General features: G+C 42.6%; 1 protein-coding gene across 2 annotated transcripts; it reads left to right on the plus strand.

Annotated features, from left to right (window-relative positions):
- Window positions 1-5,476: 5,476 nt before the first annotated feature.
- Window positions 5,477-34,603, plus strand: HPRT1 (hypoxanthine phosphoribosyltransferase 1). Of its 2 annotated transcripts, none has more exons than XM_064277601.1 (9): window positions 5,477-5,610; window positions 12,810-12,916; window positions 14,131-14,314; window positions 21,821-21,886; window positions 24,333-24,350; window positions 27,248-27,330; window positions 32,503-32,549; window positions 32,713-32,789; window positions 33,877-34,603. In XM_064277601.1, exons 1-9 carry the CDS (start codon window positions 5,539-5,541, stop codon window positions 33,922-33,924), a joined length of 702 nt encoding a protein of 233 aa, XP_064133671.1. In that variant the 5' UTR covers window positions 5,477-5,538; the 3' UTR covers window positions 33,925-34,603. The 2 variants fall into 2 exon arrangements, with proteins under 2 accessions (XP_064133671.1, XP_023395719.2); XM_023539951.2 differs by lacking the exon at window positions 5,477-5,610 and adding an exon at window positions 9,855-12,315.
- The last annotated feature ends 37,486 nt before the right edge of the window (window positions 34,604-72,089 follow it).

A 72,089-nucleotide genomic window follows, 5' to 3' on the forward strand; every position in this document is an offset into this window, starting at 1 on the left:
GTTCAAGTTTCCCCTCTTCTGATATCAGGAATACCCTGTGTTCAACCAAAGAGGGGGGAAGTTGGCCAGGCCACCAGCAGGTAGATCAGTGGATGCAGGAAATGATAGATTTACGTGCACGTAAAGTATGTCCTGAAAATGGAGGCCGAGCAGTCCTGTCATAGAACACATAATGAGTAGTCTAAACACTCTTGCTGCAATGGTTATGTCACTCATTATATGGTGCAAATCTACGACCCTTTATTTTATTGTTCGGTAAAGCCTTTTAAAAATTTGCAATGAACCCTTTCAGCATATGAGTTCAAAAAAACTAAAGTGCATGTTGTTGTTGGGTGCCATTGACTCGATTCCGACTCACAGTGACCCCATGTGACAGAGTAGAACTGCCCCATACAGTTTTCTTGGCTCTAATCTTTACTGGAACAGATTGCCAGATCTTTCTTCCACAGAGCCGCTGGGTGGGTTTGAACCACCCCTCTCTCGGTTAATAGCTGAGCGCTTAGCCATTGCACCATCAGGGTTCCTTACTAAAGTACATACCAACCAAAACCAAACCTGTTGCCATCCAGTCGATTCTGACTCATAGCAACCTTACAGGACAGAGTAGAACTGCCCCACAGAGTTTCCAAGAAGCACCTGGTGGATCTGAACTGCCAGCCTTTTGGTTAGCAGCCATAGAAAGAAAAGAATTTTTTTTTCTTTTTGTAGTACTTAACCACTACGCCACCAGGGTTTCCACTAAAGTACATAATTAATGAAAAATTAAATACCCAAGTTGTTTCTCAAGAAAGTTGATGATGGATGTGTCAGGTATACACAAAACATTTGTAGACATTTATCATCCACATGCGGGACATGAAAACCAGAAGACAAATCTACTGAGAGAAAGTGTCAACGTCTATGTCAAACATTTGTGTTATTTTGAGAAGGGTGTGCTCAAAGATCATTTAACCAGGTGCAGCTGCAGAGGGGGTATTTCCATATCGCTCTGTGAAGAATGTCTTTTGTTTTCTTCAAATGACTGTTCTTCAAACTTCATTTGCTCATTTTGATTTCAACGTTTCTTGTACACGATGAAAAGTGAAACGGTAGATTTCATGAGTAGCTCTCTGTTAGCAGAAGAACTTCACGTTAAATCATGCCAGTTTTATATCAGTGTCATCAGATGCTTCAACTAGAAAATCGGTTCCAATGAAGGTTTAATTTCCCGTCCAATTCATGGAATCAAAGTAAAGTTTATGGAAGTTAATTCTGATGTGAGGGTGAAAGAGCTGACATTATTAAGAAATTCAGTTTAAAAATTCAACACTGACGTCTTTTTGCAGCATTACATACATACATACATACATACATGCGTGTATTTTTGCATAGCAATACAAAATTTGGAGGTGCACGGCACTAATGGTATAAAAACCATTTTCTTACTAAATTAAGAAATGTACAGAGCAGAAATAGAATTGGTTGTGATGCACACACAAATTCATAAATGTGTTCAAACAAGTAGATGACAGAATGGTTTCTGGAAAGGTAGGAGTGGAGGTAGAGGGATTTTGGGTAGGAGCCCTGGTGGCGCAGTGGTTGAAGCACTCATCTGCTAACTGAGGGGCCTGCGGTTCCAACCCACCAACCTGCTTCGAGGGAGAAAGATGTAGCAGTCTGCTTCCATAAAGATTACAGCCTTGGAAACTCAATGAGGCAATTCTACTCGGTCCTATAGGGTTACTAGGAGTTGGCATTGACTTGATGGCCATGGGTTTTATTTTTTTACCCGTGCTTGCCTTATTTCTTCCTGCAGACAGACATTTTAGCAAAGAACAGTGGCATACCTAGCATATTTTAACAGTAAGTTTTTTGTTGTTGAGATTACACAAAACAGAACATATACCAATTCAACGATTTCTACCTGTGCAATTCAGTGACATTGATTACATTCATTGAGTTGCGCAACCATTCTCACCCTCCTTTTCTGAGTTGTTCCTCTGTCCTTAGCATAAACTCACCGCCCCCTAAGCTTCCTATCTAGTCTTTCGAGTTGCTGTTGTCAGTTTGATTCCATATAGATAGCTCTTTAAGAGCACGATGCTCAAGGCAGACATTCTTTACTAATTAAGCTAAACTACTATTTGTTTAAAGATCATTTTGTGGGATAATACTGGAGTAGAGAAAATACATTTTCTCTAGTGTTTTAAATATTCGAGGGAATATATTTTCTAGTTTGTTTTAGTATAGCTGTATAAGCTGTGATTAATCTCTAGTTTTTGGAAAATGGTACAGGTTCTGTTCAAGATATAGCTGAGCAGCCTGTTCCGCTCTTAAACATACCAAACACCCTTATACCTTACAACATGTTTTCTCCTATTCAAAATGGGTGATTGAGAGCTTGACGCAACTAATGCCATAATGATCTCTAATCTCTAAACATTTTTCATTGCACCAGCTGCACGGGTCTCTTCCAAGGGAGGGCGGAGCTCTCTCAGCTCCTGTGGCCTTGGTCTCTCTTCTCTTTTTTGTTCTTTTGAGAAATGGCCTTCAGCCGGCAAAACGGCAGTGAGAAAAGCTGACACTTTTTAATCTGCAACTTTCTTTCTTGCTCCCTATCTCAGCCAGAGTGGACTTGGCAGAACAGTTCCACTAGCCGAGAGATTCTTATGTGAGTTTTTCGGCCTGTTACAAACATACTGATTAGAGTCCAGATGTCTGGCATGCATATCTTTAGTTTAATAAAGAGTTTCTTATAGTTGTTTTGTGATGTGTAAGACCATCTGTGGGCTACGTGCTCAAAAACATTAGGTAGCCCTGACCTTCCCCCTATAAAACTCTCCACTAGCTCTTTAGAATTAGACAGAATTTGGGAGAAATTTAACCCCCTCTGTCTCTTGAACTGGGTGGGTTTGGGTCTCTTGAAGACCAGTATTCAATAAAGCCTTCTTACTGCTTACCTCCTCCTGTCTCAGTATGGGCTTTGCGACAGGCGGCTCGAACCCGCGATTTGCGGTAACAATACCTAGTATATTTGACACCCAGAGCCTCTATATGATGAATTTATTTTCAGTAATAATCACGTAATGATTAGTAAGGATCATTATTTTCTTGATTCCTTCTTTAGTTTTAAAACAATTAAAAGTTAAGAGACTAAATTTCAATTTTGAATATATTGTCCAAATTCGGTAAGATATTTCATATTTGAACAAATTTGCACTTACCAAAGATTACGTCTCAAAGTTTGCACTGTTTGCTGTTTTACATTTTAAATACAAATAAAAACTCCTAGTGTTTTTTTTTAGTGATCACATAGAGTGACAGGCTATCACTGTTTATTTCAAATCTATTGTTGAAATGCAACAGTGTGTGGTACCGCAGAGGTTGGGGATAGGAAATGCAAACCAGAAGCAAGCTGGGAGGATTCTGAATTGTTAGGTACCTAATTTAGAAACAAATGTGGGTAGCTGAGTCTGCACTTGTCAGGGCCGGATGTATAACTGGAAGTTCTCTGAATTAACTTCCTGGTAGAACTCAATGTTTATTAAAAGGGTTAGTAAAAATGTGCTAATTTGAACATCAATGTCTATACTCAATAGAAATGCCCTCATGTCTTCATCAAAGACATATAAAGAATGTGCATAGCAGCACTGTTTGCAATAGCCAAAACCTGGAATCTGCCCAAATGCCCATCAACAGGGGAACGGATGAGAAGTCGTAGAGACTAGGATACAGAGTGAAAACCTGTTTAAGGCAAAATTATGAACCATAAAATTATTACTTATTGAACCAAGCACTATGCTAGACACTTTTACGTATATTATTTAGTTAAATCCTCATCATACCCTGTGAAGGAGATATTATTCCCATTTGATATTTGAGGAAACTGAAGCACACAGAGGATCCTGCCCAAGGTCATAATGCTAGTTAGTAAACAGTGAGATCATAATTTGAACTTAGGTCTTTCTCAGTCCAAAGCCCACATGTACCTTCTCCATTACAGCCTGCTGCCTCCCCATGATAGGTAGGGAAGACAGAGAAACAGGGAAGTACGGACTTCAAAATGCTTAACTTATAACAGCTAACTCCTCCTACTATGTGGCAAATACTATGCTAGGTGCTTTACATACATGATCTTTACAAATTCTCATAATAATCCCTCATGGCAGAAATTATTATTTTCATTTTTTTAGATGAGGAGACTGAGGCTCAGAGAAGTCCAATGACTTGCCCAGTTTCACAGATATTCTACCAGCACGTATCTCTTATATCTCTCAGTGTCCTTACTAAGAGAGAGGCCACCAACTTTGTGCCCGGCACTGTGTGGTAGGTGCTGGCGCTATACACAGATGAGTACATCAGGAATGGCATCTCTGGAGCAACTGTGGCTTACTTAACCTGTTTGAGAGTCAGTAGGCGATTTTGTTTTTTCAGTTCCAAAGAGGAAGTTGTTGAGGCAAAAATGAAGATCAGTAACAGCGATAGTTCCCATTTACTGAGTGTACATTGTCTTAAGTACTGTACTTTATAACTCCATAAATTTCTTAATTTACTAAGAACATGGTTTTTAACCATATGCTGTGGTCCTCCAAAATTTGTATTAAAAAATTTTTTTTGTATTGCTATGCAAAATATCTATGTATGTATATATATACCATTGCAACAATACTTATTTTAAATGTTGACTTTTTAAACTGAATTTACAGTAGCTTTTTCTTAACGTTGGGAACCCTGGTGGCCTAGTGGTTAAGTGCTACAGCTGCTAACCAAAAGGTCAGCAGTTCGAATCGCCAGGCTCTCCTTGGAAATCCTGTGGGGCAGTTCTACTCTGTTCTGTGGGGTCGCTATGAGTCAGAATTGACTCGACGGCAGTGGGTTTTTTTTTTTTTTCTTTTTTGGTTTTCTTAACGTTAATGTCCTCATTTTACTGAGCCTCCAAGAGTCTAAGTAATTTGGACAAGGTCACAGAGCAGTTAAGTGTTTCTTCCGGATTTGCATCCTCATCTGGCTGGCTAACTCTAGGGCCCTGGGTTTTAACTCTCATAGCCAGTTAAGGATTTTTGGAAGAACTTGGCCACAAGTCAGGAAAATGGAAGCCGCAAGCTGGTGCAAAGTCTTAGGAAAGGGACGCCTGATGAGAGGAGCCACGTGAGGACTGGAACCTGCAGAGCCGGCGCCCAGTTTAGGGTCACTACGAAGAAACACAGCTGGCGGCTGGTTTAGCACTCTGGAAGCCACCTGCACGGGTCACTCAGGGAAGGTGGGACCGAGCCTGTGCTGGGAAAGGGGGCGGTGCCGGCATTTTCCGGAAGAAGATTCCCACGGCCGGCCGCCTGGTGCGGTGGAAACCTGTAGCCGAGGGCAGAGGAGCGCGCGCGCGGGATGCGGGGGCGGGGCCGGCGCCGGCGCCGGGGGCGGGGCCTGCGCGCCTCAGCCTCAGACGCCGGCGGCTGCGGCAGCGAGCGTTCGCGCGCACCCTCGGCCTTCCCGCGCAGCACCGCCTCGCGTTCGCCTCGGTCCCCGCCTCCGTCTCCTCCTCTCTCCTCAGCCGGCTTCCTCATGGCCGCTTGCCCGTCCTCAACTCGCGCGCCGGCCGGCTCTGTTATGGCGACCCGCAGCCCCAGCGTCGTGGTGAGCAGCTTGGCCCGTCAGCTCGGCCCGGCCCAGGCCCACGCGGCCCGCGGCCGGTGGTGGCGGCGGCGGTCGCCCCGGAGCACGGGGCCCGCAGTGCGGGCTCGGGCGGGGTGGCCCGGGGAACCCCGGGGGTGGCCTTTACGTCACACGAGGGCGGAAGGGGGGACGGAATGGCGGGGTTTGGGGTGGGTCCCTCATTCTGAAAGCCCGGGGAGCGAGGGCTGCGTGGGGGAGCAGAGGGTGCAAATGGCGTTTTGGTTGACATGTGCCCCTTGCAAGCGTGCTGTGGGGCGAGGAGCCGTGGGCCAATTCGGGAATGATCTGGCGGGGTGAGGGGTGGGGGCTGTAGGCTTGCGGTGTGGTGGCGAAGCCCTCAGGGCGCCCTGTAGAGGGCCTAGGCACGAAAGACGACCCCACAGGAGGGGATGTGGGCACTGGTATTTCCGCGTGGCTCTGTAGGTAATGTTGGTGGGACTGCTCACTGCCCCACCGAACGCTCACACCAGCCCTGGTAGCGGTAACCATGCCTACCTAGCTCACCCAGGGTGAAAAGATGTTAGGGAATTTTCCCACGGCCCAGAGGAGCCAGGCCTGGAATTCAGATAAGCTTGAATCCGGATCCCAGGTGATCTTTGATGCTGTAGGGGATTAAAAGATGCGACTCTGGTCCTTTATCATGAGCAGTCTCTGGTATATTGTCTCGAAGCTCATTAGTTTCTTTTTTTGTTTCTTAAACCAGCCAAGCTGCCCATCGCTGCCCTTCGCTGATGATGGTTGCTAAAATAGACACCCCCCCCACACCCCTTAAATCCCTTAGCCTACTTTATTGTCATTATTTTAGTGATTACCTGATTACCTGTGGAAACCCTGGTGGCCTAGTGGTTAAGAGCTACGGCTGCTAACCAAAATGTCGGCAGTTCGAATCCACCAGGCGCTCCTTGGAAACCCTATGGGGCAGTTCTACTCTGTCTTACTGGGTCGCTGTGAGTCGGAATCAACTCGACGGCGTCGGGTTTGGTTTGGTTTGATTGCTAATTGATTGTCTCTCCCACTAAAACAAACTTCCTAAGGGCAGGAATCACCGCTTTAACCCCAACGTGTAGCACAGTGGCTGGCATGTAAGAAATTCTCAATAATTCGTTGAATGAACAAAATGATTTGTTGAATGAACGAATTAAATAGTTAAGAAAGGACTACTTCTTGTTAAGCATTGTGACTGAGAGGAAAGTTCCTAATGGAATCTTGCCTTGGGAGAATTTACTTATATAAAACTGAAGTGCTAGCTACCTCAGGGAAGTCCCTGGGTGGTGCAAACCTTTAATGTGCTGGGCTGCTAACCAAAAGGTTAGAGGTTAGAGTCCACTCAGAGGCACCTGGGAAGAAAGGCCAGGAGATCTCCTTCTGAAAAATCAGCCATTAAAAATGCTGTGGAGCATAGCTCTGCTCTAAAACACATGGGGTCGCCATGAGTCAGAATTGACTCCATGCAGCTGTGATTTTTTAAAACTTCCTCATGGTGTTTTTGAACCAGCTGTAAAACTGTGTGAAGAAACTCCCTTGTGTGATTCCTGACGGGGAGTAGTAACAGCAGTCACTGTGTTAAGACCTTTACATGCATTTAGTCCTCAAGACAACTCTACCATTGGTACAGTTGTTACCGTTTTACAGATGAGGAATCATTGGAGCCTCAGCGAGCTTAACAGACATACCCTCGTTCACACAGCTGTTAAGAGGAGGAATCCAGACTCGAACCTAGGTCTCCTACTCTAAAACAGTAGTTGTAGGTACTCAAAAAATGGTGATAACTTGTTTTTATTCAGTTACTGAGGAAGTTAAATATCAAATTTATATACATTTAGATGCTTTTAAAGGTTTGGAGAATGATGCCTGCTGCAGTATACAGTGAACTTGTGTATGAGGTGCAAAAACTGGCTGCTTTTAGTTTCATTTGAACGGAGGCTTCGAACTGGTTCATTCTGGTTTGAACCCCTGCTAATAATTCACATTTCCACCCCCAGATATACTGAATCATAATCTGCATTTTAGCCCTGGACAGCAGGAGAAAAATTGCAAAACGGAGCAATCAAATTCTCAAAAAATACCAGACCTTTCAGACAAACCATAGACTGGCCCATAAAATAAACACCTGAGAGGAATGTGTTCCTTAAAACAATCAATTATATGAGCTCAAAAGGGCAATGCTTGCCCAAAAGCAAAGTTGAGAAGGCAGGAGAGAGGGTACAAAACCAGGGTGAAAGGAAACAGGGAACCTAGGACGGAAGTGGGGAAAGTGCTGACACATTGTGGGGAATGAGATCAGTGTCATGGAACACTTTATGTACGAACTATTGAACGGGAAACTAATTTGCTCTGTCAGCTTTCACCTAATGCACACACAAAAATTTTTTCTTAAAAAAATCTACATTTTAACACGATCCCCAGGTGATTTTTATGTGTAATTTTGAAAATCACTGCCCTACTAGTGGTTCTCAGAATTGTTCCCAAACCAGCAGGATTAGTATCACCTGGATACTTGTTCGAAATGCAAATTCTTAGGGGTTTGAAGGAATGAACTGGTTCGAAGCCCAGGTGTTACCTTAACTGGAGTTAATTTCCTTGTTTACTGTAATTTTCGATAATATATTTTTGTAATTAGAAATTTTGTGTAAACTACAAAAAATTTCAAGTATGAAGGCCATTATAGATGTGACATACATAATAAAGAACTTGTGATGCCATGTTTTTTTACTAGAAAGTAATTTCGTTACTTTATGATAGGAAAACTATTGATTTTGATTTCTAGACAAAAGGTAGAATATTAATATTTCACAATAACCTTGGTATAAATAAAAGTACTCAAGTAGATTTTATCATTGACAAGTTTGTCACAGATAGGTTAGAATTTTGAGAGCTGGGTTCTAGAACACTCTGAGGAGATGCAGTCAGATTTCCAAACAGTCTGGGTAAATGGTAAATAACTCTGAGAACTATTACTAACCTGTCCTTTGATTTCCAGTTCAACCAGAAATGGCCATACAGGGAAAGGTGAACCTGGAGAGAAACCACGTTCTTATTTGTTTATCACTTCTGGCACTTCAGGAGTTCTCAAATATTTGGGGGTTTTCTTCCCCTATCCCCCCCACCCCCCGCCAAAAAGCCATCCAAGACTTCCTTTGTGAACTTCTAACCATTTTATTTTAGGTTCTTTCAGAAGGTGCCAGTGATAACCACATGCTCAGATGTTCAATACCAAGTAACAATAAAAGCAGATGTGATTTACATTCATATAGAAAGCTGGGCATGGCTAGCCTAGTAGATTTAGAAGGCTGTGCTAACGTAGTATCACAGATATGCCTATGCCGACCCCCTTACCTCAGTTTGCAACCTGATCAACCAAATATGACTACTTAAAGCCCGGCATTGCTTTAGGAGGGAGTCATTGGTGTTGTGTGACCTTGGGTTCCAGCTTTATCTTTAATATGTATATATCTGCTTTTGATAATTCACAAGTTTGTGGGCTTGTCAGAGTGAATTCGGATATAAATTACAAGCTTACTGTGCTATACGGTTAGCTGTATGTAGGTATACCTTTTCTCCTCCCACAAGCCTAACAGCGATTGTGAGGATGGTGCAGGACTGGGCAGTGTTTCGTTCTGTTGTACATAGGGTCACTATGAGTGGGAACCGACTTGAGAGCACCTAACAACAACGTGCCTCTTCTACTAGATAATGTAAACTCTTTGAGGGCTGTAAGTTTATAATCTTTGTATTCCCCTATAAAGGCACCATGCCTCAATCAAGGTAGACAGATGCTGAATGAATTTTTATATAATTGAATGTATTGGAATCTCCAGCTCACTCCAACCCTTTTCCAACCAGTCACTGGATTATTGACTAACCCGTATCAGATAGGGTGGGACAAATAAGAGCTAATAAGATTTAAGGCTACCCAGTGTATTTGTCTCATTCTTGTAGATATTGAAGTTATTGGACCAATTAAATATGATGCTTTGGTGTTTGGGATGATTAAAACTCAAGTTTCTGTTTGTTGAATTATATCTACTTTATATTGTTTTGTATCAGTGGTCCAGATGCAAGTGAAGCTCCTAAGTCAGAGTTGGAGTGCTCTATTGAATTGACCATAGCACTTTACCTGTGCGTATGTGTTTTTTTTTTTTTTTTACAACAGTTTAGCCCTTTGTCTTAAGGTTATTCGTATATATGTCTTGTCATTTACTAGGCTGTAAGCTCTTTAATAATGCTAGTTATGGAAAATGTATCTAATCCTCTCTAGTGTGCCCAGCACAGTATGTACTCAGTAGATGTTTTCAGTATTAGTATATGATTACAAGTTCTGAATAATGTTCTCACCATTTAAAAATTAATATTCTACTATTTGATCGTTAAATAGAAATTAAGAGGATTTGTACTTTTTGCAAATGAAAAATTGGAAAACTTTGATGTTGGTGCCTTGTCATTGTTGAAGTGAACTGCCCCGTATTTAACTTTATATTATGATGTATTTCAAACATCCAGAAATAGACATAATAATAATAGTATAATGAACCCTCATCTTAATTATTGCTCAGTTCTGACAATTGTCAATCCATGGCCAATTATATCTTTCTTAAATTAGGGCCCCCATAAATATACCCCATTTATATATAGTGAATATTAACCAAGTTGTGAGTTCATGCCTGAAGTACTTCAGTAGATGCAAGTTCTATGAATTTTTGGTTTTGCCTTTTGGAAAAAGCTGTATTAACATGTTTTTTTTCCCCCTTTTTTTTTTTGAAATAACAAACCAACCTTTGACATTACATGTAATACATAAATCTAATAGTTTTGACTTTTGAATTGGAAATTAATTTGATATGTCGACAGAGATGGAAGTCTGGTTTTGGTGTACATCCCTGCTGGTCTGTCTGCTTGTCTGGAATGAACTGTGGGCAGAATTTACATTGGCTTTGAGACAAACAAGACTTAGGTTGCCAGCAGAACCTGTAGCCAGGCATTCGGCCATTTTTGCAGAAGCAGTCGTCTTTACCTAGTATCGGGCATTTCAGGGTCCCGGGCGGGGGATCCTAGTTGATTCTTGTGGCGGGGCAGTGAGTAACTGGGAGGAAGAAGTAAGCTTCAGGGAAGCCATTTTGGGCACTCTGGATCTTCTTGATATTTAAAGTACTGTGAAATGTGTGGAAACCCTGGTGGTGTAGTAGTTAAGTGCTACGGCTGCTAACCAAAAGGTCGGCAGTTTGAATCCACCAGATGCTCCTTGGAAACTGTGGGGCAGCTCTGCTCTATTCTGTAGAGTTGCTATGAGTCGGAATCGACTCGACAGCAAGGATTTTTTTACGGTTAATGAAATGTGTACATTTTCATGTCAGGCGAGAGCAGATACATTCTGGTGAGCCTGACGTGAATGTTTATCGTTATCACCTTAAAGGATCTGGCAAGGCCTAATTTTCTTTTTCCAAAACTTGAACTAGATTTCAATTTATGCATTTGTAGAATTTAGAAAAGCAGTTCTTGCTTGTTGTAAAATATTCTTGAAATGCCCCATTCTTGTTATGTTAAATGTGTTGTGCTATAAGCATGGTCATCTTAGAGGGTCTGGCATAATCTTTTTTCCCCAAAGTGGAAATTTTTTTCTGCTTATGAAGGTAATGCGTGTTTGTGTAAAAACAAGTCAGTGTTAAAGTATAGGAAGTGACTGGTCCCCACTTCGCATAGATGGCCATTGTTTGGTATATCCCTCCACACTCACTCACCCTTCCTTCTTTCTTTTTTCCTCCTCCTCTCCCTTCCTACCTTTTGTTTGTCTTACAAGCTTTTGTTTGCATAGCTTAAAATTGTTTTTTTCTTTTTTTAATTTCTCCATACTTTTTATATGTATGTATAAAAACACTGCAAATCATGGGGCAAAGATACAGATAACTGCAATTTTATTTATATCTCTTTCTTTCCTAACAATGACACAACTGGTTGGGTGGGACAACATGGTGCAAACCCAGATGGAACAAGCCCAGATGCAGCAACCTGCTTCATATGTAGAGCAAGGCACTGCTCTAAAGGGTCTTTAAAATACCCTTAAAGTACCATCCAGCTGTATTTATCTATCGTGGTGGTTTTCAAACGTCTTGCTTGTGCATGTATAGCCTAAGGGAAATTTGAAAAACAATGTACCCGATCACATATTTTTTCTTCATAAGTTTGAATATTGCAAAGTTTAAAATTTATGCATATAATGTGTTGATATTTCTGAGATCAAACTGTTACACCACTCATTTAAATGTTCCCAGTGGAAATTAAATATGGTGATTTGAAATCAGTGATCATTTAAAAAAAAAAACTAAACACACGTACTGCCAAAAATAATTTCTAATAAAGGCTACTGAATTTTTAAGAAGCAATATATACTCATTGAAGAAAAATTGAAATAAGTAGCAAAGTATAATGAACTAAATAAAATCTCTCTAATTCCCCTCTCCAAGATAACAGCTTTTATGATTTTGTTGTATTCTTTCTTCTGTGTGTATTTAGTATTGATAAAGTTGTAACCATAGTACATTTGACCACCATGGGTACCAACCACATCATCAGTGTTTTCCATCTTACTAAATATTTTATGTGCCAGGGACTGAAGATACCAAGACAATCAATATGTGGTCCTACGCAAATAATCTGCTACAGAGGCACCTTGTGAGTTGATATGACAATCTCAGACTTGTAGGAGTTTCGGTTTTTAAAAGCTCACTTAGCTTTTTTTGGTGATCCCCCCCCCCCCCCCCCCCGCCAAATGTGAGATGAGAAAGGCTATTTGGGATAGGGAACATCAGTTTTCCTGGAAAGTTCAGTGCGATAACTTGTTCAGACTATGGTGTCTTGAAAAAGATTTTTAATTAAAATTTTAAACATATTTAAAAGTGGAAAGAACAATATCATGAATCTTCACATACTCCACCCACATTTAAAACATCAAGATTTTACCATGTTTGTCTTAGCTCTAAATTTTTTTCTTTAACTAAAGGGAATCCCATCTACATTCTTAACTATTCATTTGTAAAACATATGGTTGTTCTCTTATACAACTGCAATTCATTACCATACCTACAAAGTTAAAAAAAGTTGATGTCATCACATACCTAGTTTTTATTTAAATACTTCTCATTGAAACAGCTATATTTCTTTTTCAGATTAGTGACGATGAACCGGGCTATGACCTGGATTTATTTTGTATACCTAATCATTACGTGGAGGATTTGGAAAAGGTGTTTATTCCTCATGGACTAATTATGGACAGGTTAGTAAGACCTTAAGTGGAAGTTTTTTCTTTTATGTTAATTTTAAGGGTTGGAGACTGTTTTGAGTAGTTGATATTTGAGCATAAACTAGGCTAGCTTGTTCAGTAATAGATAGTTTGTTATTTTTTAAGCCCTCTTAACAACCAAACAAGCAAAAAAGATTTACTAAATCCCCACTATATGTCATGGTATAGTGGGAATCTGTAAGGAGTAGAATAAACATTGAAGGGGGATTGGAACAATGAACCTTAGTTAACAGAGTCTTTGATTTCTCAGCTCCGAACAGGGGCTGCGGCTGCGGCTGAATCATGTCAAGGCACAATGGGATTTTAATTTTTGTGCAAATCTAGCTTGAAAATTTCCCCTCAAAGGAATTACTGTGAAAACTTAGTATACGCGTGCGTTGCTTTGTGTGTCTGGGTATTTTTTGTTTTTGGTTTTAAAATTATAATGTCAATATACGTGTGTTGTAAAATACCCTTAACTGGATGCTGTAGAAGAGCAAACTAAAGTTCTCTCGTCTGTGCTCATACTGTGTGCACGTGTGCAGATGCGAATATATTTTAACACATGGGTACATACTGTCATATAGTTCTAAGATTTATTATGAACTTCCATGTTTAGTACGTCCAGATCTACCTCATTTATTTTATCGGCCACATAACATTCCATTTTATGGATGTACCATGGTTGATTTAACCAGCCCCCTGTTGATGGACACTCAAAACCTCTCCATTATTTTACTCTTACAGACTGTAGTAGAGGGAACGTCCTTTTACACATTTGGACACTTGTTCACCTTTATTGGAGTAGAAATCCTGGGTTGAGGGGAAGGTGTTTATTGAATGTTTCGATACTGTCTAATAGTCCTCCAAAAAGTCTTATCAGTGTATACCCCCAGTGGTGTGTAGGAGTGCCCTTTTCTTCAGTCTCTTCTAATGTCATCCATCATCACAGAAATTGCATTTCACTGGAATTTCCCAGTCTAATAGGTGAAAATGGTACCTTGTTTTAATTTGCATTTGAAAATTTTATGCCAGATGCTATATGTGGATTTTGAAGATACCAAATTTTTATCTTTGCCTTATGAAGCAGGAGTATACTTTACGGGGTTAAAGGATATGTTTTGTGGAAGTTTAATGCTTTAGGGATATTTGCCATAATGTTTAAATATATAAAACTTTCTATTAAATTCCTGATTTTCTTTCTGTAGGACCGAGCGGCTTGCTCGAGATGTGATGAAGGAGATGGGAGGCCATCACATTGTAGCCCTCTGTGTGCTCAAGGGGGGCTATAAATTCTTTGCTGACCTGCTGGATTACATCAAAGCACTGAACAGAAATAGCGATAGGTCCATTCCTATGACTGTAGATTTTATCAGGCTGAAGAGCTACTGTGTAAGTATATTTAAAATTGTGGGCTTTTTAAAAAACACAACTGTAGGTTTTCCTGTATTTTCTGTGAAGTCCTGCAAACTGTACTTACGTGTCCATTTCACTTCTTCAGTGAGACTTCTAACATTCACTAGTAGAAGTGAATATTGTCTTTTTCAAACTAGTCATCTTGTAGGCTGTATACTTAGTTTAAAGGTGACTTGTTTTTTTGTTTTGAAAACTTAGGAATTGCCACTGCAGCTTGGAGGATATATATGTATTTTTTTTTTTTGGACTGTACTTACTAGTGGCAAATATCCTCTCTGAAGTGAGACTGGTTTGGTGGGGAGTCATAAGTCACTTGGCGTTAGGTCTGATAAATAGGGTGGGTGAACGCTTGTTTTCCAAAAAGCACATACAGGGCTAGTGTGTTAGCACATTGAAGAAACCATTTTTGACCCACCAGTAACTAACTTTGCCTGTGTCAAGGGATCTCAAATGCTTCAGAATGTTGACACAATAAGCAAGGTTGATGCTGTGGGATGAAACAAGATGGATGTGATCTTTACACGGGGTTTCATCATCATAGTTGCTTTGATCGTGTGAAGGTTTGATTTTTATTACTTCACGTTGGGAGTATATTTCCTGTGAGTTACCGTTTTCCTTAAAAATTGGATTATCTCTTGTGTCTTCGAATGTTAAAATAAATGGCCAGTCTTTGCTCTGGCATGAGGCAGTATTATAGTCCATCTTTGTGGAGACTTGCCTATGTTCACATTTTCTTTGAGAGTAAGCCCACTTATCCACATTTAACTTTCAACCTTCGTTCTTTCTGTTAATTATCTATTTGAGTGACCCAAGTCTTTGGCCTTTCCCACGTTTTCCTCAGGCCTGGAGGGTGACTGAGCAACCGTTTAAATATTATCTTAGACCTTCTCCCTGCCCTGTTGAAACCCTTTATGCCCATACATCATGACATTGCTTCATACTTACAAGCTCCTTTTAACTGGACAGAGTCTTGCTTGAATTGGAGACTTGTTCAGACACAAAATTGGGATTTTTACTCAACATATTATTTTTATTTTTGAAATATGTTTACTTTTGCTGTTTTAGACAGGGACTTAATTCTTTTTTTTTCAACTGTGCTTTAAGTGGAAGCTTACAGTTCAAGTTAGTTTCTCATACAAACTATCATACATACATTGATAAGTGATCCTATAGAGTAGGACTTAATTCTAGTCAGCACAGCTGCTAGCAGAAGACCAAATGGCCAGCCTTTTATGTATTGTTGCTTAGACTGAAACGTGTCCATGGTGTAGTTTATCTTTTTCGTCTTCTTAAGCCACACACACACACACACACACACACACACACACACAATATCAATCTTACTACTTTATGATTCATACTTCATTCCTCTGTGGATTTATACAGAATGTTCTTTCATCAAAAAGCAGAAACTAATGTAAAAAAAATGATGGAAGGAAGTTTAATTTCTTTTTAAAGGAATTTTATAGTTGTAAACAATTTGGAGTGGTAGAGACAGTTTGACATTTTAATACCATTTTCTACTTTTAGTTTTCTATTTCCTTGAAATCTTAAAGGATTCTTAAGCTCAACTCCTCAACTGATAAAATACATGAAATTTTAAATATAAGCAAAGCATAATTTTTAGATTAACTTTCCCCTAGAAAAAAATTAGTATCTTGTATTTTATGTGAAATTCTGTGTAGATTTACTTCTAGACAATAGAAATTATGAAACCTGTCCCTATATTATCTATTTGAAGTAACATTTCTACCGTTTAATAATTCCTTTGTTATGAAAGATGTTCAGATATGCATTAAAAAAAAACCAGGCAGCTTTATTTGATAGAACCATAAAACAGAAATTTAAAATTATTTACAGCATCCATAATATTGATGTTAGTAGGTTTTCCACACTGATCTGGACCATTTTGAAACATCGAATTAAAGGTTGACTGATTTGTACTAATAATCCTGAAGAAATACTCCATGAACTGTTAAATGTTCCCAGAAAATACAAAGAGCTGTAAAGTTTCAACACAACCATGTTTTTTCTTCAAAATAAAAATTTCATTTTTCTGATTAAAAAACATGTTGTAAAAAAAATGCAATGGCAGAAAATTATAAAGGAATGAAATGACCCGAAACTCCACCACTTTTTTCTCTGATGTTTTTAAGGCATTTCTTCCTCTGTATGTGTGTGTGTGCATGTGTGCTTGATAACTCTTGATCAGAGTAGCAATGCTGGATTTTATTTGCTTAGTGCCTAAATGGGAAATTCCTGAGTAGTGCAAAGACCACATTTCATTACATCTAAGATGCCACTGATCTTAAGGCTTTTTTTTTTTTTGTACTGGTAAGAAAGAAAACACTGCCAGTTATAGTTGTAAGTTGCCATCAATTGTAATTTGCTGATTTCAGAGGTATTAAAGTGTGAATGTGCATCTTGGACTCAGTGAAATGTCGTTCTGTATATTCAGTGACTTTTTCTACCCCCGAGTTTCTGTGATATTCAGAAAAATAAAATGACTACAACATGCAAATATATTTCCTTTCTTGATTTTATTTTGATTTTGCAGTTTTTTAAAATATTAAAATAATTTAATAAAAATGATGACACCTCGGGAGGAAAAGTTGTCAGACAAATAAATATTTTGTGGCGTATTTTTGTGTGAGCCTTAAACAGAGGGAAGATAAGCTTGATTTGTGATGTTCTCAGACTGAGTGGATAGTGTTAAATTGTTTTAAAAACTTCATCCGTGAAGGTTTGCCAACTTACAGAAGCTTTTTTTTTTTTTAATTAAAAATGATCTCCATTTACAATTAAGAAGGAGGCACAGAGGGATTTAAGTAACTGGCCCAGGATGGACCAGGTCTTTGATTTGAACCCAGGCCTTCCCAACTCTGCAGAACCCAGAGTCTTATTTGGGAAAACTTTAAACTGACTTGTGTTCTCTAGTACGTGCTTCATAATCATTTCACTTCCTACTAGTCAGAAAGTTCTGCATGCAGACAGTTGATTTTGCTACATATGGGATTCTTTCTCAGTTGCAGTCAAGTTTCATTAAGCTCTTTCAGTCTTAATCTTGACAGTGCCTTGATTAGGCTGTTTTCTGTATCAAAGATGCAAGCTTGTTTGTAAACTTTGATGTAAAAAAAGTCACTATTTGGGTGAGCATATTAAGGAAAAATGTAGAAATTATTGGCATAGTTTCTTAAAGTGTCTCTTAAAAAAATAGCTTGCAGCCTAACCTTTTTCTGTGTATTTAGTCAATTGCTTTGTATTTAGTCAGTGTACTTTGAGGTATGCTTTTCTCTCCAGAAGTGTTAAACATAGGTGTACTGCTTTGATGTTAATGCAAGATTATCTAAAGCTTATCTCCTGTAAATCTGTGTATATATTAAAAGCAAGTGAAACAATTCATGCCTTTCTCCTGCTTATTGATTTGAGACCACAGATGGGGATGGGGGAAAATTTGGTTCAGTTGAAATTGTCAGGAATGGGGATGTGTGCTATCCGTGGTATGAGGAAACTTCAACAGAGCTAGGGGCAAAAGTGAAATTACCCTGGCGGTATATTTTCTAGATGTATTTTTTTCTGCATATATATTTATGAAAGTGGGATATCTTCCCTTTATCATCGGAGGTGTGGTCTGTCTCTAAAAGTGCATGATTCTACTATTCTCACTTTTGCTGGTATTTGATTAGGGTAGAGGAAAGTAGACGAAGGGCAGGGGATTATGATGTGAAGAGAAAATGTGAGTGTGGTAGACTTGGTGCCTAGCTGGAGATATAGATAAGAAATCTCCATTCTAGGGTTCTGGAAGAATGATATAAGGTTTGCTGCCAAAAACAAGCTGTATAAGGCTGAGCTGCTAAGGAGATGTGGAGCCAGGACTCTTACCTCAGTAATACTCCCAGTCGCATCCCCTTGAGGACGTAGCCTTGGCGATTGGCCTTTTTGCTTCCTCTCTGGTGGCCTTAGCCTATCTGTTTGTTCCAGACAATTCTCTGTCAGCCCATTGCGTGTTTTCACACAGCTTCTCATCCTCTTTTCCTGTACCGAGCTGTAGTTCTTAGTGCTACCTGGAGGTTTTCAGAATCCCTAGGGATGAACAAATAGGAATAAACACGGATTTTGTTTTCCTATTTCTCTTTTCATTTTTCACTTAGACTGAAGAAAGGTAGACAAAATTGAACCACGGACACTAAGGGTCTATATTTGCAGACCCAAAGGGCTTCTCTTGCAGTTTTATGTGGTTGACAGTGGCACTCTGAGTGAAGGACAGGTTAGGCTTTCTGACTGGGATAGTAGGGAAGAACAACTCTGGGGGGTGCTCCCCTCATCTGAGCCAATCTTGTCGTCTCAGACTTTATCTTAATTAAAGATGAGGCATATAAGAGACACTCTGATATAATGAAGCAGGGAAAAGGTAGGAAGCTTGCTCCAGACTGCCAGGAAGGAGGAAAGGGAAATTCTCCTGGCCACCCAGCTGGGGTAATTGATCCACAGATGCCATTCCTATGCAAGTTGGACACTTAAGACTGGCTTTCCAGCACAGCGGGCTATACCATTACTCTTTTTTTAAAAAATTTTTACTTATTTTGTTGTTGTTAGAGTTCGCACAGCAGAACATAACAGCACTTCAACAGTTTCTAAGTGTACAGTTGGGCAACATTGATTACATTCTTCAAGTTGTGCAACCATTCTCACCCTCCTTTTCTGAGTTGTTCCTCCCCCATTAACATAAACTGTTTGCCCCCTAAGGTTCCCATCTAATCTTGCTGTTGTCACTTTAATCCCATATAGATAGTTCTTAAAAGAGTATAATGCTCAAGGCAGACATTCTTTACTAGTTAAGCTAAACCAGTGTTTGGTTTTAAGAAGACTTAGGGGGGATATTTTTGGTTTAAGGCTTAAAGATTATCTCAGGGCGGCCATTTCAATGGCTCATCCAGACTTCATGGCTCCAGAAAGCCTGGATTCCATGAGAATTTGAAATTCTGTTCTGCTTTTTTGATCAGGATTTTTCTATGGAATCTTTGATCGAAATGTTCAGTAATGTATACTGTTACTCTTAAATGAATCTTTTTTATTGGCCTTCATTTAAAAGGACTGTGTTTCCATGAAAAAAAAAAAAAGTCAGAAAAGACTTAAGCTAAAAACTTCGAGGAAAACCAGAGTGTGGAGATTTGGGTGCTAGTAGAGCAGAATGTCTTGCATGCTTGGAATTCTCTATCTCTTACCCTTTTGATCACAGGGTTTTTTCCATGACTCCAGTCTTTTCAGTTCTCAGATTTTTCCTTTCCTCTGTAAGAGAGGGTCCGTTGCAGTTGAATTGTAATACCAAATTTCTACAGAAGATGTCACCATTTAACATAATTTATAACATCGATCATTTAACATGATTCACACTCATTTAAAGCTTCAGGTTTTGTACAGTTACGGGGGTTTTTTGGGAGGGCGGTTGGGGAGGGTGCCATTCATCATTCTGTATGTGTGAAACTCTGGGTTTTAAATTAATTAGAATAAGTGGCATTTGTAATTACTTTCCTGAAGATGGAAAATAATGTGCAAGGGTTTTTTTTTCTTAATATTAGAAGCCATACTTCGGTTAATTATTAAGTATATCTTAGTGTTTAGTTTGCAAAACTGAACATTGTTGCCCCTTTGTGCTTTTGCAAAAATAACATTCCATAAAAAATGGAAACGTATATAGAAACATATTACAAAAATAGAAGTGCATGAAACTAAAAAGTCTCACCATCCCTCATTCTCACACTCAGAGGTAGTTCTTAATACTTTTTTTTTTTTTTTTTTACCGATGAACAAAAGTGGTTTTATAGGCAACACATTGTTCTACTACTTGGTGTTTTTAATTGGCGTTGCTCCATGTTAGTATGTATAGATTACTGTATTAAAAAATTGTAATAGCTGCATAATATTAGACTGTGTGAATAAACTTAATTTAGATGATTCCCTGTTAATGGATGTGTTGGTTGTTGGCAATATTTCCTTTTTGAAAATAATGGATACCATGAACATCCTTGTATGTACCTTCACGTAGTCGTGAGCATTTTTGTAGCATCGATTCCTCAAAGTGGGGTTGCTGGGTCAAATGGTATGCGTGTTTACAATTTTAATAGGTATGGCTGTATCGTTTTCAAAACAGGTTGTACCGATTTGTATTCTCACCAACAATGAGAGTACGTGTTTCCCCTCACTTCTGCCAACATACTCAGGCTTAAGTTTTGCCGGTGTGGATGAGTGAACAGTAGATAGGAATCCTTTTATATGTTACGGCTTTCTCTTCTGTGAATTGCCTATTTATGTTCGGGTTCCGTTTTCCTATTGGGTTCTTACTGTTGCAGCCCAGTGCATAATAAGAATATTTGTTACAAATCCTTGCTTTCACTTTGGGGTCACGTCATTCTTAGATTTTACCCTTTCCAATTAGAATGTGAAAGTATTCTACTTTGTTTTCTTCTAGTTTACTTACGGCTTTATTTTCTACATTTAGATTTTAATCCATCTGGAATTTCTTTTTTGTATGCCGTGAGGTAGGGACCATAATTTATTTTTCCCCCCAATGGATAACTAGTTGACCAAACACCGTTTATTGAGTAATTCATCTTTTCCTTACTGACTTGAAATACCATTCTTACCATATACTAAATCCTCATATATTTCTGGGCCTATTTCTGGGTTCTATTCTGTTCTTTGATCTCTTTGTCTATTACTGTGCTGGTAGCGCACCATTGTAATGGCTGTAGCTTTATGGCATAGTTTGTTCTGTGTTAGGGCAAGTCTAAGCTCTTTCCTTCACCTGCTCCTTCACCCCAGTTTTCTATCTTGAATCCAGCACAGCGAAATTATGGTCATTATCACCACCAACTGTAGTGGGTTTTGAGCATTACCTTTTGAAACTCTTGTGAGGGTTTCTACTGGATTCTGTGATAGTGGAAAACTGGGAGCCTAAGGAAGTACACCTTAAATGACTGCTGATCAGACCTGGTTTCTTGGACCATGCTGAAGATGACCTGGGTCTGGGCTAGACATTGAGGGACATATCCTTGGGGTTGGGTGTGATACAGACCAGCAACCTGATTGATTTATGAGAATGGTACAGGGCCAGAACCAGGTACCTGGCCTGGTAATAACTTCCCTTACGGTTCAGAAATGACCGTGACTGAAGACAGGTGGCTGCTTTAATACTGCCCACTCGAAAATGGGTGTACCCTATTTTTTGGACTCTTAATAACATTCCCATCAGTAATGGCCACTTAGAACTTTTCAGTTTATACTAATCTCTAGCTGAAAGTTACCTAGTCATTCACTTCTAGAAACATAATTCTTATAATTCATATCATTTAGCATATATCATAATGCTGTGGACATTAGGTAGCTAATTGCTTAGATCTTCTAATTCCCATTTGATAATTTGAATTGTGTGTGTATACACAAATAGATATATGTATATGTTTTTTCTTTCATTTTTACTAGAATGACCAGTCAACAGGGGACATAAAAGTAATTGGTGGAGATGATCTCGCAACTTTAACTGGAAAGGTAAGTATCCTGAAGAAAAAAAGCCCTTCATACCTAGAGTCACTTAATTAGTACTACTGTGCATTCAGTCAGTCGCTGAGAGGCAGTTTACATAGCATGAGTGCTTTTAGCCATGAATGCACTTAAACAAGAATTATTTAACCCTTTGAAGCATCTTTACCCAGGTCACATAGCAAAGAGGCAACGGAATCCAACATTAAACCTAAAAGCCGTATTGCGAAGTCCTGCTGTTTACCTCATTGAGAGTCTAATTTGGGATCCTTCAAAAAATATATATGGGGAAAAAGTCAGCTCTTTTTAAAAAGTGGATTCACATAGTTTCGTAAAAGGTCAAGAAACAGTATATAATGTAGTGGCTGAAAGTGGGGGTTCTCGGATCTGACAGCTTTGATTCAAATTCTAGCTTAGCACTTCCTAACTACATGACCTTAGGTAGGTTACTTAACCTCTCTGTGTACATTTGTAAGGCAGTGCAGCTACTTAATAACAGAACTTAGACTGGGATTCAGTTTTCCTGTCTCCTAATTCCATGCTTTGTTTCCAAAGTAGAACCCCATCACATGGTGTGGTTCACTGCTGCAGGGAGCCACAGTCACCAATTCGGCTGAGTCACCCTTGAGGTATACTACGGTAGAGAAAGATTGAGAGGCACATAGTAGGTGGTGAAATAATTGTTGGTCCATTAATTGATAATATCCAGTTATCTAAAGATTTAACTTTCAGTGTCTTTTGAAAAGGAATAAATGAATGGTGATATGAGGAAAGGAGGGGACCTAACTTCTTAAGCATCTGTTACTGCATTACTACCATATTTTTTACACAAATAACACGCGCCCTCTGTGTTCATTTGCCGGCTGAGCCCTCCCCAACTTGCACCCTCTCAAGCACCACCATGACAATCCCCTTCCACATGTTGCTGTAAAAAAAAACATGTAGTGAGCAGGCTTACAGAAATGGGGGAGGGGCGCGGCTGGCAAACATATGTAGAAGTGTGTGTGATTTGCATAAAAATACGGAGTATCATCTCATTTCATCCTTGTGGCTGTTCTATGAAGAAGGTATTATCATCCCTGGATGTAGATGAGAAAAAGCCATACACCTGTTAGGTGGCAGAGCTACAATCTAAGCCAAAAAATGTTTAACTCCAATATCTTCACTCCTTGCAGTGTACTGGGATTCATCCGAACAGTTACATGGCTTTTTTCAGTGTTTTAATGTATTTGCAGTCTTATTAAAATTGACGGTGGCCTCATAAAAATTGGGTGTGATGATCGTACTTCATTATATTCCTCATTTGTTGTGTGCCTTTGGATTGCCCCCTCCCCCCGCCTTTTTTTGTTGTTATGTTTTATTATTTTCTCCCCCTATCCTGAGTCCCATTTTATATGCCATGCCTTGGTAACCACTGGCTTAGGAGAATATATAAACCCAACCTGTTGCTGTCGAGTCGACCTGATAACAATGGGCTTGGGTTTGATTTAGTTAGCCTTTTATACATAGTTTGTTGTTGTGTGCTGTTGAGTTGATTCCAACTCACAGCAACCATATAGGACAGAGTAGAACTGCCCTGATACGGTTTCCAAGGAGCGCCTGGGGGATTCGAGCTGCCAGCCTTTTGGTTAGCAGCTGAGCTCTTAACTATAGCACCACTCGGACTTCAGAAGAATATATAGAATATTAAAATTCTAATGCTATAGTTATCAAACTGTATCAAATACAACAAAACTGTATTTGTTGTATTAGAACAACAAATGAAAAACACAGCATGACTCTTTGGGCAACGATTATAACCAGTATGCAAAATGCTGCCTTATTCCTAAAAGTGGCATAACAACAAATAGGACACTTCTCTACTTTGGAGGTAATTTTGGATGGATCTTTCCAGCTGTAAAATTCTGAGATACACAGTTTAGGGTGAAGGCTTACGGTGGGAGGAAGCATTAGTATCTTTTTTTAGTTTAGCCCAAGAATGTGGACAAATTCAGAAAATGCAGATCAATTTCAGCCCAATAGAAAACGAATTTTGGATGGATTCTATATGGTGAGTAACTGCATGATCTTGGAGTTACTGTATAAACCACAGTTCTTAGAATGTTAGAGTTTGAGACCAACTAGTTTCTTTTTTTACACATGGGAAACTGAGGCCCAGAGAAATTTCATAACTTGTCTAAGATTAGACCGCCAGTTTAAGTAATGAAAACCTTTAAAAAATGAACATATGGGTCAAATTTTATTTTTAAAAATTCCATTGCAATGAAATTTTCAGTATTAAAGAGTTCCAAATTCCAACAGATGGCCCACTTGTTTAAAACAGTGTTTGATACAGTAAAGTATCTTAAAACAAGAATTTTGCATAATTCCTTAGGGTCTTTTATGATGTGATTTGACTTATAATTGGAAACACTGACTCATTGAACTAATTTTCATTTCTTTTTTTGTCTTCTAGAACGTCCTGATCGTTGAAGTAAGTTCTGCATTTACTTTTCATATAGTGTTGATGGTTTTCTAACTTAGTATGCACCGTTCAAAAGGTAAACCAGGGAAAGAAATTCCTCTTCATCAATTCTAATGGTTTTTGTTGTTGTTAGATGCCGTTGAGTCAGTACCAACTCCTAGCGACCCTGTGTACAACTGAATGAAACACTGCGCTGTCCTGTGCCATCCTCACAGTCGTTAATTCTAATGGTGGCCTTGTGTGATAAAGGAGTGAGACTTTTTTGTAAAGAATATTTAATTTTTTTTTACTGGATAATGGAAAATTTTTGGTGTATTTCCTACCAGTCTCTTTTTTTTGTTCGAAATTTTTTTCTTTGTCTTTATTTCACCTTTATTTACTTAATTGATATAAAATTTATATAACAAAATCATTTTAAAGTGTACAATTCAGTCGCGTTTAGTACATTTAAAACACTGTGCAACCATCATTACCATCTAGTTCCAGAACATTCTCATCGTCCCACAAGGAAAATGCCTTACACTCAATTCTCCCCTCCTCAAGCCTCTAGCAACCATAGTATGCTTTCTGTCACTAATACAGAAAAAAAAAAAAAATTATAGGGTTGTTATGAGTCGGAATCGATTTGACGGCAGTGGGTTTGGTTTTTATTATAGGTGTTTCATATACTTAAAAGTACAATATGTGGCTTTTTGTTTCTGGCTTCTTTTTCACTTAGCACAGTGTTTTTAAGTTTCATCCATGTTGTAGCATGTATCAGGACTTCATTCCTCTTTATGGCTGTGTTATGGGTATACCACGTTTTGTTTATTCATTCATCAGTTGATAGACATTTGGGTTGCTTCTATCTTTTAGCTGTTGCAAAGAGTGCCGTTAGGAACATTTGTGTATAAGTTTTTGGAGTTCTTTTGCGTCTGTATCTAGGAGTTCAGTTGATGTGTTATATGATAATTCTGTGTTTAACTTTTTGAAGAACTACCATACAAGGGTTCTAATTTCTCCATATCCTTGCCAACAGTTGTTATTTTCTGTGTTCTTGATGATAACCACCCTACTGGGTGTGAAGGAGTAGTGGTGGCTCAGTGGTAGAGTTCTCACCTTCCATGTAGGAGGCCCGGCTTGATTCCTAGCCAGCGCATCTCAGGTACAGCCACCACTGATCTGTAAGTGGACGCTTGGTGTTGCTTTGAGGCTGAATAGGTTTCAGCAGTGCTTCTGAACTAAAACAAACTAGGAAGAAAGGCCTGACGATCTGCTTCCACAAATCGGCCAACAAAAACCCTGTGGATCACAATGATGATCATGGGAATGGCACAGGACCGGGCAGCTTTTTGTCTGTTGTGTGTGGGGTCACCATAAGTGGGCTGACTCAGTGGCAGATAACACCACCAGTCTTAAGTCAAGCTGGTGGCTGGGGCTGCAATGGCCTCATCAAAGCTTCTTTCCACCGTTCGCGGAATTCAATTCCTTACAGTCGTAGAACTGAGGTTCCCGTTTTCTTGCTGGCTGCTAGCCATGGTTCCAGCTCAGGTCCTAGCACTTGGCCCTCTTTTAACATTGCAGCCTGCTTCTTCCAAACCTACAGGAGAACCCTGAGAGTATGGCCCCCAGACAGACAGACACCCATTTAACTCAATACTGAAGTCACTCCTGACGTTCACCCTTTAGCCAAAGATTACACAGGCCCATAAAACAAAACGAGACTAAAGGGGCACACCAGCCCAGGGGAAAAGGCAAGAAGGCAGGAGGGGACAGGAAGGCATATATTTCCTAAGGCCTACTATATGTTGAGCACTGTTCGAGACACTGAAGATATGTAATAGAGGCCTGTACATACACGTGTAAATGTAAAAATATATCTTAAAAAAAAAACCTGCAGGAGAATCTCTTTCCAGTCACCAAGATAGCCTTATATAACATAACCTCATCAAGGGAGTAGCTAGCTCGTCATATTCACGGGTCCCGACACTCAAGGGAAGGGATTATCCCAGGTATGTATAACCGGGGGCAGGAATCTTGGGGCCCATCTCAGAATTCTGCCTACCACAGCCCGGAAATCTGTATTTTTCATAAATCCAACCCTGATAGTTGGGTGACTCATAGACCTCACTTGGGGAAGCACTGTGCTGTACCATCTTTAAAGACTATTTCCATGAAAGAGCATTAGAATTATCGTTTAAGAAATCTTTTCCCTGTAAGAGATAGGTTTGATTTGAATGATGTCCTACTTTTGACTGAATAGCTAAGATTCATTTTCATGTAAAGTCGTTTTATATAGTAAAGCCTTATTAATTTGAAGTTAGTAGGGTACCTTTCAAGAGCCCTGGTGTCACAGTGGTTAAGCACTCAGCTGCTTAAAAGGTCGGCACTTTGAATTCACCAGGCGCTCCTTGGAAGCCCAGTGGGGCAGTTCTACTCTATCCTATAGGGTTGCTATGAGTTGGAATTGACTCAGCAAGAGACTGGGTTTTTTTTTTTAATGGTATGACATGGCTTTTCGAAGAGTGGTCTGTTAACCTACCTTCATTGGAGAGTTGAGGGGAAAGAACCACTGTCTTGAATTTATAGGGGAGAAAATCTAAAGTATCTTTTGTAACAGGGCAGCATCATAACTGTAAAAAAAAGTGCATGTATATACTTGCATGTGTATATTCAAGTTTGCTGTCATTGACCTCTTTGTGTCTACAAAATCCAGTCCTGGGAACTGGCATTCCTACTATTTGCTGAGGCCCAGAGGATTTCCAGATTCCAGACTTATCTCAGTGTATGAATGTTGGTGAGAATTACTGTGCAGAATAAATGGCGGTAGTCTAGTTAGATGTGGCTTTGATGTGTCTATACAGTGACCCTGAATTTAAAGCTCTCTGGTGTTGTGTACCATTTAAATGTCTTTTCTTATTTTTCAGGATATAATTGACACTGGCAAAACAATGCAGACCCTGCTTTCGTTGGTCAGGCAGTATAACCCACAGATGATCAAGGTTGCGAGGTACGTGTGACATTTTGACATAGGATATTTTCTTCATTTGAAAGAGGAGGAGTAAATGACTGCTCTCTTCTAAGGGCAAATGTTTCTTGGCTCAGGTTCTATCTTCAAAAGATAATGTAATCTCAAATAAGACTCCGTAAACATCCTTTGTAAATAGTTCTGTCATAAAGTCCTTCACTGCAGTCACCTCCTTGCCTGATACTAGCATTTGCTCCTTTAGCATGCTGTCTGTATCAGCTTGTCCTGGGTAGCATGGCAGAGGATTTCAGGCCTGCTTGCAAAATGGAGGCCAGGCAAATGTTGTTTTCTGTAGATCTTTGCAATAATAAAAAAGCATTGATACCAAGGATCCCAAAAACGTGGGGGGTGAAGGGGTCAGGAGGTTGGCAAGGGGTGGACCTTAAAGATCTGAAGCTCCTGGAATTGAGTGATGCATAGTGCTGTATGTTCACCTTGTCTTGTATCAGGGTTGTAGTTTTACAGGGCCCCTTCTTTTCTTCTAAGCCAGCCTCACATCCTGGCCCTACCTGTACTGTTGACTTTTACTTCATTAGTTCTACCTGTGTTTATCCCTAATTATAGCTTCTTTCCCCCAATAACTCTGAGATAGCACTGTTATTCCCATTTTACAGATAAGGATACTGAGGCATAGAGAATTGCCCAAAGGCACAGAGCTAGTAAGCAGTAGAGGTGAGATTTGAGCCCAGGCAACCTGCCTTAGGGTTCTTGTTTCACTACCTTAAGTTTTGGATAGGGTAACATTCCCGGGGTGTATTTTTAGACTTTTACAATTTCATTTTTTATGTTTAAATCTTTGCCCAGTTGGTGATTTGCCCAATTGGGAATGCAACTTTTATTTTCTTCCTAAATGATTACCTGGGTTTTATAAACCCCTTTTAAAGGATCTGAGTATCTGTTGAGCATGTTTGAATTGGAGTCAGCCTGCTAAATGAGTCGTAGGTCAGCAGTTTGTCCGTGTGAGCTTTTCTGATAGCTGGCGCAAGGATAGCTTTGGTGAGTTTTTACTTGAAAATGGATTTGAGACAGGCATGAAGGTGTATAAAGGACCAGTCAGTGCACTTGTTATTTCTCTACATGCTCTCTAGGATGTTAATTGTCAACCTACTGTGGCATAGTCCTCTGACTATTCCTTTGTGCCTCGTTCCTGGAATGTGCTGTGGGATGAGATAGACTGTCTCATGCAAGAGTTATTTTTTGTTGCTGGCTGTAACTCTCCCCAGTTTAGTCTAAATTCATTGCAATTCCATTCAAAATCCCAACAAGCTATTTTATGGATATTGACAAATTAATTCTAAAGTTTATAAGGCAAAAGGCCTAGAATATTGAAGAGAAAGAATCAAGTTGGGAGGACTGACACTACCCAAGCTTAAGACTCAGTAGACCGCTGTAGTCATCAGAGTTGCATGATGGTGATGGAAGAAGAGATATAAAGATCAGTGGACCAAACTCATTGCTATTGAGTCCATTCCAACTCCTAGTGACCCTGTAGGACAGAGTAGAAGTACCCCATAGGGCTTCCAAGCCTGTAAATCTTTACAGAAGCAGACTGCCACATCTCTCCTGCAGAGCGGCTGGTGGGTTTGAACTGCTGACCTTTTGGTTAGGAGCTGAGCGCTTTAATCACTGTGCCGCCAGGGCTCTCCCAGTGGATCGTAATAGCCCACAAATAGACCCATGCATATGTAGTCCGCTGATTCTTGACAATGGAACAAAGGCAATGGATAAAGAATAGTTTTTTCAACAAATGGTGCTGGAACCATTGGACATTCATATGCAGAAAAAATGTACCCAGAAACAGATCTTAAACTTTATGCAAAAATTAACTCAAAGTGGAAGATAGACCTAATTATAAGATGCAAAACTGTAAAACTTGTAGAAGAAAGTATAGGAGAAAATCCAGGTGACCATGGGTAAGTTAACTAAACAGCTATTAACTGATGGAAATGTGACATGATACAGCCAGTCTGGAAGAGTTTGTCAGTTTTTCACAAAAACTAAACCTTGAACTACCATATGACCCAGCAGTTACATTCCTGGGCTTTTATCTCAGAGAAATGAAAACTAATGGCTGTTAAAAAAACAAAAACCTATGATATGAATGTTCATAATAGCCAAAACCTGGAAACAGCCCAGATTCCTTTAGCAAGTGAATGGTTAAACTGAGGTACATCTATACCAGGGACTACTACTCAGCAGTCAAAAGGAACAAACTATTGATGCAACGTCTTGGATGGACCTCGAGGAAATTGTGCTGACAAAAGCCCGTCTCGGAAGGTTACATACCATATGATTTCCTTTCTACAAACCCAGACCCAGTGCTGTCGAGTCGATTCCAACTCATAGCGACCCTACAGGACGGAGTAGAACTGCCCCATAGAGTTTCCAAGGAGCACCTGGCGGATTCGAACTGCTGACCCTTTATACAACGTTCTTAAAATGACAGAATTATAGAAATGGAGAACAGTCTAGTGGTTGCCAGGGGTTGGGGGGGGTGGTGGGTGGATGTAACTATTAAAGGGATGCAAGAGGGAGAGTTGCGGTGATGGAACAGCAGCTCTGTATCTTGTGGTGGTGGTTACACGTGATACATGTGATGAAATACAGTTCTTCAATTACATGTGATAAAATTGCATAGAACTAAATATACACAGAAATGAGTGCATGTAAATCTGGTGAGACCTGAATATGGTTGGTGGATCGTATCGATGTCAGTTTCCTGGTTGTGATAATGTACTATAGTTAATGCAAGTCCCTCCCCAGCCCCTGGCAACCTGCTTTCTGTCTGGATTTGCCTATTCTGGATATTTCCTATAAATGGAATCCTACAGTATTTGTCCTTTTGTCACTGACTGACTGCACGCAGCGTAATGTTTTTAAGGTTTAGCTATGTCGTAGCATATATCGGGACTTCATTCCTTTTTGTGTCTGCATTACATTTTATGGGTGTACCGAATTTTGTTTACCCAGTCATCGGTTGGTGGAGATTTGGGTTGTTTCCGCCTTTTGGCTGTTGTGTATGATGCTGCTGTGAACATTCAGGTACAAGTTTCGTTTGAACATCTGTTTTCAGCTCACTTGACTATATACCTAGGAGTGAATTGCTGAGTCAGATGGCAATTCTGTGTTTAACTTGCTGAGCCACCAGCTCGTTTTCACAGTGGCTGCACCATTTTGCAGTCCCACCAGTAATGTATCAGTGTTCCAATTTTTTTTATCAGCATTCCAGTTTTTCTATATCCTTACCAACGCTCGTTATTTTCTGTTTTTCTGATAATAGTTATCCTACTGGATGTGATGTGGAATCTTACTGTGGTTTTGATTTGTATTTCTCCAATGGCCAGTGATGTTCAGCATCTTTTCAGGTGCTTATTGGCCATTTGCATATCTTGGGAGTAGCTACCCATTTAAAGTACCAAAATCGCTTCAAAAACCAGCTGAAAGCATGCCTTACAGATAGAGCTTTGTTAAAACACTCAGATCTGTGTGCACATGAGGTGTTGCATTCCCCTAAACTGTTTCTTAGTACAGCTTGTGCTGTTGAGTGATAACCTTTTCTAGAATGTTCGTGAGTGACTTCAAGTGGAGGGAAGGTTTTTTTTTGCTGTGATGTATTTGGTTTACAGTAAGTCCCCAGTTACAAATGTCTGACTTACGTTCCTGCTTGCCCTTTAATGTCAGGTAAGTTTTTTGGTTTTTTTTTTTTAAATTTGCCCTCACTTTGAAATGATTGAACCAACCCCTACTTGCAGCAAATTCTTCATGACAGTCACCGTCACTTGCTGCACACGCAACCTTTAAATCATTGAAAAGGCTTCGAGCCTTTTCTTGAGCAAAAAAAAAAAAAAAACCAAAAAAGCGTTGTGTTCAGGTGATTCCGACTCATAGCGACCCTGTAGGACAGAGTAGAACTGCCCCATAGGGTTTCCAAGGAGCAGCTGGTGGATTTGAATTGTCCACCTTTTGGTTAGCAGCCGTAGCTCTTAACCACTGCACCACCAGAGCCGCATTTCTTGCAGTAAAGGAAGGCTAAATAAGAACTGTATGCACATGTTCCAACTTTGACTACAAGTTCGACTCAGAGACGCAGCCGGGAACAGACTCGGCCGTAACTTGTTTGTAACCCAGGGAATGCCTGTTTCCAAATGGAAGTTGAGTTCAAGTGTAGCTTGTATCTAATTATTGGAAATCATGAGGGACTTAATTAGATGCTCTCTTAGGGTTTAAGACTTAGGCCAGTGGTTCACAACTCTTAACTGTACACTGGACTCACCGGGGATTAAAAAAATACAAACATGTGTCTGTGTTTCACCACCAGAGAGCCTGATAGAGTTGGTCAGGGATGTGCCCTGAGCACTCCGGCTTGGTTTTGTTTTTTAAAACTCTCCAGATGACTCTGATTTGCCACCGAGGTTGAGAATCACATCAGACCCTTCCTAGCTCTTTAAATATACTTACGCGGGAAGATAGCAAATTTTACGCTTCATCAAGACCTGTCCTTAACATATGTAAAGGCTTTCAAAGCACCTTCTACAGCTTTTTTTTTTTTTTAAATTGGCTGAAAATTTCCCACAGGCAGCGTTTAAGTTAACAAAATTTTGGTAGAGTTGGCTCATTCCACCTGCATCTTTTGCTCTCAGAAAAGAAATACCTGGCTCCTTTGGCCTGCTAGTTATTTTTTAGCCTAAAGTTCCTGTTGGCAAGCAGGTATGAGAAGTGTGGATGAAAGGGGGTGCTCACCACCCACATGCATTTGTGCTTTGGGGATTGTATTTCCAAGGATGGGGACCCAGAGCCCTTACCTGTTTATCCTTGCCCACTGGCAGCCCGCACACATCCATCCTGCTGATTAGCCGCCCTTCTGCGGAAGCTGTTACTATCAGGGTGCAGCTAGCAGAACCCGATGCCGTGCTGCAGGTGGAATGCAATCGGGGGACCTCGTCTGTAGCGTGAGCTCACTGCTGCCCCTTCGCCAGTGATCCCCAGTGATCCTCCGTGATTCAGCTCTCCATTTCCTGGTCTGTCTTTGAGCACATTAAAGCTGACCATCTTATGCTAAATGCAGATGAAACAGTGTTTGGCAAGACTAGCGTTCCCTTTTCTAATGCCCTGGAGTGTCTCCATATGTCTCATGTCACATTTTGTAATTAACAGCTTGCTGGTGAAAAGGACTCCCCGAAGCGTTGGCTATAGACCAGACTGTAAGTGAATTACTTTCTGTCAATCGTTTAACCATCTTTAAACAGGTTTTATGTGACACGGTTTAGTGCCTTTAAAGAATATTTGTAGGGAAGGCACATTTGCAAGTATTCGATTGAAAGTGATGTTTCTGTACCTAAAATGATGACTTGTGATTCCTTTCAGTTGTTGGATTTGAAATTCCAGACAAGTTTGTTGTAGGATATGCCCTTGACTATAATGAATACTTCAGGGATTTGAATGTAAGTAACGCTCTGTTTTTTAACTCTCATTTTTCAAAACCCACAGAAACATTTAGGAAAGAGAAGAATTGTTTTCTCTTCCCAGCACCTCATAATTTGAACAGACTGATGGTTCCCATTAGTCACATAAAGCCGTAGTCAAGTACAGTTGTCCTTAGCGCTGGAACTTGGCCAGGCTAGGGTGACACTCCTTGCTGGCTGAAACAGTTGAACAGCTTTAGTATAGAGTAACTATCCCATTATTATCTCACATGATAAATGCGGTTATAAGTAAGAAATGAAACTAGCTTAAGTCTCTTAACTTAGTCTCCTTCAAACACCACCATCCTATTCTGGGGCAGGAGTTCCACGCATACGTTTCTGAACATGGCGGAGGGAAATTACGAAGACCACGCCAACAGTACAGTCTAAAGCAGTTTTGACTCAATCTTTTTTTACTCCTTACCCTAGCCTCTTTTTTTTTTATAATTTTTATTGTGCTTTAAGTGAAAGTTTAGAAATCAAGTCAGCCTCTCACACAAAAACTTATATATACCTTGCTACATACTCCCAATTGCTCTCCCTCTAATGAGACAGCCCGCTCCCTCCCTCCCCTCTTTCTTTTCATGTCCATTTCACCAGTTTCTAACCCCTTCCACCCTATCATCTCCCCTCCAGAGAGGAGATGCCCACATAGTCTCAAGTGTCCACCTGATCCAAGAAGCTCACTCCTCACCAGCATCCCTCCCCAACCCATCGTTCAGTCCAATCCCTGTCTGAAGAGTTGGCTTTGGGAATGGTTCCTGTCCTGGCCTAGCCCCTACTTTGATGTACTTAAAATTCCCTGCTTTGTTACTCAAAATTAAATATTGAGACAAAAAAACCTATCAAACTAAGGGGACAAACCACTACTTAGTTTTCAGAAGACACGCTTCCCCTACCCCCACCCCCGAAGTCATGGCCTAGAGAACAAAATGAGTACCCCTCTCTGCTTATGAAGAACCCCTGCAGCACAGTACCATTCTTCCAAGATACGTAAAATGCTATTCTTGCCGTTCATTTCAGAATGCACTTTTCTAATGTGAATTTCTGGATTTTTATTTTCTAGCACGTCTGTGTCCTTAATGAAACTGGAAAAGCCAAATACAAAGCCTAAGATGAGAGTTCAAGTTGAGCGTTTGAGTTTGGAAACAGCTCGAGTTCCATTGACATCACCAGTAAAGTGATCAAATGTTCTAGTTCTGTGACCATCTGCTTAATAGAGCTTTTTGCATGTACCTTCTAAGAATTTTTATCTGTTTTGTATGTTAGAAATGTCTGTTGCTGCAGTCCTGAGCTCTTTATTTGCACTATGAGCCTATAGGCTCTCGGTTCCCTTTGGATGGAGTGTTGTTTGCCTTGTGAATGGAAGTCTCTTAAACCAAGCCACTGATGAAAGAAAATATTGAAATTGTATCTGTAAGAAACATTTAAAGAGAAGATATATTAGTTTTTTAATTGGTATTTTAATTTTTATATATTCACAGAAGAACGGAAGTGCTTGAATCTTGTTCATTATACCGCCGTGTGTTTAGGAAATTAAGAAGCAGTCGGTTTCCGTATCAGTGACAGCATCTAAGAGGTTTTATTGTGTCTGAGACCATATGTCCTGGAATTTCGTTAGTAGTGTTTCAATAGTATTAACTGAATGTTCCCACTTGTTCAGATTGTTTCTGATCAACCTTTGTCAACAGTTCCTTTTAAATATAAATAAATTCCAAAAAACACTTGTACCACTTTTTCAATTCTTGTTAGTATGCAGATCCTGAAAATAAAGGCCGTTGCTTTAAAAGAAACTATGCATGCCTATCATTTCTCTACAAATTAACCTAGTAGTCTTTCTACTGGTTACTTTTTCCTTGTCTGTTAAATTTTAGTAGCTGTTTGAATCATAATCTTTACCCAACACAGCAAATAATGATTATCGGGAAGAAGGGGTTGGTGGAGCTAGCAGGCTCCCTCCCTACTTCAGGGACACTCGATTTCAGACCCATGGTATACTTTATTACATTTTACTATGCTAAAATTGAGGAGCCCTGGTGGCATAGTGGTTAGGTACTCAGCTGCTAACCAAAAGGTCAGACCCACCAGCTGCTGTGAGAGAGAAAGATGTGGCAGTCCAGTGTGCTTCTGTAAAGATCACAGCCTTAGAAACCCTATGGGCCAGTTCTGCTCTGCCCTCTAGGATCCCTGTGAGTCAGAATCAACTCGAGGGCAGTGGGTGGGTGGGTATGCCAAAATAGCATGGCTTTCTGTTAAACTGTCCAGACTGCAGTCTCAGCAGTCGTTTTCAGACACATACTGTTACTCTGTTGTATGGATAATAACTTTATTGATCAAAGAACAACAACAACAATAACCTTTTGTTTTCTTGGAGCAGGAAGAAACATTTTTAACCAAATCTCTTAATACCCTCTCCGTTCCAGGTGAGGTATGGTCCGACAACCTTGTGAGCCATTTAGTTGTATTTATGCCTTGAAAACAACAACAACAAAACCCAAACCCGTTGCCATCAAGTCAGTTCCAACTCATAGTGACCCTATAGGACAGAGTAGAACTGGCCCATAGGGTTTCCAAGGAGTGGCTGGTGGATTCAAACTACCGACCTTTTCGTTAGTTGCAGAACACTTAACCCCTGCACATTGTAATTCCCAGCAGCAACGTGGGAAACTTAATAATAATTTGCTATAGCTCTAGTACTTGGGGTGTACAAAGCATTTTCACTCCTGTTACCCCACCTGAGCTTCATAACCCTGTGGGGTTGAGCTAAGTGTTGCCACATGTGACCGTGGTACCCCAAATAACTATTCTCCTTCCCCCCACAAAATACACTGTTCCAATAGCCTTCCCCATAGCAGTTGATGGCAGCTTTATCGTTCCATCAGTCACTTTTACCCCAAAACTTAGTGTCATCCTTTCTGATACCCCACATCTAGTCTGTCAGGAAATACTGTTGAACTTGAAAATACAGCCAGAATCCAGGTTTATTTCAAAATAATCCAGCGGAAGACTGGGAGGTGGTCGTGTATACAGCTGAAGTAAGAGTGGCCATTCATTGATGCTTGTGGTAGCTGGCTCATAGGTACATGAGGGGTTATCTGTTTTCATGTATAGTAATTAAAAAAAAAAGAAACTCTAGAATCTGATCACTTCTCATAGCTCCATTGCTACTACCCTGCTCCATGCCACCATCACCTCTTCCATATCACCGCATGAGCCAGCTTTACTGCTTCCACCTTGGGCTCCTACAGTGTTATCAGGTTACCCCTGCTCACATTCTCCAACGGCTCCCTATGCCTTATAATGGTCCACTTGGCCCTACTTCATTGCCCCACCCCCTTCCTCTCTGACCTCATCTACCAGCCTTATGCCTTGCTCACTCCACACCAACCAGACAGCCGTCCTTGTTCTTGAACAGGCTAGCTATGTCTCCCCCATGGCCTTTGTGCTGGCTGGTTGCTCTGCCTAGACAGCCCTTCCACCCGCCCCCCCCCCGTCTTTGCTCAGATGTCACCTCACTGAGGTTTCCCTGGCTACTCTCTTTCATACTGCAACCTGCCTCGCACAGCTGGGCCTCCTTACCCGCCTCTTTTTCCAGTTGTCTTTACCACCTTCTGTTAGGTTGAAGCCTATGAAATTACTGTTTTTGTAGGTAGAAAATGGTTATTGGCAACTTGGAGTGGTATAATCTAAGAACATGCCACATAATTTTACAGATGGAGAAATGCAAGGCTAGTAAGTGACAGAGTAGGAACTTGAACCAAGGCAATATATTTTTTTTTTTTTTTGGTGAAATATATACGACAAAACATTTGCCAATTCGACCATTTGGTTTAGTGTCCAACCAGGTTCCAGAGTTCCAAAATAGTTGGCTGCAATTGCTCTCACCAGTGCAATTGTTTTGGCGAAAGGATAGACCTCTAGAGCTTCCTACTCTGCCATTTTGGGTGATGTCACTCCCTAAACCCAGGCAGTCTTCCAGAGCCTGCTGTCGAGGTCATTGCCAGTTCTCCTATATAGTGCCCATCTCTTACGTGAAAACTAACGCTCTAATAGCATAGAGGGAAATATTAAACTCGTGGAAGGTAATAATTCCAAATGACTTGTACATTCAAAACAGCTTTTTTTGAGGGCACAACTGATCTTTAAGAATGTAAGCTGACTTCCTCTAGCACTGGAAAAGCATTTTCAAAGACAGTTGCAGAGTTCCTTCAACATGATCTTCACATTCTTCTCCTAGCTTATTTTACAACCCCATGAACAACTTAGACAAAATAACTTTCTGGCATGAAGGATCATGTGTACTCTTTGCCATTTTTAAATGTGATTTTTATAGACTCTTAAAACCACTTGAAAGAGTAATGATTTTTTAATGGCTTTTCATTATTATTTGTAACTTCAAGCACCACTGATCAAAACTGCCAAACTCAGTTTCAGATTTTCTCTTGACACAGTAGGGATGTGTTCCGTAATGAGCGTCTTCGTTAGGATTCATGACTGAGTGACTTTAAGACTTGGTAGCTTTTCGTTAGAACTTCCTTTCCTTAACATTTTTTCCATTCCTTTCATTATGACAATATTTTAGAGCTCTGAATACTGATCAAAAGTTCAGTTGAATTACACATAGCTGCTTCTGCCTACAACCCTCTTGTCTCAGATCTTCCCATGGCCATTGCTCAGGACTCAGCTCAAATATCTTCTCCCTAGAGAAGCTTTTCCTGGCCACCCTGTTTACTAGCCACTCTTCCTCCCACCCCAAGTGACGTTTTCTTCTGTCAACCTGTTTTCTTCTCTTTATGGCCCTTATCCCTGTCTGATAGACAATTTTTTTAAACTTTTTATTTTGAAATAACGATAGACTTACAGAAAAGTTGTAAAAATAGTACAGGGAGTTCCTGAATAGCCTTCACCAGCCTCTCCTAATGTTAACAATTCCATCTTAGCATACCATGGCACAATTACCAAAACCAGGAAATTAACACTGGTACAATGCTAGTAACTAGAGACCTTAAAAAAAAAAAAATTTTTTTTTTTTTTGGGACCTTACCTGAATTTCACCAGATTTTCCCCTCATGTCCTTTTTCTGTTCCAGCATCTCACATTGCATTTAGTCACTGTGTCTCCTCCAACCTGGACAGTTCCTTAGTCTTATCTGTCATGACCTTGACACTTCTGGTGAGTACTGCTCAGTTATTGTGTAGACTGTTTCAATTTGGGTTTGTCTGCTGGCATTTTCTCATGATTAAATTGAGGTCATGCATTTTTGGCAAGAACACCACGGAAATGATGTACATTGTATCAGAGGGCACGTGATGTTGATGTATCTTGTTACTGATTGTGTAAACCCTGATTACTTGGTTAAGGTGGCATCTGTTGGGTTTCTCTGCTTGAAAGTGACTCTTCCCTAATTGATGGGTATCCTGGGAGAGATACTTTGAGACTATGCAAATGGTATGGCCCCTCCAGCTTTTGCCCACTGCTTTCAGCATTCATCAGTGGATCTTGCCTGCAACCATTATTACTGTGCCGTTTGCCCAATGGTGATTTTGTATTCTCCTCATTTCATTCTACATTCGTTAATTACAATTCTTCCGTAGGGAAGTACTGTCTCTTCTCCCCCATAATTGTCTATGTAGAAAATTCTAAGGAATCTGTCATGGATTGAGTTTTGTTCCCCCAAAAATGTGTGCATCAACTTGGCTAGGCCATGATTCCCAGTATTCTGTGGTTGCCCTCCATTTTATGATTTTGTAATTTTATGCTAAAGAGGATTAGGGTGAGATTGTAACACCACCCTCACTCAGGTCACCTCCCTGATCCAAGGTAAAGGGAGTTTCCCTGGGGTGTGGCCTGTACCACCTTTTCTCTCTCAAGAAGATGAAAGGGAAGCAAGCAGAGAGTTGGGGACCTTATACCGCCAAGAAAGCAGCCCTGTGAGCAGAGCGCATCTTTTGGACTTGGGATCCCTGCACCTGAGAAGCTCCTCGACCAAGGGAATATTGATGACAAGGACCTTCCTCCAGAGCCAACAGAGAGAGAGAGCCTTCTGCTGGAGCTGATGCCCCGAATTTGGACTTGTAACCTACTAGACTGTGAGAGAACAAATTCCTCTTTGTTAAAGCCATCCACTGGTGGTATTTCTGTTGTGGTAGCACTAGATAACTGAGACAGAATCCAAGAAAAAAAGCTACTAGAATTATTAAAGAAATTTAGAAAGACTACATATATAAACTAAGAGCCCTGGTGGCAAAGTGATTAAGAGCTGGGCTGCTAACCAAAAGGTCAGCAGTACGAATCCACCAGCTGCTCCTTGGAAACCCTATGGGGCAGTTCTATTCTGTCCTATAGGGTCGCTATGAATCGCAGTCGACTCTACGGCACACAGCAGCAGCAGCAGCACATATGCAAACTAAATACACAAAAATCTATTGTATGTCTATCTACTAGCAATGAACTATCAGAAACCAAAATTCAAAAACTGCCATTTACAATAGCATCAAAAATGTAAAATATTTGGGAATAATTTGACAAGATATAGGTAAGATCTATACACTGAAAAATATAAAAATATTGCTGAGAGAAATAAATAAGGTAAAAGAAGAGCTAAATAAACGGAGAGGTATACTGAATATACCATGAACTGCCGAGAGAATGAACAAATCTGTCTTGGAAGAAGTACAGCCAGGGTGTTCCTTGGAAGCAAGGATGGTGAGATTTCATCTCACGTACTTTGAACATGTTATCAGGAGGGACCAGGACATCATGCTTGGTAAAATAGAGGGTCATCGAAAAAGAGGAAGACCCTCAACGAGATGGATTGACACAGTGGCTGCAACAATGGGCTCGAACCTAGCAATGATTGTGAGGATGGTGCAGGATGGGGCAGAATTTTGTTCTGTTGTGCATAGGGTCACTGTGAGTCAGAACACCTAACGCCTAACACCAACAGCATACTACGTTCAGGAATCGGAAAACTCAATATTGTTAAGATGACTGCTCTCCACAAATTCATCTATCAATTCAATGCAATCCCAGTCAAAATTCCTGAAGCCTTTCTTGTAGAAATTGGTAAGGTAAGTCTAAAATTTATGTGGAAATACCAGGGACGTAAAGAGTAGCCAAAGCACCTTTGAAAAAGAATAAAGAACAAAGTTGGAGGACTCACACCATCTGAGTTCAAGACTTACTATAAAGCTACAGTAATCAAAACACTGTGCATTGTCATAAAGATACACAAATAGGTCAATGGAACAGAAGACATAACGGGAAAAAAGTATATATATATATATTCAGTTGATTTTTGACGATGTTACAAAGGCAACTCAGTGTAGAAAGAATAGTCTTTTCAACAAATAGCACAGGAATAATTGAATTTGTTGTTGTTAGGTGCCATCAAGTTGGTTCCGACTCATAGCGACCCTACATACAACAGAACGAAACAGTACCAGGTCTTGCGCCTTCCTCACAAGCATTGCTATGTTTGAGCCCACTGGTGCATACGCAACACAAAAAGTATAGCCACATGCAAAAACACAAACCTCAACCTTCATATCATATTTATAAAACATAACTCAAAATAGATCACTAACCTAAATGTAAGAGCTAAAACTGTAAAACTTCTGGAGGAACATGTAGATGAAAGTCTTCAAAACCTTGGTTTGGCAGAGTTCTTAAATAAGCCACACAATAAGCATAAACTGTAAAAGGCAAACAAGGTATTGGCCTTCATCAAAATGAAAACTTTTGTTATCCAAAAGGCACAAGAATATGAAGGAAAAAAAAGCTACAGACTGAGGGAAAACATTTACAACACATCCAAGGAAGTACTTTCGAGCCAAAGTATATAAAGAACACTTAACAATTTAATTATAAGAAGACAAATGAACTTAGGGGAATTACCAGAAGACAAATGAATTTAGGCACAAAAGGTTTGGACACTTCACCAAGATTTATGGATGCCAAATAAACACATGAAAAGATGCTTGTCATCATTAGTCATTGTTGTTTGTTATGTCGTTAGGTGCCGGTGAGTGGGTTTCCAACTCTTAGTGATCCTGTGTACCACAGAACAAAACACTGCCCGGTCCTGCGCTATGCTCACAATCATTGTTATGCTTCAGCCCGTTCATGCTTGAGGCCGTTCTTGCAGCCACCGTGTCAGTCCATCTTGTCGAGGGTCTTCCTCTTTTTTTGCTGACCCTGTACTTTACCAAGCGTGATGTCCATGCCATCCTTGCTTCTAATGAGCACTCTGACTGTACTTTTTCCAAGCAGATTTGTTCGTTCTGGCACTCCATGGTATATTCAATATTCTTTGCCAATACCACAATTCAAAGGCGTCAATTCTTCAGTTTTCCTTATTCAGTGTACAGTTATTAGGAAAATACAAATTAAAACCGCAATGTAATACCACTACACACCCTCTACTAGAATAGCTGAAAGTTTTAAAATAGCTCACACCAAGTGTGGGCAAGGATGTGGAGGAACTGGAACTCACATATACTGCTGGTGGGAAGGTAAAATGGCACAACTGCTTTGGTAAACAGGTTGACTGTTTTCTTGAAAAGCTAAACAAACACCTACCATATGACTCAGCCATTCCACCCAAGAGATATGGAATATCTAGATATTCACCTAAGAGAAATGGAAACTTATATCCACACAGACTCCTGCACATGAATGTTCATAACAGCTTTATTTATAATACACAAAACTATAAACAACCCAAATGTTCATCAACAGGTAAATGGATGAACATACTGTGGTATAGCCACATGATGGGATTTACTCAGCAATACCAGTACCAGGACCACTTGCTAGCTATCAAGTTGATTGCCTTATGGCAACCCCGTTCGGTTACAAGCCAAGTGCGGTAACCGTTGGCACCGCCCCAACTCCTCAGCACTAAAAAGGAATAAACTATTGTTACACACAATAACTTGGGTGGCTCTCACAATAATTACGTTGAATGAAAGCAGTCAGGCCAAAACAAGTACTTAGTGTATGATTCCATTTATATAAAATTTTAGAAAATCCAACTAATCCATAGGGACAAATAGCAGATCAAGGTTGCCTGAGAACGGGGGATAGGGGGGAGAGAAATGAACTACAAAAGGGCATGAGAAACTTTTTGGAGGTGATGGGTATGATCATTTTCTTGATTACAGTAATGGCTTTACAGGTATACACATGTATAAGAGAGTCCCAGGGTGGTGCAGTTAAGTCCTTGGCTACTAACTGAAAGGTTGGCTGTTCGAATCCACCCAGAGGAGCCTCAGAAGAAAGGCCTGGTGATCTATTTCCAAAAAATCAGCCACAGAAAATGCTATGGAGTGCAGTTCTACTCTGAAACACATGGGGTCGCCATGAGTCAGTCAAATCTATGGCACCTGGTTTGGGTTTTATTTTTACATATGTTGAAACTAATTATACACTTTAACTATGTGCAGTTTATTTTATGTCAATTATACCTCAAATAAAGCTGTAGAATAAAACTACACTGAGATACCATTTCTCACCTATCAGAGTAGCAAAAGAAAAAAAAAACTTGACAATGCATTCTGTTTGTCGGAAGGACAGTCTGCCAAGGCCTCTGGACCTTCCATCCGGGCCGCCTATTCAGAGGCCTTGGGCCGGGAACATTCTCTGATAGCAGAGGTTGAGAACTGGGTTTCTCTCTATTTTCCTGTTTCTTCTTATCAGGGGAGCCTCCCTCCATGTCCTGGGCACACAGTAACTTTTTCTGTTCTGTTCATGCACTGACACCACATGCCACCTGGTCAAGCCCACTTCTCTGTTCCCAGCAGGAGAGAACAGTCTCTTACCTGTGGTACAAGCAGGGTGCGCCAGCTACAGGAGGTGACTTGCCGGCCGTGAGAGACCCACATTTGAACCTGACCTTGCTCTGTCTCTCCTCTATGTGACTCTGACCCTGGCACAACACTTGGTGAGACTATGGGGAAATGGGTATTTTCATACATCGTTCTTTTATATAATAACATTGCTGTTTCCCTGTTTTGAGCATTTTTATCTTGATTTATTTTTGTGATTTTCCTGTCTGGGTTGACATCTGGCTGCTCTGCCCAGTGTTCTAGTCTTGGGTTGATACCTGATATTATTGACTTTCTAACCAGAGAACTCCCTTTAGTATTTCTTGTGGTTTTGGTTTGGTTTTTATGAACTCCCTAAACTTCTGTTTATCTGGAAATGTCCTAATTTCACCTTCATATTTGAGAGACGGTTTTGCTGGATATATGATTCTTGGCTGGCAGCTTTTTTTCCTTCAAGCCTTTATACATGTCATCCCATTGCCTTCTCGCCTACATGGTTTCTGCTGAGTAGTCCGAGCTTATTCTTATTGACTGTTCTTTGTTGGTGACTTTTCGTTTATCCCTCACTGCTCTGAAAATTCTCTCTTTATCTTTGGTTTTGGCAAGTGTGATTATAATATGTCTTGGTGACTTTCTTTTGGGATCTACCTTGTGTGGGGTTCCATGAGCATCTTGGATAGATATCTTCTCATCTTTCACGACATCAGGGAAGTTTTCCACCAACAAATCTTCCACAATTCTCTCCGTATTTTCTGTTACCCCTCCCTGTTCTGGTACTCCAGTCACGCATAGGTTATTTCTCTTGATAGAGTCCCACGTGATTCTTAAGGTCTCTTAATTTTTTTTAATTCTTTTATCTGATTTTTCTTCAAATATATTAATGCCAAGTGATTTATCTTCCAGTTCAGAAATTCTGGCTTCTACTTGCTCAATTCTGCTCCTCTGACTTTCTATTCAGTTGTCTACTTCTGTAATTTTATTGTTAATCTTCTGAATTTCTGATTGCTGTCTATGGATTTTTCCAGCTTATTAAATTTTTCATTAGGTTCCTGAATAATTTTTCTAATTTCTTCAGTTACTTTATCTGTGTGTTCCTTGGCTTGTTCTGCATATTGCCTCATTTCCTTCCTGATGTCTTGAAGGGTTCTGTATATTAATCTTTTGTATTCTGCCTCTGGGAATTCTAGGAATGCACTTTCATCTAGAAGATCTCTGGATTCTTTGTTTTGAGAGCTTGTTGAGGCGGTCATGGTCTGTTTCTTTATGTGACTTGATATTGACTGTTGTCTTCAAGCCGCCTATAAGTTGTTGTATTAGTTTATTTTATGTTTGCTTACTGTATTGTAGCTTCTCTCTTTGTTTTGTTTTGATATGCCCAAATGGGTTGCTTGAGTGAACTAGCTTGATTATTTTTGTGTTTGGAGCTCTGATGTCCTGTCCTCAGATGGCTAGAGCTGTTATCAGGTATATGAGTCTCACAGTCCATTCACTTTTCTTGTATGAATTCAGCTCAGGTGTCCAGGTAGCTAATCATCAAGTGTGTGGTGCAGGCTCTGTCCTACAGCCTTAGAGGGGCAGGGGTGATTGGTGTATGTACCGGTGTCTGGTTGCAGCAGGGGGTCACACTCTGAACAAGGCAGGGGGCTGAGAATCGTCCCCCACGTGTCTCTGAGGAAAGCGTGTCCCTGTTCCCTAGAGCATACAGGTGGGTGTGTTCTGCAGATGGACCATGGGCACCCAATGTTTTTGGTTGTAAGGACTGGGAGGTACCAGTTATCCTTGGGCCCCTGTCACAGGTGGCTGGGTGTCCTGAGTGGAGCCACCAGTCCTTAGGCCCCTGATGTGGGTAGGTGAGGACCTTGTTTAATAGGCAAAGCAATGTCAAACATCAAACACCCCCCTCTCCACTGCACAGCTGAAACGGTTGGAGTCTGCCAACAAGGGCCTAGTCTCCTGAAATAGGCCCACACAGGTCCATGCGGGGGGAAAGGTGCTCAAAGTCCACAGACTGTTTATGCCTGGACAGGAGCCACTTCTGTCCTGAGTATCCCCAGCTAGTGGAGCTGGGAAATTATCTTTTCCCCCAGTTGCAAATTTTTTCCTTCTCCAAGGCTGGGAGGATGGCTCTAGGTGCTCTACAGGGTCTATCTCAGGCTCAGGGAATTCAGCTGCTGAAGCTGGGTTGGGGGCGAGGGATGGGGGTGCGGTAAAATATACTCAAGTACTTAGCTTTTGCCGAGAGCGCCCTTCTCCTCAGGTTTCAGAGGTGTGAGTGGGCTGTGTGGCTGCTGCTTCTCCCTGAGAAAACCGCAGCTGAACGCTAGGACCAGCCCGCCGCTCCCCGCGATTCAGGTCCGGCAACTCCTCTCCACTTCTGAACGGCCTCTTCCTCCCCTTGCCCTTCAGTTCGCTTTCTAAGCTTGCCTTTGACGCTCAGGGCTCCTAGCTTGTCATAAATATACTCGTTTCACTTGTTTTTTCGGGTCTTTGTTGTAAAGCGGGCTCGCTGGAAGCGTGTGTCTATTCCGCCATCTTGGCTCTGCCTCCTACTCGCATACATTGTTATTGGTAATGTCAGTTGGGACAGTGCTTATGGAAGGGTTGTGGGATGGAAGGGGATTGGATCTACGGAACAAAAGTACTTATGTGTTTATCTTTTGACCCACTAATCCCACTTCTGGGAATTTACCCTGGTGATACTTTGATAGCAATACAAAAATACATATACACAAAATTATTCCTTGAAGCATTGCTTGTAATTATAAAATAGTGCAAGCAGCCTAAATTCCCAAACATAGAAGAGTGGCTGAATAACGTATAGCACATCCACGTAATGGAGTGCTATATGGCCGGGCAATGAAGAAGGCTGCCATGAGCAGAGATGGAGGGCTTTCCAGGGTATACGGTTAAGTGGAAATTGAAAAGTGCAAAGGAATATGGAAGGAAAAATTCAGGAAGGATAAATAAACTAATGAGATCAGATACCTGCAAGGTAATGGGGTGAGCAGGAGAAAAAATCTGAATATATCTGTCATGGATTGAATTATGTCTCTGGAAAAATGTGCGTATCAACTTGGTTGGGCCGTGATTCCCAGTATTGTGTGGTTGTTCTCCATTTTGTGATTGTAATTTTATGTTAAAGAGGATTAGGGTGGGATTGTAACACCCTTACCAGGTCTCATCCCTGAGCTAATGTAAAGGGAGTTTCCCTGAGGTGTGGCCTGAAACACCTTTTATCTTACAAGAGATGAAAGGGAAGCAAGCAGAGAGTTGTGGGCCTCCTACCACCAAGAAAGCAGCAACAGGAGCAGAGCGTGTCCTTTGGACCCGGGGTCCCTGTGCGTGAGAAGCTATTTGACCACGGGAAGACTGAGGACAAGGACCTTCCTCCAGAGCCAACAGAGAGACAAAGCCTTCCCCTGGAGCCGACGCCCTGAATTTGGGCTTGTAACCTACTAGACTGTAAGAAAATAAATTTCTGTTTGTTAAAGCCATCCACTTGTGGTATTTCTGTTATAGCAGCACTAGATAACTAAGACAATATCTTTTTGTACAGCCCTGACTTTTGGAACAATGTTAATGCCTCATATAGTTTAAAAAAAAAAAAAAAGAAAAGGAAGATTTGAGGGGAACTCTGGTATTGAATACAAACAGAAACAAATGGCTAACCCAAATACCCTTTAAACACAGTAAGTGAACTAGAGTAAAACCTGTGAAAGCCGGAACTTATATAAGGAAAGCTCAAATATTTTCTACTAAAACGAGCAATAGAAAAGTGGTAAGACTGCACCCTGTCAAAGACGGAAAACTTACAAGCCCCGAAAAAACAAGGCAATCCCACCAAGTTCCAGCTCTCACAAGTTTCACTGTATATGCCCTCAGGATAAAGATAAAAAGAACTCTCAGTAAATACTGAACTCTAGTTAGTAGACTTCTTTTTTGCAGAGGCATGGGTTAGCAATTCTGAAATGCTTTCTAGGTTTCTAGGATTGATTAAGTAAATACACGGTGGACAGTGACAGCCAGGTTTCTCACTGTCAGAGACAAGAGTTCAATTAAAAAAGTTGGAAAAATGGAATGAACCCTGAAGTGTTGGACTGGAATAGGAAGCATCACTGTGAACTCATGGTTTATGGGGCAGTTCCACTCTGTCCTATAGGGTCGCTATGAGTCGGAATCAACTTGACGGCAGTGGGTTTAGATGTAGACATAGATATGGATGTATGTGTGGATATGTATAGTGTATATGTGTATATATATGCACGCATTTATGTATATGTGTGTGTATATATACATACATCTATTTTTTAGCTCTGTCTGCGGGGAGGGCCTGGAATCAGTGACATCCCAGTAGCAATGAGCACACCTAGCTCCCAGATCTTGATTTCTAGATACTATTCTCCATTGAGAGGAACCAGGCTTCCTTAGAGAAATGGCTGATGCCAGGTGTGGGACAGGGAAAGTACAATATGAGCCTATGTGTCTTTAGGTACCAGAAAGAGAGAAAAAAAAACAGTTGCCGTCTAGTCCATTCTGACTCCTGGCGACCATGTGTGTATCAGAGTAGAACTGGGCTCCATACCGTTTTCAATAGCTGAGTTTTCAGAAGTAGATTGCCAGGCTTTTCTTCTAAGGTTCCCCGGGTGGACTTGAACTTCCAATCTTTGGGCTAGTAGCCAACTTTGCACTGGCCAGGGTCTCCAGGAGGAGAATAGTACTATGGAAAAGTGGAGCAGGATAAGAGGGATTGAAAGGCAGGAGGAAGGGGCAGGTTGCAATTTGAAATAAAGGTAGGTGGGGTCCAGACTGTGACCTTGAAACACCATTTCCTGCGGAAGGAAAGAGGGCTCCTGTTGTTGTAAGACACTAGTTTTTGGGGTTGGTTTGTTATGCATCAGGTCCATGGGTGGTACAGACAGTTTGTGCTCAACTACTAACCTAAAGTTTAGCAGTTCAAACCCACCCAGCGGCTCCACAGGAGAAAGACCTGGCAATCTGCTCCTGTAAAGATTACAGCTTAGAAAACCCTAAGGGGAAGTTCTGCTTTGTCACATGGGGTCACTATGGGTTGATCTAACAATACCACAATGTTTTCAGAAGCAGTTGCTGGGACTTTATTCCACAGTGCCGCTGAGTGGGTTCAAACCACTAATCTTTAGGTTAGTAGTTTAGCGCAAACCATTTGCACAACCCAGAAACCTGATACGTAACAAACCACCCCAAAACTTAATGTCTTAAAGCAACAGCAATCATTTATTTTGCTCATGACTCCATGATTTGGCAGGGGTGACTTGTATCTAGGGACTCGGCTGAGCCGATGTGCATCGCTGGGGGCTGGAACACTTGGGGGCCGACTGGGCATTTTTTCTCTCCTTATTGTAGTCTCAGTGCCCCTCCATGTGGCCTCTCCTCATGACCTCTCCAGCACAATGTCCTTGGGGTAGTTAGACTTCCTATATGAACACTCTGGGCTCCGAGAGAACTGGGTGGAAGCTGCCAGCTTCCTATGACCTTGCCCTGGGAGTTCCAAAGCCCCACTTCTGTCACATCGGTCAGCGAGTCAGTAAGGTCAGTCCAGGTTTAAGGGACAGGCCCTAGACCCTGGGCCTCGATGGGAAGAACGTCAAAGAATGTGTGGCCATCTTTGATCTACCAAAGGGAAATTTGTTTGTCTTGCAGGCACTTCGCTCTGAAGAATGTGAGTATTCCAGGCAAATAGAGCTTCCCAGTTGGCCTGCCAGGAGCAGTGGCAGGATGAAGCCACCGTGCTGGGGGTACAGAAGTAGAAAAGGAAGATGAGAGGGTGATGAGATGAGGGTGGTTTTTATTTCTGGTCGGCCCATGTGAGGCCAGCTCTCAGAAACTAAAACCAAACCAAACTCATTGCCGTCAATGATTCCAACTCATGGGGATCCCATGTGTTACAGAGTAGAACTGCCCCATAGGGTTTTCTTGGCCGTAATCCTTATGGAAGCAGATTGCCAGGCCTTTCTTCCCTGGCACCACTGGGTGGGTTCAAACTGCCAACCTTCAGATTAGCAGTCAAGGGCAAATCATTTGTGCCAGGTAGGGACCTTCACAAACTGAAGGCACTCTGAAAAGAAGCATTAAGTAATTGGCAAATGCATAGAGACAAGAGGTTATTAGTGGTTACCAGGAGCTTGGGGGGAGGGAGGGAATGGGACTTCTTGAGGAAGGGGTACTGAGTTTCTGTTTGGGGGCGATGTTGACTTTTGAAAATGGATAGTGGTGATGGTTGTACAACATGGTGAATATAATTAATGTCACTCAGTTGTACATTTAAAATGGTTGAAATAAAAATATCACTTGAAGTCTTCTTTAAACCAAACAATAGTTGAGCTTAATTGGTAAAGAATGTCTGCCTTGAACACTGTGCTCTTTTAAAGAACTACGTCTATGGGATCAAACTGACAACAGCAACTTGAAAAATCAGATAGGAAGCTTAGGAGGCAGTGAGCTTATGTAAATTGGAGAGGACAACTCAGAAGAATGTAATCCATGTCACTGGATAGTAGAAATTGTTGAAATGGTGTGTATGTTTTGCTGTGTATATTTTCAACAACAATAAAAAAGGAAAAAAACGGTTAAAATGGCAAACTTCTTGTTATATATATTTCACCATCATAAAATTAATTAAAAAAAAAAAGGAGCACCATTAAGCAACATTTTGCCCCTTCTCCTGAACTTCAGCTTTGGTTCTGATTGCCTTTGAATTCTTTCTGGTCCTAGACTGAGCCTGTGGGTTTCTCCAGTCTCTGTGGGGCAGAATGGTGCGAACTGACATGCCGTGGCATGACGTGAATGGAGACGGCATCTGTATCCTGTGACAGCCTGGACTGTGGTTTTCCTGCTTCATGTGCTAGAGAGCGTATGGGAGCCGGATGCAGCTGAGCAGGCGAGACTTTCTGGAGCTCTGCAAGGAGCTGTTTAGTTCCAAGTGACAGAGCAGGGAATTGCACTGTAGTACTGTTTTTAGTTGATAAATATTTTGTCTTATATTAGGGGCCACTTCAACTTGGCTGTGAGAACAACCCCTTTGGTGCTCTCCCTGATGCTTTATGATGTCTGTGTTACCTAGTGCTGCCGCAACAGAAATACCACAAGCGGGTGGCTTTCAAGAACAGATATTTATTTTCTCACAGTTCAAACCCGTTGCCATTGAGTCCATTCTGACTCATGGTGACCCCATGTGTTACAGAGTAGAACTGTGCTCCATAGGGCTCTCTTGGTAGTAATCTTCACAGAAGCAGATTGCCAGGCCTTTCTTCTGTGAGGCCTCTGGATAGATTTGAACCACCAACTTTTAGGATAGCAGTGGAGTGTAAATGGTTTGCACCACCCAGGGACCTTCTCACAGTTCAGGAGGCTAGAAGTCTGAATTCAGGTGTGGCTCTAGGAGGAGGTTCTTCATTGTCTAGTTCAGCTTTTAGTAGCTGCCAGTAATCCTTGGTGTTCCTGGGCTTGTGGATACATCTGCCAGCATCATTTCTCTTGCTCTTCCCCACATGTGTGTCTCTGTGCTTATTCTGCTCATTTTATAACTCAGGAGTGATTAGGTTTAGGATCCACCCTACACTGGTATGACTCATTAACATAACAAAACATACCCTTCTATTTCCAAACAGGGTCACATTCAGAGTCACAGGGGTAAGGATTTCAACACATTTTGGGGAACACAAGTCAATCTAGAATGATGGGATACTTTTGAGAGTGAAAGGGGATGCTATTAATGAATACGACAATAAAATCGGCATAAAGCAGAACGGCCCTGGCAAAAGGATTATGATCACCTTCTGTCTGAGCCATCTCTGCCATCAGTCCCTTCAGTCACCCTGGATTGAGCAGTCCTTCTGTTGTGTCAGGCAGAGTGCTAGGCTCCGTGGAGGATGCGGCAGGGAAGGAGAGTCTAGTTCTCGCCCTCACGGAGCTTCCTACTGAATGGCAGGATGCACACCTGAAGAATTCACATACACCACGAGGAAGTGCCTGGATTTTGGGTGTGGCAAGAATTCAGAGGAGGGTGGGCTCGGCATGGAGAGAGTGCAGTCATGCAAGGCCTGGGCGGGGGAAGGCAGCACTTGGAATGGGCCTTACAAGTTGGGGTGAATTGGGCCAGGGAAAAGGTAGAATCGGTGAGCACTCCTATCGGCCTGCGTTAAACAGAGCTGTGACTTCCCTTCCATGAACACATGCCAGCTAGTGGCATATGTGCTCCATATGCAGATTGGGCAGGGAGGGAGAGGGACCCAGTGCTGAGTGGGCACGAAAGCCAAGCACCGGTGCAGCAAGCAGGCAGAGGGCAAGAAACAAGCAGGCAGAGGGCAAGAAACGAGCAGGTCAGGGAGGGCCGAATCAGAGAATGTAATAAGGAAGGGTGGGAGGGCAGCAGGAGCAAGACCTGGAACACTGCCAGGGAGCACTTTATTTCCCTTCAAAACTGGGTTTCCTAACAGGGAACTTGATTCAGGTGTGACATCCTCTTCATGAGGGTCTGTTAAAAAATGGAACACATTGGGGTTGTAGCCACTCCCGCCTTTTCATAGTCATTGCTTCCAACCTGGCCTACCTCCAGTCTAGGCTTTTGTGAAAGAGTGTGTGATTCCTCTGCTCAAGAATTTTCAAAGCCTCCCCATTTGGTTATAGTATAGATATTCTAGTCTGTAGTATCAATTACGTTATGTATATCCATTGCCGTCGAGTCGATTCCGACTCACAGTGACCCTATAGGACAGAGTAGAACTGCCCTGTAGTGTTTCCAAGGCTGTAATCTTTATGGAAGCAGACTGCCACATCTTTGTCCTGGGGAGCAGCTGGTGGATTAGAACCCCTGACCTTTTGGTTGGTAGCTGAGTGTTTAATGTTTAACCACTGTGCCACCAGGGCTCCTCAAGTTATATGTAGTATATCTGTATACTACAGATGTTCTAGTCTGTACTATAGATGAGTGGCCTGGCATGCAAAGCTTCCGTGATCTGGCAGGCAGCACTATCTCAGTAGGCAGCGAAACACAACTCTTTCTAGAATGTAAACTCCATGAGAGCTGGGTCTTTTTTTTTTTTTTACTGCTATGTTTCCAAGCCTAGAATGGTGCTTGGCACCTAGAAGGCACTTGGTAAGTATTTGTTGGATGAATAAATGAAAGTAGCTTAAACAGAAAAGGGACATTATGGGTGCCAGTAGCTGAGAGGTCCAGGAGTGGAGCCGGCCTCAGACACAGGTGGTCCAGGGACTCAGGCAATGTCACTGGTTCTGTCCCTCTGTCTTGTGTTTCTATGTACGTGCTAAAGACGGGCTTCCCAGGGTGACGGACATGGTAGAGCATGGAGAACGCAGGGCTGCATACAGCTCCACGCTTAGAAACTGCAGAGCAAAGAGAGGCCCTCCATTTTGGTATTTAAAAAGACATTCCAGGAAGACACAATGTCTAGGGGACACCGAGTTTCGGTGAAAGGTGATGGAAAAATTTAGGAGCAGATAATGGTTATGGTGGAACAACATGATAAACACAGTTAATGTCACTGAACTGTACACATGAAGATTTGTAGCGATGGCAAATGTTTTGTTACCTATATACTTAAACCCGTTGCCACTGAGTCAATTCAACTAATAGCGACCCTATAGGACAGAGTAGAACTGCCCCCAAAGGGTTTCCAAGGCTGTAGTCTTTATGGAAACAGACTGCCACATCCTTCTCCTTTGGAGTGGCTGGTGGGTTCAAATCACCGACCTTTGGGTTAGCAGCCAAGTGCTTAACCATTGTGCCACCAGGACTCCTACTTAGATACTTACCCCCCTCCCACACACAAAATCCCAAGGAAATACTCTGATTGGTTTGGCTGGGGTCACATGCCCTCCCCTAGAGCAATCAATCAATGCGGAAAAGGGGAGGGGGACTATGATTGGCCTGACTTGGCTCTTGTGGCTGGCAGGAGGGTCATAGATTCCTGTGCTTGGTGGCCCCTCCAGAATCACATGGTTAGGGCCAGGCAGGAGTAGGGGAGCTGTTATCAGGAGAAGATGAAGAGAATAGGCTATTAGCAGGAAAAACAAACAAAAAGCCAGCTGTCTAGAGACTATTGCGTGGATACTCCCTCCAAATGAGACTTGGTGGGAGTCCTGGAACTTCCCAGAGGGCCCTGCGACAAACTTGAAATGATTTTGCATTCTCACTTTTTATCTTAAAAAAACGAGTGATTTTTCCTTTTTATTCCATGATGGGTCTGTACTTGTTTTCATAGGGAAGTACTGCTTTAAAATAGTTCACTGTTGAATTGAATCTGTGCTCTAGGGAGTCACGCCATATGTATTCTGTGGCTTTTTGTATCCCTTGGGACACTGTCTTATACCCTCAAGGATCTGCACGGCCCACATTGAGAAGCAAGAGCTGACCTTGACCATTTCCTCCAGACTTACACCCCCACGGCCCTGGTGACTCACCATGTCCAGTTCCTGCTTGCGCCTGCGCTCCTGCCCTGCTCCTTGCCTGGCGCGTCCTCCCCTGCCCTTTCTGCCAAGTCAGGCCCTGCCTACCTTCACAGGCACTCTTCAAGCCCCATACCCTTCCACGTCCTCCTGGGTCACTCCTTCTGTCCTTTAGACACAGTATGTTAAGTGGAAAGAGCCCCGAGATCAAGGTTCAGGTTCTAACGTTGTCACCAATTCTCTGCATGACCTCTCTCTCTGCAAGTTATTTCCTCTCTCAGCAATTGTTTCCTCTTCTGCAAAAAAACGAGGGCTTAGACTGACCGTGTTAGCAAAGGAAATCTCCCAGCTCGTTTTGTGCCCTCCCCAAACCCTCTGGGCCTACCCCCAGCAAAGAGGAGTGCTCTCTGGATGGGTCAAACTCCCTAACACGTTATTGGCTCAGAACCTCAGGACCTGGAGCTCTTTTCACTGGTAAAGGAAAGAGGTGTAAGGTCAAGGCTCAAACTGGGGTATTCTCTTGCTGTCTCTCCCTCCCCCTTCCTCCCTTTCCTTTCTCCTTTCTCCCTCTCCCCTCTTCCCCTTTCCCCTGCTCTCTTTTTCTCTTCCTCCTGGAGGTTAGACTTCCCTGTAAGAAGGGGGCCCTCTCTCTCACACTTTGCCCTCCCTACTCCGTAGTCTTCATCTAGCAGGAACCAGAGTGAAGCCTAGGGGAAAGGAGGCCACTTAGACCAAACAGGTCTCTGTGGTCCTACCTGGTTCAGAAGGTCAGAGCCCCAGCTGTGCTGAGAAGGAGACAGAGGAAAGGATTTGTGGGTTGCAGGCCTCCCTGGCTCCATTATCCCACCCATTTGGAACATTCCTGCTGCTCCGCCACCCTCTCCTTTGTGCACAGAGCCAGACACCCAGCAAGTATGTGCTGAGGAGAATACGACTTAGGAAGGTCTTCAAGAGAAGCCCATGCACTCAGGCAAAAGGACTGGTTTGGTTGTATGATTATTTGTTCCTCAGTAGAACCAAGGCATGGCGTTAGGAAACAGAAAGCATGGTCTCAAAATTATCGTTGGAAACGGACATAGATTTTTTGCATATAATTTCTTTGAGATGAAAATTGCTTTTGACCACAGATTATGTTTTAAAATTTTGATTTCGGGGAAAAAAATTATGTGAAACTGAATGGTGACTTTCCAGAAATAATTTGAATAAATCTTAATGTGCAAAACAAACCCCCAACAACCAGACATTAACTCTGCTCAGAATTAAGCCTTCTGGTATGTTTGCCTTACAACCGCAGCTTCTGCTTTCAGGGATACGATGGCTATGTTTTTAAAGTAACGTCTAGTAAAATGGGCTTGCTACAGCGGGGAGAATAATTCTTTGGGCGAAAAGCAGTTTTCCCAGAGTGCTTCTACAAGGATGGGAGGGATCCTGGGCTCTCTGTTCAAATCCGCGCCTGCCAGGACCGTTAAAACCCTTGGTAAGTGCTTTGTCAGCCGCTGGGTCTGCTGTGTTTCCTAACGGTTATGTCTCTCTTGCCAGAACAGGGAAAGCCTAATTTGGGGCATCATGTGTGTTCTCCAACACCATGGTTATTATGGGGCCTGGCAGAATTGGTGGGAAAGAGTGCAGGGGGATTTAGCAGCAGCTGCACAAAGTTAGCTAAATGGAGTTAGCCTTCTGTAAGGGGTTTTCGGGACTCAGGGATATCCCAAACTGGCCAGTGTGTCTTGAGGCCCAGGGCAAGCATCCAACCACTGCCTTCCTGAATTGCTCCTAAAGGAAAAGGAACCTGTTTCAACTTTCTATGCTTCTTAACATACTACTTTGCTTAGACAGGAGACAGCAGTCTCCGTAGCAATATTACTATTACTCTGTGACTCTGTCATGGTTATGTTTTTCAATGATACTTTCTCTTTCCTTTGCCAAGAGCAAATGATAACACATGAGCACTGTGGGGGGCGACTGAAGCTGGGCAAGGTTTTCCCAGACGCATTTATGAATGTATCCTAGGCCCACTGCTGCCCAAATAGGAAGTCTGCCCCCAGGGTGGGGGCCGTGGTGGTTGTTGTTTTTAAATAAATACAAACTCTTTAAAAAATGAAATATGCTTTATTATTGCTATAAAAGTAACACATTTTTTTGGTTTACAAAAGTATTACTTGAAAAATACATAAAAATATAAACAGAAAAACAAATTATCAACTATAGTGCTATCACCCAGAAATAACCACTATTAAAGTCTTGGTAGATTTCCTCCGAAGTCTCTGGGTGGCGCAAATGGTTAACAAACTCGGCTGCTAACAGGAAGGTTGGAGGCTTGAGTCCACCCAGAGGCACCTTGGAAGAAAGGTCTGGAGATCTACTTCCAAAAAATCAGCCATTAAAAACCCTGCGGATTGATGTTCTACCCTGACACACATGGGGTTGCCGTGAGTCAGAATTGTCTCGACAGCAATGTTTTTTTTTTTAATTAAATAATTCCTCCTAGCCTTTTCTCCATATATCGATACAAAACTATGGATGCAAAATGCTCCCAATACACTTGGCTTACATATTCAGGAACATATTGCAAAAATAATTTTGCACCTTAGTTTTATCACTTATAATACCACAACCCACAGAGAACTACTATTAGATTTTTTGTTTCCTCCAGCCTTTTGTCTGTATATTGATACAAAACTATACATGCAAAATGCTCCCAATATATTTATACTGCATATTAGGAACACATCGCAAAAATAGTTTAGCATCTTTCTTTGGTCATCTATAATGCCACAATTCAGAGATAACCACCATTAGACTTTTGGTGTACTTGCTCCTAGCCTTCCCTTCCCCACCTCCCCATATATTGATGCAAAACTATCAATGCAAAATGTTCCCAATATACTTATATTACATATTAGGAACACATCGCAAAAATAGTTTAGCATCTTTCTTTGATCACTTAATATACCACAACCCTGAAATAACCACTAGCAACCACTATATTTCCTCCTAGCCTTTTACCTATATATTAAAACAAAACTATGCATACAAAATGCTGCTATATACATAGATCCTTACATCACATATATGGGAACAGTGCAAAAAAGCTGGCAGGGTTTTTTTTTTTTTAAACCACTAACCATTTTCTAAGGAGCATATTCTCATGTCATTAAAATTATTTTCCAAAACATTATTTTCAATGAAAGCAGAGTACTGCATTATATTAAATGCACCATATTTTATTTATCCAATCCTTGGTTGTTGGTCATTCCATCCTTCAAAATGCTGAAATGAGAATCTTTATATATTCTTTTTACTGTGAATTTTTGTTCAAGTACTTTTTATGTTTTTTCTTGACTGCTTGTGTGAACTCAACATTAAAAGGTGGCCCTGTGTCTGTATGTCATAATTGTAGCTAATATTTTTCCAGTTGTTGTTTGCTTGAGCACAAGTTCTTTGTTTTAACACTCTAGCATGAATAGAAAGTGCCACACCATATATACGTTTCAATTCATTAAACAGACGTTTAAAGCAACAGTCAAAGACACAATGTCTGACCTGCACCCCCTATTAAAACTCTTATTAAAGTACACCCCCACGATGGTAACCAGTTTCTTCTTTGCTTAGGCTGACTTTTCTCCTGCTCTTTCCATTGGTTGGTCTTTTATACTTACCACACATATTGCTACGAAGATGAGTGGCTCCCAGACCTTTCAGTTATCAATCTGTCACAAGTGCACAGTGGTATCTCGTGACATGATGATCCCCGAAATGTCTGAGGTCTGTGCATCCTTGACCCCAAATTTCTGTATCGCCCGTGACCCCTAAAGACTTCTTAGAGAGTTATGGTTGACAGAGTGACAAAAAACATGGCAGATACTTTGGAGAAGTAGAGAAAGTAAAAGTGTCAGTTCTAATTCCACCATCCCTAAGCAACAAGTATGTTTGGTTTCACAGGTTCCTTCCAGCTTCTGTTCCTATAGGGACCCACTTTTCACTAGCTGTAATTGTGGTCTCTGTGCGATTTAATGTCCCTGATTTTTTAAAACTTGTTACCATAAGCATTTCCCAGGTTTCTACGTAGTCTATTATTATTCGTAATGACTGAAAAAGATTCCATTGAATAGGCGACTAGATGACATTACCCTTCATAGTTGGACAGTTTGTTTCCTTAAGATTAATTTGGTTGAATCCAGAGAAAATATCAAATATGGGCCAGAGATTTAAAATCAACCCAAATCACAATTTCTTGGTTTCTGCATGTCAATTTGTACACTGGGTAATTTACAGTTGCTATTTTTTTTTTTATTTAGTAATTCTGGGACCCATCTTGGGCCTCACCCAGGAAGTGTCCTGTACGTGGGCAAAGCTCATCAGAAGACTAGTTTCACCTCGAATTTTTCTAACCAAACATACGAATCCAACTCCACTTCTTGCTCTAGTCACGATTGTGTAGGAGGTTCTGATGAACAAGGAGCACTGCACAGGTCTAGGGGTGAGGCCTGCAGCCCCAGAGACCAGTCTCAGAGAAATGCTTAACCTCCAGAAGCCTGTTTTCTGGTAATTGTTTTATTGTCTGTGCCCCAGTTACCTTTCACGGTTGTTATAAGTAGAAAAAAAGGAATATATTTGGAAAACTATGTAAAAGCCTGATACAAAGGCAAGATGTTGGACTTATTCTGATTCTGATTATTGGAGGCCAGGCCTTTAAAGGGATAATGGTCTGGGGGTGGGGAACAAGTGGAGGAGTTGCCCTGGGAGAATCCTACTTCAAAGCAATCAAGAGTGTCAGTAGATATGCCCCGTTAGCTCCCTGACTCAAGTGGTGGCGCCATCGCCACCTTTCCAAACTCCCACCAGTTGTTCAGATTATAGAATTCAGTAGGGTAAGGCTCCAAAGACTGGGCCACCACAGGAAATGGAAGTCTTTCTATGGCCTTCTACTCTCCTCACAGGGGTCCAAGCCTTTTTAAACTTGCCAAAGAGCTCAATGGTGGAGCGGGGGAGGGCAAGGGCAGCAGATCCGTGAGGCCTTAGGAGTTAGCTGGCCCTTGTTCATTACTGAGCAGTAGCTCATGAGTGAGGATGAGAGGGGTGCAAGGTGGCAAGGAGATACACACTTGCTGTAATTGGTGTCTACATCTCTGTTTTACACCCAAGAGTAATGTAACATCCTCCATACAAATGCATATACAAAGTTCTAGGGCTATGAGGTTAAGTCATACTGCAGGCCAATAGGAAAAGAGATCTCTAAAAATTTATGCAAACTTTGAAATTAAAGACTTGGTTCGGGGGCTATATTCAGCAATCAACTTTTATTGACCTTTCAAAAAAGTGCTTTTTGAACCTAGTTTTACTTTCATCTTGCACAGTTGCACAGTAAAGTTGCCTCTATGTTAACTCCCAGGACGTGGTCTCCAAGTGTTACCCTAAGCTCTATTGTCCAGGATTCGGGGAAACAAACCCAGTCCCCTGCTGCCCCACCCTGATGATTTTATAGGTACTGTGTTTTAAAACAATTAGCAAAATAATTTGCACTGCAGAGTCCTTATTAGGTTGTTGTTTTTTTTTTAATTGGACAGTTGCCCGTATTAATGGAAGTCAAAAGCAGCATACAATCATTCAGTGCCCCCAGCACTGGGGAATCTCCAACTGTTTTCCTGTTTGGGGTTCCACTTTAGTCCTCATCTGTATGCGTGAGTGAATTTTTACAGAGTTGCAACAGCTGTCTTTTTTGTGGCCCTGGTTATTGCACCTAGTTTGCAAAGTTACATTGACACACATCTGCTCAAATCAATGGTCGTTCCCAGTTCCCATCATGACTGGCTCATTGGCGGGAAAAACAAGTTTACATGCCAACTGGGGGAGCAGCAGGGAGAAAGAAATGGTGGGAGAGGAGTATTTCGGTTTACAGATCATAAAACATTTTCCAATAACATTTTTAAAGGACCGATAATATTACACTGAGTGACTGATTATATTTCACCCCCCATACTGTAGGACACTTGGGTGGTTTTCAATATCTAGTGAGTTAAAAATGGGTATAAATTACAAACTTTTTGGGAGATGATTGTATTTTCTTGAAACAGGAGTCATGTGTGTGTCAGATCCGGTCCGAGAGTGTCAATGCAGTGTTCCCTTGGTGTGCTGAAGAAAAAAAGTGCTGCTAACTGGAGAAGCTGGAAGCCTTAAAAAAAAAAAAATTCCTGTGATTAAAAATAAGTTCTGTTGAATTCTATAATTTATAAAAGCCACTGGTCTATCTTGTTCCACAGCTTATAGAAATGTAAAAATTTTAGATTCAGAGCTACACTGTAAGCCTTTCCCAGATAAGGGGCCACTCTGTGTAATAAACTTTATACAACGCTGCGTGAGCGCAGCTTCCTCGCTAATAAATAACACGTGTTGGGGCAAAAAAAAAAAAAAACCCACAATGGAAAGGTGCCTCATTGGAGGTGGTAACATAGGATCAATTAATTAATCAGCTGACCATAAAATCGATTCACTTGATAAAAGTTTCACATATGATGGTGCACATTTAGCAATGCTGAAAAATCAACTTTAAAAGAATACCTTAGAGAGCTGTTCAAGAGAATTTATAGTGTGGAAGGAATTGCCATCTTAGTTAACACAAAAATATTGCTTTATTCACATTTTCGCCCTCGAGGAAAAGTCTAGGCACCCTGCAGCTTCGAGCGTGTAAGTAAAGATGAAAGAGGTAGGTTTTCAGTTAGAAAAGGGCACCGCGCAATCGGAGGGCTGTGTGAACGAGCTCAATCTCGACGCCTCCTGCCCGGGCAAAGGGCCTCATCACTTCTGGAAGGAATGGCCCGCAGTCAGGAGTCCCGGCCCCCGCCCCTCGCGGTCCCCACCGCCCAGGCCACGGGAGGCAGCTGATGCGGTGGGCAGGGAGAAGGGGAGGAGAGTGGGGGAGAGGCAGCGATTGTGAAGAAGGGCGGTTGCGGGAACCTGGACTGAGGGCCTGCGGGGTGGTGCCCCGCGTGGGTCGGGCCGCGTTTCCGGGCTCCTCGGCCTGGAACCTGGGGCCGGGCACTGGCCCGCCGGCGCCAGAGCGGCTAGACCTCTCAGCTCTGGGCTCCCTGAAACCCCCAGGTCCCCTCAAACTGGGGATCTTTGGGGGTCTCACTCCCAGCCCCCGGGAACACCTGTTCAAGGCAGCCCATACAGACGAGACATGTTGTTTGTTAAGACGACAAAAAGAAGGGAAGTGATTCCACACCTCTTTTCTCTGCAAATAGTCCTTTACCCGACCATGTGCCACAGCACAAAAAAGACCCGAAGTCACTTTCACAGGAAAAGTCGGCTTAACGGGAGGAGATTAGCCCTCTCTTCGCTAGGGGTTGTCAAGCTCCTTGCTGAGGCGGTCGTGTTCTCAGCAATGGCTTTGAGGGCCAGCCACGAGGGTGGCCGTGGCCCGAGCGCCTGACAGGTGCCCAGACTGATTAGCGACAGCGCCCAGAGGGCTGAAGTCCCGAGAAGCCCCTGGACCAACAGGTCAGGTGTCGCCGTTTCCCCAAGCACGGTGAAGCCGGTGACTGGCCAGTGGGGGTGAGCGCTCAGTGCCGTGAAGGTGGCCTTGGGGGTTGCCGGCAGGGTGGGATTCTAGGACTGGATTGGTGGGGGAGAAGCTAGAAAGGCAGAACCTCACAGCCCCCAGGGTCCCGCCCCCCTGCCTCCCCATCCTTCCTCTAGGCCGGAGCTCCAAGAAAGTGCCCCCTACACTGCAGGGGGAGGGGGAGTAATGCGGAAGGGGCCGGGAATGTTCATCTTTCTTGGACTCAAGTCCCTTCCGCACGTAAGACTGGAGCCCATGTATTAGGAAGAGTGTGGGGGCCGTTTGCAGCCGGTCACCATCCCTGCCGCCCCTCACTCAGTTTTCAACCCCCTGTTGAGTTGCTGGGGACTGAAGACCGGGCTTTCTTCGTTTTCTTTCTGCGGGTGGTATTCTAAATCATCGGGAAGGGCTTTTTTTTCCCCCAATCATTTCCATTTGACCTGCGCAGGGAAAACTCAAAACCCATTGCCATGGAGTCGATTCTGACTCATAGCGACCCTATAGGACAGTAAAACTGCTCCATAGGGTTTCCAAGGCTGTAAGTCTTTACAGAAACAGACTGCCACATCGTTCTCCCTAGGAGTACCTGATGGGTCCCAACCGCCCACCTTCTGGTCAGCAGCCCAGCGCTTAACCACTGTGCCACCAGGACTATATGCTCGGATCCCCGGCCTCGCGGCTCCAAGGCAGACACCGCTGGTGCAGGCCTGGGCCTCAACTGGCGGGCGGCCTGTGCAGAGTCCCAGCCTTGCCCGGGCAGCGGCAACAATACTCCAGAGCCGAGCGCCCGCTGCAGTACTGTTCCCGCTGCTAGGGCACGGCTGAGAGCGGGCCCGCGCCCCCGAACAGCCAGTCCCTGCGCAAGGCCACTCTTCCCGAATGAAGGCCGGGCAGCGGCGGGGGGCGGAAGGGTGCAGAGAGAAGAGAGACGGCCCCCCCCACCTACCTGCAGCAGCTTGCAGACCCCACCTTCTCCGTTCTCCGCGAGGGGGTATAGCAGCGCCTCACGTTTTGAACCTTGTAGAGCACTCCAAAACATGAATTGCTGCTGCATCCCCTCGGAGTCAACGAAGGGGAGTCACTCTGAGGGTCCCTGAGGCTCAAGAGAGACAAGGTAACCGGCAGGCAGCCCCGCCCAGTCGATGGCAAGGAATAAAGCGAAATTTCTGACGAAGACACAAACAAATGCGTTACAGGTGTTTCTGTCCAAATTGGAGTACTTTTTATAACATCACCATTTGATTTCCAGGATCTGCAGATGGAGTGAAGGGTGTGGCCCTCAATGCCTCCAACGAATCTTGGCAAAGTGTAGTGGTGACAAACAGGGTGGTGGGAGGTGGAAATTAGAGTGGCAGAGAATCTTACCTGAGAGTAGGCAAATAATAAGATTAAATAAATTGAGGCAATTCGGCCACATCCGGATCACTCTTGCCAGTTTTGTAAAGCTTTAGCATAACCTCTTCTTGCCGCATATTATAAACCTCATTCATTGTAAGTCTCATTCATTGTCCCCTTAACGCTTTTCATTTATTGGAAATACACCAGTTGACCAGTTGCCTTGGAGTGGGTCTGATTTTTGAAGGTAGCCCAAATCCCTCTGGTAGCTTCGGCTTACCCTAACATATACTATAGCTGCTAAATATAGATCCGTCTATACCAGAATGAGGCATCCTCTTGAAAGACTGGCGAGGGTTTCATTCTTAAAGCGAACAGCCGGCCTGGAGTTATTTTTAAAGGTATCAAGGAATGAGAGAACTTTCTGTAGATGAAATAGCTGGATGTTTACCTATGGGGCTGATTGCTCAGACTTATTTATAAATAATTTATACTTATCAATGTCACCTATCAAAACATAAATCAAAAAGTTTAAACACTTGATGCCAAATCACTCTTTCCTATCTCAAGCAGCTCTGCAGACAGTTCCCTGAAATGGCCGGCACTGTGCATACTCCTTAATCATTAACTCATTAGTTACCACTTTTTCCTTTTTAAAATGGACACCTATTAGCAAGAAGATACTTGCACTCACCCCCCCCTTGTTTAAGCAAAATATTCAATTAAGGAGAAAAAATTTACCCTATAGCCCTTAATCGCAAACCTTTCAAAACAATACCAGCACAGAACTCTAATGGTTTTGAAAGTTAAAATAAATTTCAATACAAGTAATAAATAAAGTATCTAAGTCGGCTAAGCGTTTTGTTTTATTTAAAAGTTATGTCGGGTTTTAAGAACAGGTACAAGGAATGTTGAGTGTCCTCTTTCTTAGCTAATAAAATGTGCAGAGCATTTAATGTGACTGAGGACAAAATTCCCAAATGCCACAGGCTGAGAAGCAGCGTTAACAAACACATTATTTACGTCATGGTAAACAAGTCATTAATGATAATAACCCCACTCCTTAAACTGGGACAGTTAAGCCATCTCTAAATTTCATTTTGTTTCGGCTATGCTATTTACAAAGAACTTTTGCACTGACATTAGGAATTAATGGAGAAAAACGCCGTTGGTTGGCCTTAAAAAGAAAAAAAAGACATGTTTAGCAAATGTACAATTATACTTTAAAAATCCACAACTTTGTACCAATTAATACGTTATGTCTAACACAAATATGTGAGCCACCACGTCAGATGTTAAAGTCACCCCCAATTTAACATTTCCTTAGTCAATTACTAGAAAAACAAAAGTTTACTCGAAATGGCATTGGTGTCAAAGGCGAAGGTCCCTTCCAGATTGCTTTGCAAACTCATTAGAATACAATTCATTTGTACTTTTCTCTTAACCCCTTTCTTCTCTCCGTGACAGTACAACGACTTACATCCCTAAAAAGCCACCTCGCTCCTCTCCTTTACGGATTTCCTTTTAGTCTGAAATTTACTTACGAAAAGAGATGACAAAGCGTCGTCTTGTCACTTCAGGGGAGGTTCATTCGCTGATACAATAGACAAAGAATCGATACTTTGGAGTCGCCCAGGGCCCCACCCTCCCTCTGAAAAGAACTGCGTTCGGTCAAATAATTTCAGAGCCAAAGAATACGCCCCTTCCTCTGTTCATATTTTATAACGTTTTGTCTTTTGATTTTGCAGATGCCGTCTTTCCCCACACCCCAAACACGCCATGTACCTTCCCTTGGCGCCATCGTGCCAAACTTTCCCGTTGTCAAGTTTTCTACAGGGAAAACTAAACCACCTTTAACATTTTAACTCGGGAAAGACAATGCAAAATGAAGCACACATTTCTTTCCAGGACATATTAGATCGTTCGCAATTAAGAGTCAAGACAAGTCAGTTCAGTTCCAATCCGTCAAAAGCAGTCGCCCCCCGCCCGGCTGACAGTTACTCGCTGTTCCTCCCTCAGTTTCCTCTCCCCGCCCCTCCACGTTAGGTTTTTCCAGCCCGGCTCCCGAGAATTTTCCGGCCGCCCTCATTATCCAAACACTTTCAAGATTTGTTTCGCCCCCAACCCGCCCCTCCTCCCCAAATGTGCTCTACAATCCCAAAGCTACGCAGCACTTTCCCCTAATGGTCATTAGATTTTTCTCAGCCTGCCGTAACCAACGTTAAAATCTGGGAAAATGCCACCGACGAGACCCTTAAAAAAAATCGCGTGTCACCTTTCGCTCCACTCGAAAATGGCGCCGAAATCGAAGAACTTCTGAAATGTCATTGTCAGCTTTTTGCAAAGGTTTCTGGGATTGTCCTGCGAGGCTGCTGCGCCTCGTCGGAGAGCTGGCGAGCGAGCCAGCGAGCAGGAGCGGGAGGAAGGAAGCGGGGAGAGGGGCTGCGCGGGGAGCTGGCCGAGGCAGGGGCGGGCGCGGGGCGCGGCGGGGCGCTGGCCGAGCTGCAGGGACCGCGGGCCGGGGCGCAGGGCGCGGGAGCCAGGCCGCGGGGGATGGCGGGTCAGGAGCGGGGATTCGCTGTCCCGCTGCTGCGGCTGGAGTTTGGGGCGCGGCGCGGCGGCGGGCTGGAGAGGCGCCGGGGGAGCGCGCAGGGCGGCCGGCGACGGGCCTCCCCGGGCGGCCCTAGAAAAAGCCGGCTCCGGGGGCGGGGCCACGCGGCTCCCCTCCCCCTCCTCCCGCGCGGCTCCGGGGGCGGGACGGGGGAGGGGAGGCGAGGACGCTGCGGTGGGGCCGGGGGTGCGCGCGGCGCTCGACGCCCTAGCCAGGCGCGCAGCCGGCCAGGGCTCCCCGGCGAGCCCGCACCGAGCCGAAGAGTGGGGTTCTAGGAGAAAAAGGAAGCCTGGGAAGTGGCCAGGCCAAGGGCACAGGGCAGGCGCCCGCCGGTCCCCTCGGGGTGCCCGCTTAGCTACCGGGAGGGCGCCAGGTGGCTGAGCAAAGACCTTGGCGCTGCGTTGCCTGAGGGAGCCCGAAAACGGTTTGGCGAAGAAACAGGCTGCCTCGGGCCGCGTGCGCGCAGCACGCTCCCCAAGCATTTGAGTCCAGGTCTGCAGGGACCCCTCTCCTCCCCTACCCTCGCCACGCCGGCAAACTCTCAAGTTCGAGGCGGCTGGCACGAGCCCCCTCCCCCCCCCGCAAGTCCCGGCCGTCCCCTTTGGGGGGCAAGGCATGGAGTGAGGGATCGGTTTTCTACACGTGTGCTCAGGCCAGAAGGGAAATGGGTTTCAAGACGAAAGTGGCGAAACGGGAGGGAAACAGCCTTTATTCTGGGTGCTAGGTGCTGTTAGGGACGAAGAGTTCCTTTTATTGGAGTGAGAACGGGACTGGAGGGAAGGAGCTTGTCCTCGTTCTTAGGACTTGCCTGGTGAAGTGTAGAGAGTTGAAATGTCACGATGTCTGCAGTTTTCAAATGATGCAGCGAACACACACACAATCTGAGTGAGAGAGAGAGAGAGGAAGCAAGTGCCGCAATCTGGTAACAGCTGTTGCACCCAGGTGGGGGGTGAACGGGCATTCGCTGTACTGTTCTCTCAATTTTCCTGTATATTTGCAAAATGTCATAATAAAAATGCGGGGAGAAACCTCATAAAACAGCGCTGAATGCTGTCTGGGACAACGCCCGCAGCTTCTAGTTCTCGGCCTGTCCCGGGTGGGACAAATCTGCGGGCAGCTTGGCGGAAAGAGCAATGGGCAGCGCAGGCCGGGTGGACGGCCGGACGCGGGGCGCGGCGGGCACGCTCGCTAGCCAGTAGGGCGCGGGGGCTCTGCGGGAGGCGCGCGGACCTGGCGGCCAGGATGGGGGCGCGGAAGGCGCCGCGCGGGGCTCGGGCGGGCCGGGGGCTCTGGGGGAGGTACCCGGGCCCTCTGCTCCCAGCCGCTGCCTTGCGCCCCCGCCCCTCGCCCGGCCTGCCGCCGGAGGGCGGGCGCTAACAGCTGGTTTCCCTGGTGCCCCCCACCCCCGCGACCCTCGGCCCCGCCCGGACCGCCTGCGGAGCGGGGGAGCCAGGAATTCGGCCTGCCGGCCCGCGGCCCCCACACTCTCCGAGGAAGGCCAAGGCCGTCGCGGCCTGCGCGCGGGAGAGTCGAGGGCCGCGCGGGGGTGGCGCAAAGAAAAATCAGGTGGCGAAAACCAGCAACGGTGACACACACACGCACGCGAAATCAGTGTGCAAAAATAAAATCGCAAATTCCGCTGGGCTCGGCGCTTCAGTTTTTTGAGCTACTTAAACCTCGCGTGCATCTGATTGTGGTATTTCTGGATCTGATGCAAAATCTTAACTGGAATTCCTTTGCCAGGACGAGTTCGCAGCCCCAAGGCTTTGCAAGTGTTGCGCGGCCTTTCGCTGGCGCCTGCGGGTTTTTTTTGGGGGGGGGTACGGGGGAGAAGGGAGTGTAGAGTTTTCCAGGGTCTGTGAAGCTGTTTTGAAAAGTACAACCAAAACATTTTACAGACCAAGGTTTTCTTTTCAGGAAAAGCTTTCAAACTGCAATGACTTGTATACTTTCTCTGGGTGCTCCGCTTTGCCTCTGAACGTCTTCAAAACCTTTCGGGGACAGGGCGGAAGGTTTGCCGGGCTGGCAGACGTGACTGAACAAGCTACTCAATTCTCAGCTAGATCATTTCTGAAGCTCCGGTATCCTTGGGGTGAAAGGCTTTCCAGGCTCGGCTTCCTGGGTGAATTTGCTTGCGTTACTCTAATTGCACGTAAGCATTCATTTCCCGACCTAAATTAGTAGAAGGGAAGAAGAGCCCAGCTCGATTAAAATAAAAGTCGAGTTTGTGGTATGTCCTCTAAAGAAAAATTGCAACAGCTTTCTTTATTAAGCTCCTTTTTGCTACCTCAGCAAATTAGAGAGCCAGTTGAATATTGATGAATTCTTTGAGGGTGAGTAATATGGCTGCAGGCTGGAGACAGTGAAGGAGGGCAGGCTCAAGTATTTACTCAAGTGAACAATTTTCAAATATTTTTCAAATGTGATGGCTCAAGGATTTTCTTAGGGTTTCTTAGGATCTCGGAAGCAATCCCTGATTCTGCAAATGGCTTGCCACTTTGTAGGGCCTTCCCAACTTGACAAAACTTGAAGGACATAAGTTGCCAGAAACTCTTCCAGGGATTAGAAACCGGCCACAGCTCACCAGCCCGGGTGTCAGGAAGGCCTTCAACTGGTAGCCAGGCGACTTCTCTCACCGGACAACTAGGAACCCGACACGAAATGGACACCATTTTTTTTTTCTTTTTCTCATCTCTGAAATACTATTCCAAAGCAGGTATTTTCAGGAAAACGGCACATTTTCTTCCTCTTTTCTTTCATGAAATATTCAGAAATTACCTTGATAAATACTTTTGGGCAGCGAGAGAGGAGAGTTTAGCAACACCTTTGAAGGATCTGAAGGTGCAGCTGAGAAAAATAAATTAGCTGTAGACTGGAGATACTCAGCAAGAAAATTATGCATAATCGGGTATTTATAATATTTTTTGGAACGTGTTTTCTAAAAAGCAATTGTGAGTGAATCTCTGGAAATAGATACTAAGGAATCAAGTTGAATTGGAGATTCTGTTTTAAATTACAAGGAAATTTCTAGAACTTTATGTTTTTATGATTCTGTTTCTCATGAAGGCCTTGAGTTAGGCAAACAAGACTTTCCTTATGTTGTAAATATCCAGAAGTCTTCAGAGAGATAAAATCAAGATAGAAAACAACTGGAATTATGTTATGAAGCTTCTACTATATTATTTGTAAAGGCTTTTTTTTTTTAAGGTTCAAGCAAAGGCTAGTAGTAACTATATAATAATGTTTGCCCCTCCTGTCATATTAAAGAAAGAAAGATAGTGTCCTTTGGTAATTTTAAATTTTCTTTTATGAAATTAAGTGTGATAAAAATAGTTCTTTGCCAAACTTAGAACTTTGGGAGAAAAAAGTCAAATCCTAACTTCTCCCACCTCGTCAGGAGACAGTAGGGTGAATTAGTAGTTTTTTCCTTTCTGCTGAAGAGACGCTTACTCATGGAGGACTGTCGCTTTTGATTCCGAGGTCTCTTTTCCCGAAGATGCAGAACCGCTGCCTGCAATGCTGCTGCCATTTCTTCTTTAAACCCGTCATGTTTTTCTTGTTGGGTGCGCACTCTTCTTAATTCTTCCTGGCTCTTTGCCCATTCAATCAAAGATGACAGAAATGATCAGACCTTCAGCAGAGGAGGCCCACGAGGAAGGGATGTACAATGGCCTCGGTCTCTCTTTACAAGGTGCTGACCCTGCGGTGAAACCTTCCTTAAATCTTTAACCAGAGCCCTAGAAGTGAGCCTGACTTGCTCTCCTGTACGCAGAGTGTGACCTGACAAAACAAAGTGTAATGACAGTAGCATGGAGCCCAAAACCCATCGCCTGTGGTGGCCAGAATGGAGGCTCATTTGGGCACTGGCTTTCACCAGGAAAATTATGGTCATCAATTTCTAACTTTACACTTCTGGCACTTTTCTGGAACCTTACCTAATTATGAAAAAAAAAAAGAAAAGAAAAGAGAAAAAGCCCACCAATATGTATCAAAGTCAACGTGTCAAATGCAATCATGTGCGGGAGGCTGAAGTACGTTTGGACAGTTGATTGCTCCATTTAGATATTAAAACAAAACCAACAACAGGGACCAGCACTGAGGAGGTCCTGTAAGAAGCATACAGCTCTGCCAAGTCTGAATGACATCACTTTCACGATCTGGTTATGTAAAGGGAAAACACTCCTGGGGGCCAATAATATCTTGCTGGGTAGAGGGAGGAGAAGGGGACGGAAATTGAAAGGTGCTAACTTTGTTTAAAACCAAGATGCAGCTGTGCGTTTTCCAAACCATGAAATGCTTTGTTGAAATAGGGAAGGAGGGAAAGTCAATATATATTACTGAAACGTTTACATGGAAGATGTTAACACGGAAGTATCCAGAACTCACTCACTCTCTCTCTGGTCCCCATAACATATCTGTTTGCAGTTTTATTTTTTTTTTTAAATGAGACTTCTTGATAGGTAGAGTTTCTAGAACCGATGGGAAATATCATTTCTTTTACTTCTGGTCTCTTAAAATAATTCTTGGATTGGAAGTCAGGTGGGATTTTGCAATACTTAATGACCAGAGGAAACCCCATCCATGGGCGTGTGAAGGGAGATGGTGAGCTGGACCCAGATGTAAATGTTAGCATTTGCCCTAAACCTGGAGCTCAGTAGCCTCTTCAGCCCAGAGGACCTGTAGAATGCCTAGGCCATAGGCAGGAAAGAGTTTGAAGACAAGTGTGAGGTAGAGAGTGGGGGCGAGGGCAAAAGAGAGAGAAAGAGAGATGACAGAAAGAAAAAGAAAACCAAATCCTTCCCCTCCATTCCTGCTATCTGTCCTCCAGTTCAAATCCTCAACTTGCTAACCACTAGATTATCAAGGTAGTCTTCTTAGGCCCCTCCACTGCTAACCGAAAGGTTGGAGGTTTGAGGCCACACAGAGCACCTCAGAAGAAATGCTTGGTGATCTATGACCAAAAAAATCAGCCACCGAAAATCCTATGGAGCACAGTTCTACTCTGTCACACATGGGGTCTCTGTGAGTTGGAGTCGACTCAGTGGCAACTGGTTAGTTATTCTGAGACTGTCTTCCAAGCAGACAGTAAGTTCCTAGAGGGTAGGGACACGCCTGTCTATAGATATCCTCTCAGCACTTTGCACATCAGTTGGTGTTCAATACCTATTTGTCAAATGAACTCATACCTGAAAAGGGAAAAGAGGAAATGGAAGGAGCGGGGGCAAGGTGCTGTGTTGGTGGCAAATGTTATGACCAACATCCTCAACAGTTGGCTTAGGCCCCCTTCGGTGGCCTTGGTGTCGAAGGTTGTCTAACCCAAATCTAACATGTTGGCTTAACAGAAGTTGGTCTGGGCCTGCCATTTGGAACACATCCCCTTTAAAACCAAAAAACCAAACCCACTGCCGTCAAGTCGATTCCTACTCATAGCGACCCTATAGGACAGAGTAGAACTGCCCCACAGAGTTTCCAAGGAGTGCCTGACTGCACACCCTTTGGTTAGCAGCCGCAGCACTTAACCACTACACCACCAGGGTTTCCTCATCCCCTTGAGCAACATGGAGTTAATGTGCTTTTAAATGAGGTACTCAGTCCTATAATCCAGCTTCTGGAAAACCATCACCACCATTTGATACTTTCAAATTTCAAACTGATCCTTGCCTGGAAAGTGGAATTTGGGTGGAATGGAGGAAACTGTGTGTTCAGAGACCTGGAGGTGGGAATGAGTGCAAGTCCATAGACGCAGCTGGGCAGAGGATCTCGGTAGGGGAATCAGTTGGAGATTGAGCTGGGTAGGCAGGGTGAGGTCAGATTACAGGGGTAGGGGGGCCTGGAAGCAGGCAGAAGACTTTTGACTTTAGGGGCAGGATGGTCTGAAGCCTTTAAAGGGCCTTGAGTAGGGGTGTGATATAATGAAAACAGTGTTTTCAACAGATTCACTTGTATGATAACCCTAAAAAATGATAACCCTAGGAACCCGAATATTGGATGACGCAGAATACCTCATTCTCTATGTCACACAGGATTGAATGTTTCTTACTAGGAAAGAGAAAGGATAGAAAAATAATACCGTATGTCTACTATGTATCAGGTGATGTGCTAGACGTTTTTTAAAAAATTTTCACAGGCTTCTCTCTTTCCCGCCCCCTCCCTCTATCTCTCTCTCCTGTCTCCCTCTCTCTTTCCCTTTCTCTCTCCCTCTCCTCAAGCACACACCAAAATATCCCCAGACCAGGCCTTGATGTTAATTAGCCTTTAAAGTTAATCAATTTCCTACCGAATTACTTAGAAAAATATGTTTTAAAATATCAGTAAATAGCATGCCCCCCCCCAAATGCCTTGGAAGAATCCAGAAACTTCACATCATATGCTGATTTGATGGAACAGAGGACTAAAAACACACACCTTCTGGACTGAGGTGAACCGGTTTTTTTGGTGGTAGCACAGCTTCAAACTGGATAATGTTATTTTTCATGGGCGGTTTAAAAAAAATTGTCATTAAATATTTTCGTGAAGTTAAAACAGCATCGAAAGTAACTTGGGCCACTTAAATGTTGCCCACGTTTGCAGTAACCCAAATATCACAACGTATCTGGAATTGAGGTACATCTGACTCTAATCATAAGAGTCTGATTTCTCCACCTTAGTGGAACGAAAGTTAAGTCGATGACATAGGAAATGAAAACGAGAATTAATTTTCAGTTTGGCTCATAAAAAAGCAAGATTTCTAAGAGATTATTTTATTTTGATTGCAGACAGTAAATTATTACAGGGAGTTGGTGTAGGAATGACATTGAGACTTACTTTTGGGTCAGTTTGTTCCCAACTTGACCCACCCTTGTAGTGAGGAGGGCTAGACTTTCTCTCACCAAAAGAAACCGCCCTCCCTGCTGTGTATATTTTCACCAAAATTTAAAAAAAAGAAAGAAACCATCTTCACTATTGCTTTAGGACTTGTCCCTTCTCTCCCCAAACTGGGTTTCTTTTAGTACTTTGTCATGGAAATACAGTTTTGAAAACACATGAGAATTCTTTGAGCATTATGTGGAAAAAGAAGCTTTTTTAAAAACAAGATGTGTGTGCCTGTTTTAGTTATAGACAGATCTTAAAATACTTCTTGACAGAAAGAAAGAAATAGGTATTTGGCCAAAAGCCAAAATTTAAAAGTAACCTTAAAAGGTGAGTAATTTACATTAGCATGGTGTTTATATAATAGGGTATGTGTGGCAAAGTTAAAACAACATTGAAAATAACTTGGGCAATTTAAATATTCCTCCTAGTGACTGAAGAATGTAAGTGCCTCAGAATGGTACGGTTCATTTATGTCCTTTGATGTTTTAAAACTGACTCAGAGCCATCCTCCCTGGCCTGTCAGAGAACACCTACAAGTGAATGGTGACAAAGCCATGTAGCAAAGGTCAGGCCTGCCACTTCACTTCTGGAAATCTGTTTATGAACCCTCCTGCCACCTCACCACCTGCCCATATCAAGTTAGCCCCTCT

This window comes from Loxodonta africana, chromosome X (assembly GCF_030014295.1).
Source record: "Loxodonta africana isolate mLoxAfr1 chromosome X, mLoxAfr1.hap2, whole genome shotgun sequence".
NCBI classification, from domain to species: domain Eukaryota; kingdom Metazoa; phylum Chordata; class Mammalia; order Proboscidea; family Elephantidae; genus Loxodonta; species Loxodonta africana.

What these genes read in the sequence shown, in the direction of transcription:
- HPRT1 (XM_064277601.1), top strand. Translation starts at nt 5,539, where the DNA reads ATGGCCGCTTGCCCGTCCTCAACTCGCGCGCCGGCCGGCTCTGTTATG. An exon ending in TCAGGCTGAAGAGCTACTGT is followed by an intron (nt 14,315 to 21,820) that starts GTAAGTATATTT and finishes CATTTTTACTAG; the next exon opens with AATGACCAGTCAACAGGGGA. An exon ending in CGTTGGCTATAGACCAGACT is followed by an intron (nt 32,550 to 32,712) that starts GTAAGTGAATTA and finishes GATTCCTTTCAG; the next exon opens with TTGTTGGATTTGAAATTCCA.